Raw genomic sequence first — 72,089 nt, forward strand, 5'->3', positions numbered from 1 at the left:
AGCTTTATGATCTGCTCGACATAAAATTCACCTTCGGAGAACTACGGAGGATATTAAATCAAATAGTATCTAGTGAAACTTGGCCTGGACAAGGCTGTGTAATATTGAATATAATTCAATTCATGTTGGAGTTAAGCTAAAATCTCAAAGTCCTTAGCTGGTTGGTTAGTGCCATTTGGAACGCTGTTGGATGCGTTGTAAATGCCGCAAAGTTTGTATTAATAACAATCTATAAACATGAAGCAGCTCCTCCAAACACACATACACGCACAGCATGTAGAGCGCCTGATCAGTGAGTATCCAGTGGGGGCATCGAGTGCTCCGTCATGCTGGCTCATTTATATGCATGTGCCATGCCAGTCTCACGGGCTGTCTGACGCCCGGGTCGGAGACTGTCGGAGTCAAACAAATGTTTGCACAACACACAATAATGATGACAGCGCAAATTAGCTACTAATTTTCACATAAACTCTAAGCTCGTATACCATATATATATATAGAAAACATGATGAGAATGAGGGTCAACAGAGCCGAGCCAGGACCTCACACAGCTGGCGCTGCTGCGCCGGAAGTGAAGTGCCACGTCTCGAGTCGACTGCAAATTGCCATAAATCAGCATTTGATTATCCTGGCTCGCTCTCCTCCTTCCTCTCTCTCTCTCGCAGACAGAGCTCTGCGGCTAATTTGCTCGGCTCAGCCTCGGCTCATGTGCGTGTTACTTTGTTTTTTAATTTATTAATTATTAGGCGGTGTCCGCCGTGCCCCGCAACGCTTCCGCTATTAGCGAAAACTGGCATCCCGAGCGGAGCCCATATCTTGAGTTATTTTTTTTCGGTGACTGGCATTTGGCTACCTCGCAAATGCCAAGCGGCTCGGGTGGCCACCGAACGTCACTCAAATTGAAGTCTCGCAAATGAGAATTGCTGAGCCACTGGCTCCGCTCCGCTCCAGGCGCGCAGTTGTTGGATTTTTAATTAAGCCTGGCCTGGCCTGGCCTGGCCGGGCCGGGCCGGGCCTCAGCTGGGCCTGGGGCCGCATCTCAACTGCAGTTGGTAACTGGTCTTGTTAGTAATTTTTAATTTGAGCTCTTCTGACAGCTTGCTGTCATATAAATTTAATTGAATTTACATTTTTATTAATTGCCCAGCGACTCCAGAACTGGAGAGACTCTCTCGGTGTCTCGCCGGGCCAAGTGCTAGCCGCTTCGCACGGAGCGCATGAATGAAGCCGAGCCGAGTCGAGCCGAGCTGGGCAAAACCTGGCCCATCACTCGTCGAGCTGTGAGCTCTCTTCAATGAATTTAATTTGAGATGATTTGTTGATGGTTTCGTTGCGCTGATTTCTTGCTGACTAATTTAATGTGATTTTTAAATTGCCACAGCGCGCTGTTTGTGTGGCCAAGACGGGCGACGGGGCGACGGGGCGAAGGGCGGGGCAGGGCAGCGCTGAGTGGAAGATGCTGGGCGAGGAGATTCATCTGTAGATTGATTTGGGGCCGCATTAGTCGGAGATGAACAACATGTATACAAGGTTCATTTAATACCCTAAAAGTGGGTATAACAAGCAAAGGGGTATAACAAGCGAGAAGTCGCCGGCTCAAATTCAGCAGTAATTACGCAAGGCCAATCACAATTTGCAAAATTCTTGGCTATGTTGCGAGGAGGAAAACATTTGCCAAGCGCTTTAGTCAGAGTTTAAAAAGTTTCCTATTAATTGCTGATTGCAGGATATCTTGCAGTCGAGCACGCAGCAACTTTTGTAGTTCTCAGTTGTCTTCAGTTCTGTGCTTGTCGGAATTGATGAGCGACACGCCCACTTTGGCTTGTGACGCGAACGTATATGATTTTCGCCCTTACCAAATATATTAACCCTCCTCCCCGCCATCGGATGGGCACTGTGTCTGTGCCTCATTATAAACTAATCTAATTTGTGAAGTGATTTAGTCTATTTGACAATTGAGAGCTGCGCCTGGCCGAGGAGCCACTGCGCCTTGTGGCATGCCACATCCTCAGCGCGGCCTGTCTTGCTGTTGCAGCGCTAACGAGCCGCATTTTGCTGCCTTTATTTTTGTTATTGCACGCTGTTTAATTCGCAAATCAAACAACCGGAGGGCAGCCTCGCAAATTCGCGCATACATAAGTAAATTAAAAATAAATTTATGTTTCAGGCCAGAGGCGTAAGATGGCCAAGCAAAGGGCTGAGAGGGCCAAGAGCTGTGTGTGTGTGTGTGTGTGTGTGTGTGGAAACGGGTATCGAGCAGCGAACTGCGAATGCAAATCCAATTAAAATTGCCTAACTCTGGACGGATGCGTCCACTGAGAAGCAACAGCAAGAGAGAGTGAGAGAGAGAGGGAGAGAGAGAGAGAGAGATGCGGATACTGGCGCTAAGCCGTAAAGCGGCACTGCGCGCTGATTTAAAACACGGCGGGGCGTGCTTATTGATTAAATACAAATTGCATTCATTCATCATCGCGGCCAACGTTGTGGCTGCTGCTTTGGCAATTAAATTACACTTTGTTGTTGAGCCCTCGCTCAATTTTTATGCCATAAACTGCAATTAAGCGCAGCATGCACAGCAGCTGTGCACAACAAAGCATAATTTAAGCTGCGCGCCAACGTTTTTGAAACAGGCTGGCAGACCCAGTCAAGTCTTTCGACAAGTGTGGCAGCACTGTTTCCCTTCCATTAGATGGCAACGCTGTGGCAGCAGCTTTTATTTATGCGCAAAGAAATTGCTTTATTAATTGAAATGTTTTATTAAAATATGCCAAGTTGCATTTGTGAGTTCTGCTCCGGGTCCTTGTCCTGTTTGACTGCAAGTGGAAAATACCAAAAAATACTTAAAAATACCAAGAACGAGTACAATATTTATTATAGCTACAAAGCGACAATTGACTTTATTGAAACAATGTCTTAAGCATTCGTAATTAATATAATTATATTATATTAATTATATTAATATTAGATTTAAGTCTTAAAAACAAGTTTTCGTTCAATAAAAAGCTCAATTTTAAAACTCGCGGCAAACGCAACAGCGTAAAGCTCGCAGTAAAAGCAGAAGGCGTGCGAGCGGGACAGCTAGAGCGACATAGAGCGAGACGCGCATGAACTCAACTTCCAACGGCAACAAAAAACTGTACCTACGGAACGCTTGCAAAGCCACGCTGCGCGCCTGTTACTATTCCGGTCTAAATCTAAATGATGCTGCTCATTGCTCTAGTTTATTTACTGTTTCTGTATATTATTTTTTTTTTGCTTACTTGGAAGCGCAAGCAAATTGCGCGCAAATTGAATTGACGGGAACGTGGAGTCGACCCATAGACTTGCCCAAGCCCAGCTCCAGCTACAGCTCCAGAGCCAGACTGCGGCGCACTCAACTCTGAGTCACACATGGATTTTAAGCGCCATTAGCGGCTGCTTACACTCACACGCAAGTAATTGAACTCTTGAACCGCCGCGCACCACCCAAATACATAACAACCGCCATTCCCAAGCCACCATCTTTTTGGTTTCTTTTGTTTTGTTTTTGTTTTTTTTTTCGACATGCGGCCGCCGTCATCGTTGCACACAATTTCAATTCATGGACTCTAATGAACAGGCGTTCAGCGTGTGTAGCAGGCAGCTTTGAGAGATTTCTCGCCGTGACATTCACTCGGCGGCCCGTTCGCCGTTTCATTTCGTTGCGTTTAAATGAGTGTGAATTGCCCATGTGTGTGTGTGTGTGAGTGTATATCGTGTGTGGGTAGGCAAAAAGTTTGTTTACCAAAAGCTTCGCCGTTGGGAAATGGCGCCAAATGGTGGAGAGTGTCAGTTACACTCGCCGGCGATTTGAGAAGTCAAAGCCACTTGGCTTAAAAATGAGCTTTTCAATATACCCTAACGGAGGGTATTATAAATTTGTAAAGGAATCTATTGGGCATAGAAGAAGACGACTCGGCTTATGACAGTATATTACGCCAATAAAGTTCTTGTACAAAAGCGCTCTTAAGCCACATCCATTAAATAATAAATATTATCTACATATTTATTACTCAATGGGCCACATGTCAATAAAGGGTATTTAGTATTCGGCGTGCCGAAAACAGCTGTGTACTTTCCGCTGAGTGATATGAAATTTGAGCTTTTGTTTGAGCAAGCTATCAATGACTTTGACTTTTCTGATTTGAAATTGAGCTTTGTTTTGGAGCTAAATAAATCACAAGTGTCTGTGTATGTGTGTGTGTTTCATATGTCTGAGTGTGCATGTTACTCGTTAAGCGCATTTTTTGTTACTCCTGCCGAGTTAGGGCCACAGGCTAACAGCAAATGTAGCGCACATGCCCGAAATTGCCAAAAATAAAAGATTCCCAACTCATAAAACCCGCCCAACCCCAAAAACCGAGAGGCACTCAAATACGCATGTGTTTCGCTCATGACTCTTCAAGTCAGCTGCCAAACTGAAGCCATCATGCACACACACACACACACACACACACGGACAGACAGACATGCCTGGAAGCACGAAAAAATCCTTGAACATATTGATGAACCAGGAGTGCAGTAGCCGGAGCTGGCGTTGCAGTCAATGCCTTCAAAATAACTGGAATGACTGCTATGCTATATAACCAAGGCGACATGAATCCTCTGCTCTACCTCAGCCCTTATACCATTACCCCTCCTCTGTCGTCCCTTGCCTTTGAGCACTACATTTGATCTGTTCAGTGTTGAGCAGCGCGCAGGTTCACGGGCCATTAGAAGTGCACTCAAGGCCAAGGGAGTGGTGGCTATGCTTGCATAACCTCAAAGTTGACTGACATTTGTGAGTGACAGTGGGCTGATAAATATTTGAATTACTTTTATTAATGCACAATCAAGCAAATGTCAAGAAAAGTGCTTGGCTACGAGTCAGTTAAATATATTTAAATAATTTTCAAGAGTGTTTAAGGTTTTAATTTATGCACTTTTTCAAAAGTGCTCGAACCACTGTGCCTAAAATTGCAACAGAAGGTCGTTCCCTCAGAAAGTTATGTGATATTTCAAAACGAAAAATGAAGAGTTACATATTTTTCTAGTTTTAAATACTGCAATATTTATATTGAAATTTAAAATAAGTTTAAAACAAAATAATAATTTAAATTAGTTTCCATAATATGAAATATATTCATTTATGTAGGTTCGCTTAATGGTAATTCAAAAATAGGGATTCCAGAATGGAACCAGTTTAGTTCCAAAACAGGTCGCAGTTGTGTTAGGAACATAATATATTGGTTCATCCAATTAGAAATTGTCAAGAGTTTTAAATGGAAATGTATTATTAAAACATAATGTATGTATGTATGGAATTTAAATTTACATACATACATATACATATCTGCGCTTGCATCCCTGTTGAAACAAAAATGCGGCTCAAAGAAAAAAATGTCAAAACGAAATAACGAAACAATATACGCGCGTGTGTGTGTGTGTGCTTGTGTGTGTATGTGTGAAGAAGGAGACGAGCCGATTAGCGACCAGCGACCCTGGGACCACATTGAATGCAATAAAAAAAGTGCTGTCTGTGTTGTGTTCATGTGTGTGTGTGTGTGTGTGTGTGTTGTGTGCTGCTCTTGTCTGTCCCAATCGCCCGTATGTCGCTTTGTTGTTGAATTTCGCTTCCTCTTCTTCGCTTTGTGTGGGAAAATTCAGGCCGTGGGAATTACATGTGAAATTTCGATGGTGCGCTCGAACAGGCGACCAGCAGCAGCAGCAGCAGCGGCGGCAGCAGCACAATCACAAACAGAACTAGCAACAGAAAAGAACAGAACAGAATACGACACACGTACGTATGTATGTGAGGGACAGCAACATAGCCAGCCGCAGCATTAACATATACATGCATACATATGCATGCTTGCTTGCATGTGTGTGAGTCTGTGTGTGAGTCTGTGTGTGTGTGTGTATATCCCTCGCCCTAGCAGCTGGCAGCTGGCAGCTGGCATAGCAAAGTGTCGGGTTATGTTGAGTGTTGGACGAGGGAGGCGGGACGAGAGGGTGGCGCATGTTGGCCTGCAGCAGGCAGAGTTTGTCTTTCGATACACGCGCTTGCAAAGGGCTCGCGTGAGAGCGAGATAGCTATATGAAAACATACACAATGGTGTTTGCTGCTGCTGCTGCTGTGCAACATTTTGCGGCACTGTCAAGGCAGCGCACAGATTTTAACAGAACAAATTCGAACGGGCGAACAGCATTGATAGTAGGCAACAAATAAGCATGTTGCAGGCTGTGTGTTGCATGTGGCACGCTCGCACACACACCACGTAAATAATCATAATTGCGAGCCCTGCACACACACACACACACACATGCATACATACATAAATGGATCATGATACTTTTTTAGCTAACAAAGGGCCATCTCCAACTTAGCGACCCGGCCGTAGGCAACATTTGGGTAAAAGGTTTCGATTCGATTAGAAATTGCAACAGGCCAGCAGCAATGTGCAGCAGGCAGCCAACGCCAGACACTGCGGCAGCCCAGGCCCAGGCCCAGGCAACCAGCCCCCCAACCCCGCACAAGCAAGCGAAAACCGGGTCGCCAGCCCTTTGCTCTCTCTCTCTCTATCTGCTGCGCCGAGGGACTTTTATTTATAGCCCTGGCATTGGGGCAACATGAGCGCTGGCCAGACGTTCTTTTCACCGGAAGTGTACAAAAACTATTCTTGGATAATACGAAAATTCGGCATGGAATGGCAGCAAGAAGTATTGCGGCTCATTTTCTGGCAGCCTTGCCTAACAGCGTTGCCAGACTATTTAGTTCTCTCAATTCTAGCTCAGTTTAGGGTCTTCGACATGTTCGTTTTTCAAATGTTAAACCTTTAAAAATCGTTCTACACACTATTACATATTTAATTGAATGCAAGGTGTATTATTTATATCCGTGATTAGTTTTCATTAGCTTATTCTATCTAACTCACACTCGAAACAAATCTATTTCGGTCGCAATCCGGAAGTGCAAAGTTACGAAGTCAAGGTGGAAGTCTTTCACAGCCGATTTATAAATTTAGCCTGGTTTTGTTTTTAGACGGGATTTGGAGATTTGGATTTCCATACTTAGCAATCTAATTAGCTTTAAGGCAAACATCAGACTTTATTACAGCTCAGAGAGCAGTTTCTTAATAACATAAAATTTACTTATTTTCAAACAAATTAACGCAAACACTAAAAAATCGCATATATCCAAATAAACGAAATGGAAGTTAATGATTTAAGCAGTGATTCCGAGGAATTCGCTAAAAATCTTGCCGGTCAACCTATTCCGTTTCCCTTGCCACCGCATAAGGATCCCACCATCTGTCGCGATCAATTTCTTAAGACACTACTGAAACCCTTTGAAAGCATTGAACACAGGGAAGATGAGTCTCTCAGAAAGTCTTCGATTCAATATCATCACACATCAGTAACGGCAGAGGGAATGGCCATAATGAGGATGCTGCAGGGACATCGAGCTACGATTAAAAGTGTGGATGTAACTGAATTCCGACCATTGCTTACATGGGAAGACTTGCAGGTGCTATACAAGGCCTGCCTCTATCAGTTTCAAAAGTCAGCCATCGAGTTTCTCTCGGTTCGGCTAAGAAAACAAATCGACACGATCCTAAATATATGGCCAGGTGAAGTCGACGAAATACCGCACAAGCTCTTCCATTGGTCTTTCGAGCATTTCTTACCCCGCATCAAAATCAACCAACTGTATCTGGATGTGTTAGCCATGGAGAGGACGAAGCATGATTTGGATTGTGCCAAATTTTGTATTGACATTAAGGAAATTATACGACTACTCCAAGCTATCAGGATGGACTTTTTTTCGGAAAAAGATTTTTGCGCAAGCTCTCTAGAGCTATTGAAGTAAGTGGCCTGGCTTGATGGCTGGTTCTTGGTTCTAGATGACTGCAAATTCATCAAGAGTATTCCGAATAGATCTAGATATACCGTATAGACCTAGACATGTTCGTCCATCTGTGCGCACGTGTAATCCCAGAGATTACTTTGAACTTAGGTCAACCTATTGCCTGCAGATTAAGTTTATTCCTAGTTCCGTTTATGAGAAATCGATATCGATTTCCTGGTAAAGCATCAATATTATTAGAGGTAGAGACGCAACTGTTAAGTAAGTTTAAGGTATCTTCGCGTCGGGCAATCATGATTAGATTACTCGTCCCGAATATTTAGTTAGTATCTAGGTTTGAGTATTTCGTCTTAAGGATCTGTTCATGTTAATATCTTATCGTGCCCGATTCAATACATAATCTGTTACATATATATATATTTCCCAATTCCCTACGAATTTAGCCAATCGAACTATGAGGTGAACTCAGCCTGGGTAGCGGAACTGGAACAGCTGCGCGCTACTCGTAAGAATTTGACTACAATTGCTCACGGAAGCTCATTTCGCTTGGAGTCGCAGTTCGGTTCCCGAATGGTAGCCGAAAATGACAAGGCTGATGGCAAGTTGTGGACTGTTTTATATTGGATATTACAACTACCTGAAAATGATATATCATTATTATTTCAGCTATAATGCTTATAGAGATGCGCTATCGGGTCAATTGGCTGCGCAGCTGTGGGGATCAGCATCAGATGTGGTTGCAGTCCAAGGAGAACGTCTATCTGGATGAGATGAATGAGCTGCTGAGTGAAATAAAACATAATAAAGAGACATTTGGTTTCGTCGATTTCGTATACCAATATCAGGTAGACAGCTATAGGGCGGCAATTGTCACATGGCAGGAGCGGCTCGACACGGATTTGGAGGCGGCCGAGCTCGAGTGCAATATAACGCGTAATCTATGGATTAAGGCCAAGGATGATCTCAAATTTTATAAGGAACAAGTGGAAATGTTTAAAGCCCGAGTCTTGGAGGTACTTGCGCTGGGTAGCGAAGAGGAAGGAGCACAAGGTCGTTCAAAGACGCGGCGCTCCACAAAATCGGTAAGGATTGCAACTATTTATTCATTTAGCATACTATTTTATAAATAATTGATATATTTGTCCCATTAATTAGCTGGGCTCTCGAAAGAGTAAATTATCGACCGGAAGAGGTGTTTCGCCCGGCAAGAACAAGAAGAAGAAAAAGAAGTAATATTCATACAAATTTCAAGTCTCTTAGCAATGCCAAGAACAAAAAGCTACAAAAAACAACCTGTGTTGGCAACCAAAACAAGCCCATAACAGGAATAAAGTTCAAATTCTCAGGCCGCGGAACCCTCAAAAGTAGAATTTCAACACAAATTGGCCAAAAAAAGGGATTCGTTGTCGACTCCCACATCGAAATCAAAGTCAAGCCAAAAAACTCTGTGCAAACATTTACCAAATGCATTTGTCAAAACAGCGAAATTGTTGTGCGTGCTTATACCCTGTACTCATTCGATTTGCAGAGGCAGGAGTATTATCAGGGGTATACAGTAAGATCGTTGGAAAGTATTAGATCGATTGAGAAAAGTGATATATAACTATATATAATTATTTTATTTAATTTGCGAAATGTAGAATCGGGTATTAACTATTACCCCAGTTTCAGGCAATCGATAATTATCGATTACGGAGCTCATAAATACTAGAGAGAGAGAGAGAGAGAGAGAGAGAGAGATAGATAGATAGAATTTAGTATGTAGGTAAAGTATACTAAGATACAATTTTTCTCACTTTTTGAATACCTTTTCCATTTCCCTACACAACGGAGAAAACTCTATTTCCTGAGGTAGAACCTTTCGCGTTTGTTTGCCATATTTGAGTCCGAAAAATGTTATAAAGTTATTTAGGAAGGGTAACCGACCCTTGACCGAATTTGTGTATGATGTTGCAGAAAGAAGTTCACAGTTTTTAAGAGGGTATCAGTCGGGCACTCTTGTCTAAAGCACGCCTGTTATATTAGCTGGATTGCGCTTAGAAGCGCATAGGCTCCACTTGATTCGGGCCCTAGTAACGCCCACGTGTTTAGAGACCCCGCCCATTTTGGGGTCTTATGTATCGTTATTTATGCGCCTGGCAACTGGTAGGCGCATAGCCTTTCGAGCATTAGACTGTTGCCAGGCTGTTAGCATTTTGTTCTGTTTGCAAATATAGAGAATACTACTAGTAGAAATTCCACACGGTCGAAAAGCAGCTAGAAACTCGGGCGTTCCTTTGAACATAAAATATTATTTTAGCTTTTTTTGTAGTCGGAATGCCGGCGAATCTGCGGCCCGACACGGATGGCAATACGCCCGAGGATTGGCATGTCTTTGAGCTACTGTGTGAAAAGTCATCGTCTGAGTCTGGCTCATTGCCAATGTCGCCACCAGCTCCAGCTCCAGCTCCAACTCCATTGACAACCGCTGCACGCTCCTGCCCTCTGGTAAGTTCTGGCGATATCTTTGCCTGACTTTAATGTGACGCTATTTGGCCATGTTGATTGCCTAAAATCATGTGACAAATTGCCATTATGCCACGAAGAACATATTCGATAACTAAGTAATAAAACCATCTGATATATAGATGCATATGCTTATGCGTTCAATGTAACTTCCTTGCCAAATGCGAGCGAGCTATGCACATATTCGCAGTGCTGCCTTATCAACGAGCAAAACTTTTTGCTAGCACTTTCTATACCCTGTACACCAAATTAAGAAAAGTATATAGTTTTTGTTACAATTTCGAAAGATTTACATTTATTGTAAAATTTTGAAGATTCTGAAAAATAATAGGTTCACCATGTCCATGAAGAAGCTCGAAAATCCATGTCTGCCATAGATTTAGATAAAATATTTGGTAGCTACTCCATGAAAAATCGAGCAGAAATATTGCGTCCCACAAAGTGGAATAAACGTCAGTTTCTGAAGTCACAGTTTGAAGGTCACTGAGAGTTACAGTTTTAGAGTCCCCAAATCGAATAATCAAGTAGTTCTTTTTTCTACCGATTCAACAAGCCGAATAGTCAAGTAGCCCTTTTTCTACCAATTAAATATGTTTTAATACTGTGAACAGAGTATGAAACAGTCGGTTGCACCCAATTCATATGTTCCTACCAGGGCATTTATTTTGGTTCTCTGTTCATTTGTTGTTTTGGTGTGAAATTTATGCGGTTGTTAGGGCTCAAAAAGTTTTTTGTTGTGTTTTGGGCCTGGGCAACTATCGATGATTCAAAGCGATTTGCATAAAATGTAGCTGCACAGTGGTTGGAAATCAAAAGAATTTTGATTGTTCTACAGACGGAGAGGAGTAAAAGCAAAGAGTCAGAGGAACTGACGGGAGTAAAGAAAGCCTGGCTTGAATGTATTGAATCGATAATATGTTTGTTATATGAACAGGGTTAAAATTTGCACTGTCTTATGTTTGGAAAAATGCAAAGCTTGGGTTCCAAGTCGCTGAGGCTTACGAAAGAGGTCGCTAATTCAATACATTTAAATTGACAAGAGCTGAGTTTTGCAACTGTTTCTTAATTTTTTTTGTTAATAGAGTTCTCTCGAGCCCGGCTCTAACCGCTTGGCTTGAACCTGCTTAAGAGCTTTCTCTCTAAACTTAAGCAAAATGAAAACCATTCGCAGCTAGCGCCAAAATGTTATTTATTTATCAAACGATTTTCGTTCTTAATATTTTACTCCAGCTACTGTTCTACCCAAAACGCAGACAACTTTACAAATTGCAAGCCAAGCCAAAACCTGCACACCTAAGTTTCCGTTTCCGCTTGGATAAAAGTACCACAAAAAACTTTACAACCATTTTACACTGTGCTCCGAGCTCCCTCTCTATATTTATATATAGGAAGGAGTTCTTCCATGTATCTCAGCTTGCGTGCGTGCGTTGATTCGCTTGAATTGCATTTGCCATGTGAATGACCCAAATAACAGAAAATAAACTGAGAAAAGTTTGGTTTGGTGGCCGAGCTCCGAACTCCCTGGATTTGCCACTCGCAATGCCATTGAGCTCGTTTTCACTTATGTCGCCACCCTGCCGACCCGTTCGACCTGGCTCGAGCATAAATCACAAGCCTTGTAGTTATATATCTGGTGTGATGTTATGTTGAGGTAAATTCCCAGTTGTTAGGCTGTTGTCAATGCCGCATCGCTTGCACCAGGAAATCCTGTCAGCGGGTTCAGTTGCTGTCGAGCGCTTTCATTGAACGGTTCGATTGGTTCATACAAAAGGCATATTAATTTGGAAGTCGTGCAAAATATGCCCAGTGATAATCATCTGCATCACCATCATCTGGGCCTCAGTGGTGGTCTGTCTCCGCATCATCATCATTTGGTACGATATCAGAGCAGAGCATATAAGGAAGTTTGAGCTATTCAGTTGAGAGTGAACTTTCAGTTCCTAATTGTCTCTGGACAAAACTTAAGGTCTACTAGTTAGCGAGATTAGCTTCGCTTGACACGACGGCTTCTCCAAGGGATTTAGTCAATCCAAGGATTGAAGGTTGTCTTTCAGGTTCGGGAATTAAGCCTAGAGGCGAGGTGCTACCGGGAAAATCAGGCTCCAACCGTGAACCCGAGCACCGAACAAATCTTATTCTTGTTTTCTTATTTAGTTTTCCGGTTGAAATTTCAACCGTAAGCCCAACCACCGATAAATTCTTGTTGGGCTTGTACCCATGCTACAGTCTAAGCCATCAAGTTTCGGATTGGGTAGCTGCTTCTTCCAAGTAAGACTCAAGCTGTGCTTTCTGTCTTTCAGCTGGACAGTTCGTGCGGCAATGCGGGGATCACAGTTACAGAGCATCATCATGGGATCGATTTGACGACGACACTGCGCAGTGAATTGGCCGCCTTGTCATACAAAAAGGAGCGTCTCACTGGCGAGGTAAGCATTAAGATTTAGCAGAGGTTAGCCTAAAGCTGGCTTTAATCCCATCAAATTGTTTAGCTGGCGGAGACACGCAGCGCATTGTGTAGTCGCGAATCGGATGTGGAGAATCTGCGTGCGCAGGCGGCACGCCAGACGGCATTGATAGCCTCCCTGCAGAGTCGCCTGCAGTCGGCCGAGCAACGGGAGCAGTCGGTTCAGGCGCGCTGCGATGCCACCATACAGACTCTGCAGCGCGAGAGGCGCAGCTCGGATGAGCGCAACAAGGAGCTGTTGTGCAAGCTGCAGCAGCTGGAGCAGCATGCGACCAGCGAGGAGTCGCACAAGGAGCAGGCCAAGGCGCAGCTGCACGAGCTGCTGCGCCGTCTGAGCGCCTGCTTGGGCCTGGATGTGTGCGAGAGCCAGGCTGGACATGTCACGCCCGAGTGCGTGGTATCCCGAGTGGAGGAGCTGGTGCTCGAGCTGCAGCGCGCCAAGGCCAAGGTGCAGTCCACCTGCGACACGCTCAGTTCCTGCGAGAACGAGCTGCTCAACCTGAAGTCGCTGGCGAACATCGAGAAGCAGCGTCTGAGCGCCCAACTGGACGGCGCCGGGAATCACAACCACGAGCTGGAGGGGCGTTGCCGCCAATACGAGCGGGACTTGCAATTGCAACGGGATCGCCTTACCGAGTCGGAGATCAACGGCGAGAAGCTAAAGGAGGAGCTGCGCGGCTTCGAGTCGCGCTGTCATCGGTTGCAGAACAATTTGGATCGCATCCAGAGCGATCGGCTCCAGTTTCTGCGCGGTCTCAGCCATCTGGTGAATGTGCCCGAGCCCTGCGAGACGCTGATCAAGGACAAGCTGCGCGAGCTACTTGACGAGAATCAGGGCCTGCAGGCGGTAAGTATCTCTCCGGATTCCGCCTGGCTCACTCTCTAACTTTCTCGCTTCGTTTCTTCCGCAGCAACTGCACTCGCTGCGCGCTCAGCTGAGCAGCGAGCACGAGAAACTGAAGGAGGCACACGAGTCCAACGAGTGCCGTCTGCGCTCTGGCGAGGCACAGAAATGCGAGCTGGCCGAGCGCCTGGAGAAATGCCATGCGGAGATTCACACGCTGCGCAAGGATCACATGGGCCTGGCCGACTACCTGCACCGGCTGGCCAATGCGCTCAACTGGAGCGAGTGCACCGCGCCGCCTGCCCTGGGCGCCGATACCAATCTCATGGCTGACAGTCTGCTGGAGCGTGCCGAGCATCTGGCCGCGCACTGTGAGCACGAGCTGGCTGTGGTTAGCCAGGAGAAGGGCTGCTGTGACCATCATCATCATCCGCGTCATCATCATCATCAGCATGGGCAGGGCAAGCTGCGACGCGAGCGCTCCTGCCATGATCTGCCGCTCAAGGAGAGCAGCAGCGTGTACACTTTGCAGCGTCGCGTACGCGTTTTGCGCGAGCAGGTGCAGCGCCGCGATCTGCATCTGGAGCTGCTGCGCCGCAAGCTGGCCATCATCGAGGATGGGGCCCGGGGCAAGTGCATGCTGCAGGGTGAGCGCGATGAGGCCGTTTGCCGTGCCAAAAAGGCAGCCAAGCAGGTCGACAAGCTGAGCATTCAGCTCGCGGATGCACGCACCCAAATCGCCGAGGTCAAGGCCCAGCTCGCTGAGGCCGTAGAGTATAAGATCACGGCGCTGGAGCGTGCCCGCAAGATCGATGAGTTGAGCACACAAATCTGCGATCTGGAAGATGAGAAGACCAGGCTGTTGTCCCAGCTTAATGCGATGAAGGAGCGCATGAAATCCGCCTGCGAGTCCAATCAAAATCGACGCTGTCGCGACGAGGCACTAATTAATGTGAGTTGGTAACTGTTATACCTAATAATATCCAAGTGATCCATTTATATCTCCTAATCCTACATTTATTTTCTTCATCCTTCTCCTTTGTGCCCCTGCTAGTCACTGCGTGACGACGTCAGCCGCCTTAGCGCCCAGTTGTCCGACACGAATCAACGCCTCTCGCATTTGCAGTCCTTCCGCACTTCGGTTGCGCGCACCCTGCATTTGAGGGATCTGCCCGAAACGGATCTGCTGCATCGCCTGCAGGCTCTGTGCTCGGCCCACCAGGAGTTCACGCTGTTGTCAAAGCGCTATGAGACTGCCTCGCCCATCGGCGATCATCCCTGCCCGCGTTATGATGATCCCGTGCCGCCCACTAGTCACTGCCGCCCGCCGCGTGAACTCAGCCCTACCGCGGACAGCCATCATCACAGCCATGCTCACGGGCACGCTTACTCGCACCAGCACCTCCATGGGCGACATCAAAGGCAGCGCAGCAAAAGCCGCGACAAACGCTTACATGACGAGTGCTTCGACTCGGATGTGCATCGCTTACATCACGGCTGCAAGGATCAGCTGCTGGCCAATAATTCCGGAGGCAGCTGTGACGAGGACTACGACTTTAAGAGCAAGTACTGTTAGAATGTGCTTAGTATTCCACATTCTGATATGTTCCAATCAACTTTTGTTTTTCAATCAATCTTGGATATATAAGTCGAATATACCATAAAGCTCCAATTAGAAAAGATATTCGAAAATTTAATTTTCTTAAGACCCTTCTAAGGATATCTTAAGATTTTTAAATTTAAATTAATTCTATATAAATTTATTAATATTCCGGTTTTTCCCCTCATATATTAGATTCACACACAAAAACAGTCAATAGATGCCGCTTCAGCTAATGGCCTGTGTCTATGCTAAGTGCCCAAGGAACAAGTGACTCATACAGCAGCTGCCCTCTATGAAACTCAGCCGTTGCAGTTGAAAATTAATTTGTACTGCATTTTAACCAAGCTACCCACCCCCGCAGATGCAACCACTGCTGATCGAATGCAATATTCCCTCATATCTTATGTTCACACACCCAAAAATAGTCAATAGATGGCGATACAGCTAATGGCTTGTGTCTGTGCTAAATGCGCGTGCAACAAGTGACTCATGCAACAGTTTCCAGCTATGGCACTCAGCCGTTGAATTTAAAAATTAATTTGTGCTGCATTTTAGTCAAGTTTCACACCCCCGCAGCTGCTGCGCGTATGCAAATAGGAAACGCATTTTCATTGTCAATTTTCACAGCTGTCAAATGGGAAAATAAATCAACGGCGACACGCAACCAGTTTTTGGGTTCATCGAGGCGGACAATTGCGATGGCGCTACCAAATCTGCAATTAATCAAAAGCGCAACAAAAATGCTGGATTTTTCATATTTTTTTCATATTTTTTTGAAATGAGCCGCCAATCAAGATGCATAATTTTGCATGTTAAACGTCGGAGCTGAACGTTTTGTACAGACAAACGACACGTGAGCGCGGAGTGCCGACCAGACATTGCCACCAGACGGCGGTGCAATGAACTTGACGCCCCGCAACGCGCTGTGGCAAGAGATCGACCCGCTTGACTGGCTGCTGGCAGACAGCCAAAGGGCAAGGGGGAACGCCAGATTCAATGCACTCGGTCAGAACCCAGTCGGAGTCGCGGTCGCGGTGGCCGTGCTGGCAAAAAGCATGCCAGCCCCAGCCTGCCACAAGTCTGGCGGACACATATGTGGGCTCGTTTGCCGATCTTGCCACACACTCGTTGCAGCTCCCAAGCACAACACCCCTTCATAACAGGTTTTGCTCTTTGATCTGCGTCTCCTTTTTTCCAAATGCGACTTATGATCTCTACTGTGTGTGTGTTGTGTGTGTTGTGTGTGCAACATGCGGAGATTCGCCCATTAGAGCTAAAGGCACTCAGGTGCGGCAGAATTCTTTGGGATAGCTGGCAAACGAGCTCTTGGCTTTGGCTCTTGGCTCTTGACTCTTGCCTGATCTGCTGTGAAATTAGTTTTCCGATTTCCAAACAACATATTCAAAAGTATATTTGTAAATCTTGCTTGATTCCTAAAGACTTCTTAAATATTCTTTGGATATTCTCTCTTCTAATTTTTGATTTTTCAATATATATGCATATATATACTTAAAAGCTAAAATAATGTTGCCAGATTTAGATCCAAATTGATCTAGAGGCCAATCCATGAACAAAGACCCAAGCCTCGTGAAAAACGGCTGAGTTTTGACCGATATATATATACATATACATATATACTTATATACATATAAATTAATAATACATATACATATATATTTATATATATATACATAGCTGGGGAAATATCTATAGGCCGCTTGCCTCACGGCTGGGTATTTGTTTGTGTTTGTATGTGTATGTATGTGTGTGTATGTGTGGGTGTATGTGTGTTAGTATATGCATGTATATATATATATATATATATACATATATATTTATATGCATATTTGTTTTCTAATACCCAAACGCAGACCAAGTTTACTTGTCGCTGTGCTGTAAATTTAAATAAAACGAATTTCTACCAAGTGCTCTTCGCCTCGATTCTCAAGAATTCAAGTAGGCCCTGCAGTTTTTCATGCTTAGCTGGTAGTGTAGTGTCTTTTTTTTTGGTGTTTTTTTTTTGGTGTTTTTTTTTGGTGTTTTTTTTTTTGGTATCTTTGTGTGTATGTGTGTATGTGTGTATGTATGCATGTATGTATGTATATATGTATGTATGTATGTATGTATGTATGTATGTATGTATGTATGTATGTATGTATGCAGGCATGTATGTATGCATGTATGTATGTATGTGTGTATGTATGTATGTATGTATGTATGTATGTATGTATGTATGTATGCATGCTTGTATGCATGTCTGAATGTTTGCATGCATGCGCGTATGCATGTCTGCATGTTTGCTTGCTTGCGCGTATGCATGTATATATGTATGGATGTATGTATATATGTATGTATATATGCCTTTACGCTTGGATTCTGCGAAATGTGTGAAACACGTCTCAAATGATTTTTCGTACAGATCTTTGGAAATAAGTTTGAACAAGTGACTTTTTCAGACATGCGATGCAATTTGCCGAAACCCTGTCTTAACCTGGCCTTCATCGTATAAGGTAAGTGAAAATTTCGGCTTCAAAGCTGTTAGCAGTTTTATATATAGAGAAGATATAGAACTATGATTTTATGTGTTTATGCAGATATGTAAGTAGAATATCAAACATATAAACAATAATTGTTCAACCGTAGTAGGAAGTGGATAAGATTTGGCTGATGTATGTATGTATTGAAAAGGAAACTATTGTTTACCGACCATTACTATGACAGCTGATATAATTATCCGATCCGATCTAGGATTCGGCTCCTACTCGTCCTCCTCCTCCTGCTACCTTCCCCCACACATTTGCCATGGGAATTACAATCTTGCGGCTAAACAAACTTAAGTTGATTAATTTTGGCAAATCAGTTAATGAAATTAATTGAAAGGCAACTCTCAATAATTTGTGGATACTTTGATGGTGCTGCCGTTTGCCCGGAACGGGGGTACGGATAATTGGCATTGCATGTCCGAGTGCTTGTACAACAAGCACACGGATATAACATATATTTAACACATATCAACATGTATATACAAATAGAAATATGGACACGTTCCGTTTCAGTTCGCCTAATTCCAGTTTAAATGTTGACAGTTTGCATATTTCAACATCTGCTCAAACTCAAATGCAATTCCCAGTTCTCTGTGCTAGGTGCTCTGTTCTCTGACCCTTGGCTCCTGTCCCTGGCCAACCAGCTGTTGTGTCATGTCCAGGCTTTAGACGCCATTGAATCACTTTCGAACGTGTCAAAACTGCCTGTTCAGAATGGGGCGTGGCATCTGGGATGTAGGCCAACCAACGTCAGTGTCAAATGGATTTGCCATAGAAATTGATATGTGCGCATGTATGTGTATGCACAGATGCACATGTGTATACATGTGTGTACATGCATGCACACACCTATTCCTACATGCACACACATGTCATATATACATAAATACATACACACATAAGGTGCAATAGAGGTGTTCACAAGTTTCTCTCAGGCTTGGTTTTTTTACACCTTCCTCTAGCTCGTATACCCTGTAAAAACCTATGTATCTCTATAAAACTGTTTGTCTTAACTGCATGACAGACTAATTGACTGACTGATTGGTGATCCACGCTAGGAACCTGAAATTTTTACTTAGTGGTTTGGGAAATTCCACACTTTTCGCGGCTTCCGAAAATAATTCCAATAAAAATATATATTAATAGATACTGCGATGCTATAGAATATAATACCTTTGTATCGCTTCTGCCTCCTGCCTTGACGATAATTTAGCGATAGCACAGCACTTTCTATAGAAAAATAACCTTGGTTTTTAAAACAAAGAGTGCTCAATAAATCAATGTTGCTGATTTATCTTTCTAGGTGATAACATAGTTTTTTTAGTCAGCTGAAGAAATTATCGTCTCGTGTTGCTTTTAATATTAAAAGCCAAATATGCTCCACTATCGCAAAGCTATCGCCCAGGCGACACAAACATTTTTTTTTATTATTTGACTTTTGCTAACGATTCCCACACTTCACAATGTTTTTATTGGTATCTCGACCTTAGCTCCTCTTATCAACGTTTGCTTGTCGAGGACTTGGCAAATATGTGTGTGCACACATATGTGTGCTTGTATGTGTGTATGTGCGTGCTGTTGCCTTTGGTGTCACATCAAATTGTTTACATGCTAAAAAAAAAACTAAAGCACACTCGCAGGCGCCTCACCTTGAAAGTGGGATATGTTTTCCTTTAGCTTTACTTTCGCTTTGCTTTTGCAGATTTAATGGTTTTTCAAAGAGCCTCCCCCTCTCAGAGAGCCCCAGCATTATCATCAGCAGTGCGTGTGGGGCGCCTGACTTGCATTTTGATTTCGCAAGATGTTGTTGACGATGCTGATGAGGCATGCGGCATGTGGCATGCGTCTATTTGGGTGCGGACAGCAGCTTTGACATTTTGCTCGCAGATATTCGGTTACACGACTCGGCACAAATTCACTTACGACTACAAAGCACACACACACACACTCACACACATACACTCACACACACACTCAACACACACCGCAAGCTTCCGCTTATTGTTTGGAGCAACAATTAAGCCGCAGTTTTGCAGCAAGTCAACTAAAATCATGAAAAATGTTTGCGGTTTTGTTGGCAGCACACCCACACACACACCCACACACACACACATGGCAAATGCATGCAACTGTAAACCAGATGCCAAACAGTAAGTTGAGTGCTGCAAATGGAAATAAATTTGATGCATTTGCAGCTCATCGGCGAATTCAAAGCGAACAAGCGGGCATCGCATTCGGGCTTAACTGCTTGCAGCCTCTCCCCCTCATATTTTGAGTCTTGCCGCATTCTGTGGCAAGCACAAAACTGATTTCGACTGGTGTAGCACCTGACGAATTATGTTTTTTGTCATTTTCGGTTAAGTGCGTTGTCAGAATTTCGATTAAAAGTTGAAACTTGGAATTTTAAGAAGGGGAGTGAGAAAAGATTTAGAGAGAGGTAGATGTAGGGGAAGAGAGAGAGGGAGAGAGAGAGAGAGACACAGAGAACTAGAGACAGATATAGAGAGTGGGAGATAGAGACACTGAGAGAGAGAGGGAGAGAAATAGAGAGGGAGATAGATACACAGATAAAGAAAGAGCTAAAGACAAGGAGAGAAGCAGAGAAAACGACAGGGATTAAAAAGGAGATAGAGAGTGAAGAGCATTCCTTTTTTGTATATATATATATGTATAAGTTTATACCCAACTGATAACACCAGGCTTTGCCCGGGCCAAGTTACCCGCATGTGAGAAAGCACAGACATGTTCGTATGTAATTAAATATATATTTATGTTCTTAAGTGCTTAAGTTCGACTTGGAAATGATATTTCCGTGTGATTCTGAATTATCTCGAGTAAATCAAGTCCGAATTTGGAAAGATCTACAATTTTGTAGCACGTCAAAGCTCCTACTTTCGATTGGAATTTAGAAAATCAAATTTGGAATTTTGAAAAATTTAAATAAAAATGTCAAGGGGTAAAATTACAATATTTGCTAAAATAGGCTTGGTACTGAAATGAAATACGAGTCTAAGAGCCATATTTTTGCAAAATCGAATTATATTTAGCTGAGTTCTGGCCACTTGAAGTTTTAAAAAAGTATTTTCATTGGAATATCGTTAACATCTTAAGTTTGATTTTCGAATCATTAACCTCTTTCGATACGTGGGGATCAATGCTATTGTTTGGCTTTGGCAAATCTAGTAAGAGATTTTTAAATATTTTTGATGTCATGCTGTTCTACATAGTTTTATCTTTCCACAAACCGCATTCGTTAACCCGAGTTACACTGAGTTGAAGCTCGTCAGCTCTTTGATAGAAGCTTAAAATCAATTTACACTTTTTTTTTTATTATTAATATTTTTTAATGTCTGGCCGCAAGCACGAACAATTTTTAATTGCGATGACATGAAATGTGAAAAATGTTGAAAACATTTAAATTGTTGAAATTGTCGCAACACGAAATATTCGTAATAAATGTGCAGAATAATGGCATTAATAATGGCAATCTACATGAAACCAGCAACAACAATAAAACGGCCATAAAATGCATGCACATTCATAATGTGGAATACAGCCACAGACACTGTGGCTGACCGCCTCCCCCCTCCGCTCACCTCACCTCGCCTCGCCTCTCGTGTCCCTTAGGTCGGTCCGGAGTGCCACTCGATGTGTCTTAATTAGCATAAATGCTCATTGCGGCTTGCCCTGGCACTTACATAACCTCCGTCTATTACCCTCACCTAGCAGGCAATCGCAGCTGCAGCCAACAACTCCCCAACAGCAACAGCAGCAACATTTGGCTGCGCTGGTCTCACATGATTTAAATACTTTTATTGCACTTGCGGCAATCAATCAGCAGCAGAAGTAACAGCAGCAGCAACAACAATAATAACAGCAATATAATCAGCTAAAGAAGCAGCAATCGCAGTAGCAACAGCAACAGCAGCAGTAACAGCAACAATATGAAATAACAACAACAGCAGCAGTAGCAGCAACAATACCTGTAGCATCAATGACAACGCCAACAGGAGTAGCAACAACTACAGCTACAGGTAGCAGCAACAACAGTAAAAGTCTCAACAAGAGCATCGGCAACAGGAGCAACATATCAGCCACAGCAATAACATCAGCATTAGCAGCAGCAGCAACAACCATAAAAAGTAGCAACAACAACAGCGCCAACCACAGCAACCATATCAGCAAGAACATCAGTACCAGCCACAGCAACAGCAGCAACAGCAGCAACAATATTCGCAACAGTAACACCAACAAGGACAACAGCAGCAAAAATAGCAACAACAACAGCATCTGCAGCAGCAACATCAGCAGTAGCAACAACAATTAAACGTCAACAACCATGGCAGCAACATATTAGCAACAGCGGCAACAACATCAGCAATAGCAGCAGCAAAAACATTCAAAAGTAACAACAACAGCAGCTACGGCAGCAACAACAATCGAAATAGCAGCAACAACAGCAGTAGCAACAATAAAAGTAACAACAAGAGCTGCAACAATTTTCATGTCCCTTGATTAATTATGCGGGCACTCTTCAATTTGCTCTCACCCTTTCTGCTATCACAACTGTAATTGTAATTGTTGCTGTAATTGCTGACACAATTAAAGGGAAATGATTGGGAGCATGTGGGCAATGGGTGACTCAGTTGGCGTTGTTACCTAGTACAAAGAAATATTCGGAAAATATCGTTATAATACTCAAGCTGAATACGAGTGAAAGTAACCTGTAAATAGTTCTAAATGTTTCTTTGAAAATCATTGATAAATTATACTAGGGCATGCTTTTTAAAGCACTTTATTGTGAAGCCCGCAAAACGTTTACGAATGCGGCACAAAGAGGAAAGGCAAAGACAATGCTCTCTCGAGAGAGCATATGCAAGAGAATAGAATAGAAGACGTTTTTAAGGTTGAGAATGTGAAGCCAAAATTGAATTTCTGGCAGTGAATCGAAAGCCGTAGAAGCTAGTCATTATAAACTATATTTGCACTACAATCTAGGCTAACAGAGATAAATATATTATGAAGTCTATATATACCTGCAGAATTATGATTCATCTTCCTTTACTCAACGAGGGAAGTTTCTTTTTCTGTCTAGTAAAATTTGACTTCGAAGGAAGAGAATTTCAACCAAATTTAGCTGAAAATTAGTTCAGTTTTATAAAGTCAATTATAATGTATTTTTTTTTGCTCAGCTTTATTTGATTTTGACATTTGCGTACGCAATTTGACGATTAAGAAATACATAGTTTTTGATTTTTGAATGTGTAATGCTTAGAGCTATGTACATACGATCAGTAATAGTCATAGATATATATATATGTGTACCATATGTGTTATATATATGTATGTATTATATGTATGCATATGTAAAACAGTTAGTAAAATTTTGTTAAGAAAACAAGCTTAGTGACCATGTGGACTTATATGAATTTCTATGCAGCAAATGCAAAATACAAACATACACGCGATAGCTACAAACCAATTATCGTATATATGTATATATGTATATATGTATATATGTATGTATATATATATTTTTTTTATAGATAGATGCATGTTGACGCTATTAGAAAACTTTATAAAACTCGCCTATCGTTCGAATTGTCTTAAACTAATCGATTTCTCCTTTACTTTAGTTTATTTATTTATGTTTTTAATATTGTATTTTTTTTTGTTTTTTTGTTTGATTTTGCCAATATTCCGAATGCTAATGTCTAGGAATATAGACGCCTAAATGGTATCACAGATAAATGCGCGATCCACACAGCTGTGCAGCACGCACATTGGCATATAACTTAGGCCTAACGGGCTATAACAAATATATATATTAGATACAAATAGAACTAGAAACTATACCATTATATATGGGGTGTTTTTTTTTTGTTTTTGTTTTTTGGGGGGGTACTGGAGCTTTGTTTTATTTTGTATAAATTGTTGTGTGGGGCTTTAATTCTGCCACCAGAGGGCGCTCGTGTTCCAGATCCACGCGCCCGACCCTGATCAACGATGCTGCTGCGGATTAACCGGCCCGAATGCCTGCATGCTGTAGTATCGCTCGCTATCCTCCTTGAGGACACTGGTCACATGATGGAACTGGCACGGATGCGATATCTGTGACTTGGGCGGCAGCGGTGCCGGCTTGACGCGCTTCTGTTTCTTCTGTTTGCGTCCGGGCGCCGACAGGGCAATGTTCTCGGGATCGCTGATCAAGCGCTCGACATGCTGCCAGAGTTCGCGTGCCGCATCCGTCGAATCGAAACTGAAGCCAATCATTTGCTGATGATTGCTCGACAGGCACATGGTGTGAAACGAGGGGCCCGCTATGCGATAATTGGACAGATTATCGACACGATCCGACCACAAAGCAAAGCATGACCCGCGCTCGGCCAGCACCAGTGTGAGCCTGGGCATGGCTCTCGCCCGTGCATTGCCCTTGTCGTGGAGTATGACGGGTATGCCGGTGAATACCAGACGCCAGTCGCCATCGTTGCCAGTGCCCTCGTACAGATTGGCCAGAGCGCCGCTGACAAAGATCTCGGTGCCCAGACCGGCAAAGAAGCTCTCCACCTGGCCGCGCTCATACTCCGACAGATTCGTATTGCTGCTCGTGTCCGTGCTGATGGTGTCCGCATCGATATCGGATGCATTGTACAGCGATGTGGTGCCATGGGCGCTGCTGCGCTGTGCCGATGATTGCGAGTGCGCCGACCAATCCGGATGCAGTATCAGCTCGTCCCGCTGCTCCGAGGAGGCGGTGCCCTCACTGGACTCCGACGGTGGCGCCGAGTCGCTAACCGAGCCCAAACGGCGACGTGTCTGCTGTAGCTGATGTGACATCTGCAATGGCAACAAAACAAAACGGAAAATCCCTAATTAGATTTCGGGGCAAAGTGTAAAAGCTTTTCAATTCTATATGAGAGATATTAGGGGTGCGGCTAAAGGGGTGGAGCGAGGGGGGAAAGGGGAGTTTAGAGTAGGCCTGAGGTTCACTTGGTCACTTGGCACATTACATGACGCTAATGCAATGGGGTATAAAATACCCTCTTGCCATTGAGAATGTGCTTAAAGGGTATATTGGCATTGTGCGGATGCATGTAACAGGCAGAAGAAAACATTTGTACGTCAAAATCTTTAAGAGCTAGAAACTGAAAATGTTTTAAATGTAATTTAACGTATATTCTATGCAGAATTCGCTTATCTTTTATATCGATATCTCTTAGAATCGATTAAAATCGATTTTGAAACAATATTTCGTAGGCAAGTTCTATAGACAATAAAAGCTGGAGACTCTAAAATGGCTTAGCTTATATCTCCCATTTTCGTACAATTGATTAATATAGATTTTAAAATAATCTGAAGTCGATATCCAACCCCTCTTTCCACAATCGTCGATTTATATCTATTAGATCGGGGATTTTAATAGCAAGAGGGAATATAAGTTCATACGTTTGTAGTTATTTCTGTTATATTTCTACCTATTTCCTTGATTGTCGATAACTATCGATTGAATCGGGAATTATATAAGCTAGAGATAAAAGATTGTAGTATATTTTATATAATATTCCTCTCCATTTTCTTAATTGTCGATAAATATTTGATTACTAGGATATTATATAAGGCAAAGACATATAATTTAGCACAGTTGTTGTATTTTGCAAGCGATATCTTAAGCTCGGCGCTGAGTACAGGATATCTGTTAGTCGCGCACAAGCTTATTGCTTGTGTTTGCAGTTGCGCTGCGCTCTCAAAGTTGGCTAACATAAATTCCCCGGCACGTGTTTTTGGCTTTTTGGCTGCGTTTTCTGCACTTTAGTCTCAGCTTTTGCAGTTTGTTTACTTCTGTATCGGGGCTTGTGGTCGCTCATCTGGTTAGCTCAACTGGAAATTAAACACAATCAATTTCCGCTTGGAAAACCGTAAACAAGCTCTCTGTTAAATGTGCTCAGCAAACAGTTGGCAAAATTATTGAAGCCAATTGAATATTGATTTATTAATACGTTTGGCATTCAGTGAGAAAATCGAATTTCTTTGAGCATGAATGTTGTGTAAATTGGTTACATCAGATAATTCGGAATGCAAGGCATTTACTTTGGCTGCACAACGCTGCGTATGCGCAATATTTAAGCACAGCCAAGCCAAAGGCCATCAAAATGCAGCTATCAAGACTTTTCCTATTCAATAGAAACAATTGAAATTCTTGTTACACAGAAAAAGCACCCAAGTGATTTATTAAAATAAAAACCAGTTAATTTCAGCTGCAAAATGCAACTGGGAAAAGTCACTTCAAGCTGAAACGAACAATTGTTATACTAAAAATACTTGAATAAATTGATTTCAGTTAATTAAGAGTGCATTTAAAATTACAAATTTTGTTGTAAGGTTTTTCCCTTTTTTAGCCCGTTTTGGAGGTATAATATTTATTATTGATAAAATGCATTCACAGCAGAGCTTAAATGGAATATAAAATTAAAAAAATGGTCTTAATAAAAACTATATAGAGACTTTTATTATACCCTCTAAAATATATCATATATCTGCAAGTGTCAACAAGGGTCTTGAATCTTCGGCGTTCTGAGGAAAGCCAAACTTTCTCGTTTTTTTAAGAAACTCGAATGGTTAAGGCTGTCGAAATAATTATGTCAATAGAACTAGTTTTAATTATGATTATTAACACCCAATAATTTTGTTTTCTTTGTTATTTTTAATAATTTATTCATTTATACTTATAAAGCAGACATGAATATTAAAACATGCTGCTGAGTTTGAACCGGCGACCGCGCCACAGACACTCGCATTAGCTATTGCTATTTGTAATGGCTTACAATTCTTCTTTAATCTTGCTTTCTGATGCCAGTGTTATTTGAAGTCCTGCCACAAATTGAACGCCGCTCTATTTCATTTCAATTACATTATTTTACACACACATCAGATCAATTTTCAGCAATGCAATGCAAACAAGATCGAATGAATCGATTGAATACCTGATGGCCGCATCAAATTGCCTACACTCAGATGCCGAATTGCTAATGAATGAAAATGTGAAAATTTGCTGCAAATATGCAGCGAACCGCAAACCCGCCAGACCCCCGAGACTGAGTGTGGCACGTGGACAGGGGCACGTTTTAATTAACGCCGCAAATTGCTGGTCACGATGTAATTAAATTATTTAAATTGCTAATTTCGCACAGAAAGTGGCAAAAAAAAAAAAAACAGAAATTCATGCGCTAAAAAGGAAAGTGCGAAATAAAGTTGAAAACTTCAAGTTAAAGCCACGCTGAAGGCATAAATAATAATAATACCACAAATAAATAAACCAAAGAGAAGAAAGAAATGCGCAACATTTCGACACATTTGCACAGGGAACTGGATAAAAGGGCGCCCGAGGGACACGCCGGAAGTTGTGTATCTGGCATCCGGTTCCAAAAGAGAGAGAGAGAGAGAGAGAGCGAGAGCGAGAGAGGGAGATGGAGGGAGGACAATCGTAACTGTGGCACACTTTTAGGCCAAGTTTTCGGCAAAGTTTGGCGTAAAGTTTACACGAGGAGCTGCAACATTAACGCGCTTATCTATAATTTACACGCACAACCAGAAGGAAGCGGGAAGGAGGGCTGATTCTTGGATGCACATTGATGTTGCCATTACTTGTGTGCGGCAAGTCGAGCTGCTGTCAAGCGTCGTGTCCCCCCAAAAAACAGACGACAAAAAAGAAGGGCGCAAAAAAAACCTACGCCATCTAAGATTAATTGGCTCGCTTTGCCGGGCCTCGTTCCAGGCAAATATATTTAGTGCCGAGATTTATGTTGCTTCATTACATACGGCCCCCGCCCCCGCTCACGTTCCCTTGTGGCAGTGACAGCGCCTTGGAGCCTGGCTAGCTGTGTCTTTGGCCAGTTGTACGAACATTTTGCCTAACAATTAAACAAGTTTGGAAGCCCGGGAGCGTGGCTGACGTTTTTATTGTTGTGGCAGCGAGCGACCAAAATGAATATTTAATGCGCCGCAACAGTGTCTGAAACCCCAAATGGCCTTCGATGGCATCGATATAACGGCAAGTTCAATGTCAGGCCATCTAATGCCTCGCACTGCGCCACGCGGCGTATGCGCAACATTTTTGCTTTCTCTGATGTCGCCTTTATTTATAGCGCTCGTGCGTAGCCAATAATCGAAATTCAAGAACGATTGTTATTTATGCTCATTAGAACTGAATAGCTGCATATATAGTTTATATATTTCTTGATTAGCTGCTCGTATAGCTGATTAATCAGCAGAGAGTTTTGCTGTAAGTAATGGGTTCTAATTGGAATTTATTAAGTTTGAGTTTTGGCTGCTGCTCAAACAACAAAGACATGCCAATTTACAGGGTATATATAGAAGTTTTCTTCATATCAAAATCTGATTGATCAACAGAAAGTTTTGGTGTACATAATGGTTCATTCTGATTAGCCATAAGAGAGTTTTGGTATACGTATTAAGTTCCAATTGGCATTTATATAGTGTGTGTAGGCTGTTAATTTACAGGGTATATGTAAGTTTTCTTCATATTGAAAGCTGCATTCGAGGCTTAGCTAATTCTTCTCCAAAATGTGTTCTAACTTTGGCTTGTGCTTTCTGCAAAGCAATCGTTTTTTGCTTTCTTCTTTGTGTCGCATTCGTAAAGGTTTTACGGGCTGCGCTACTTCGCAAGTGTCAAATTATACTTTCGTAAATAAACTTTTGCATTATCTAACATACAAAATTAAACACATTTTTTTTATAACAGCATTTAAAGATATTTCACAAAGATTCGAAACAAATTTCGATAACAAAACCATTTCCATTTCCATTATTTAGGTCTAAATGTCCAATCGTTGCTTTATCAGTATTTTGAGGAGCCGTCAAGATTTCATATTTCATTTGACAAACCGCTTGAAATTGACAGCTCAAGAAGCAGCAACAATGCCAACAATTTAATAATAACAAGAAAATCAACAAATTGTGCTGTGAAAAGCAAAAGAGAAATTCTTTTATTTTGATTGTTGTGTGTTTGAGGCAGGTCAGTGAAATGTTGGGCATGTCAGAGTCAGAAAGACAAACAGAAAACAAAAATCAAACAAATTGAGTGGGCAGCACACACAAGCACACACGCACACAAGCACACACGCACGCACACACACAGCAAACACAATTTCCCAATTAGAAACCGTTGCAAAGGGCGTGTCATGAAAAACGTCATGGAACGTGGGTCAGCTGGACAGTTGGCCTTTATGTTAATTTTTGCCAGCTTTTCATAGCTGCACATTATGAAAAATTGTTCAAGTGCAACAACAGCAGCAACAACAACAAAAGTGGCAGCAACAGCGTGGCAAAAAATACTTGAAACGTGCCGTGATTTAAATTTTTTGTGACGTTGGCAACGGCCAACTGCCAAAAAGGGGAAAATTCAATTAAAATGCACAAAGCCAACGTCTCGCCGAGTGCACACGGCCCCGCCCCCCTCTCCACTCCGCACACCATCACAAATGATTGTGTGCTCACGTATGTGTATCAAAAAATGCTTAAACTTAAATTGAATTTGTTATTAAACCAATTTCATTTGGCCATAAAGCAATTTGCATGCAAAGTTGCAGACGCTGGCTGCACTTGAAGCTGTGATAGCCCCCCCCTTTCTGCCACCTCACCTCCTCCTACTGTTTGTCTAGCTAACCTAGGTTGACATATCCATATCCATCTCTCTCTCTTCAAAATATGCGCTGTGTTGGCAATCACAAATCGCGCAAATTCCTCTGACAGCGGCGACCGCGACTTAATGCTCAAGTTGCCAGGCTAAAAATTTGCTATGTTGCGCATACGACGCGTTGTACGCGCCCTCCTCAAGCCCCTCGCCACAACACCCTACTTCTCATCCAATTTCCCCTCACCACCTGTCGCGCTGAACTCTCAGTCAACCGAAAATTTTTCATAACAGTCAAACGCAATGTTATTTCGCATAAACATGCAAATTTCGCACCATTGTCCCAACAGTTACCCCCCTTCCCCCCACGACCACCTGACTTGCCACCGCGCCCCCCTCTCTCTCTGCCACAACGCACTGAACTGCACTTGCCCCAATGACTAATTTGCATGTAAATACTTTTTACCATTTCTGAATGCTCTTTCTCTGCGTTCGTGAACCATTTTTGGACTGAGCTTTTCATCAGGTAACTTTGTTAAATATCGATGCATATATTTGAAAATAATGAACAAGAAATATATTTATATATATATATATATAAATATCATAGTAAAAAGCCCATATTAAATATTTAGGGTATCTGCGCTTTGGCCTTTCTATATCTATCATATGTCATAGTGTTTTATTATTTTTGTTTTCAAGTTGCTGCTGCTCTTTTTTTTTTCTGCTCAGTTTTTGTTCATGAACTTCACAAACAAAAATTGTACACAAAGCGTCGGCATTGTTGAAGATGTTGACGCTGATGACGAGGCTGAAAGTAAGGAGGCTGACTGTGGGGTAACCGGCAGTATCTGTTCGCTGACAGATGAAGGGGCAGAGGGAATGGTTAGAAACGTGGCTGTCAAGTAGCTGAGTAATATTTTTGTTAACTTGCAAATTGCTGGCAACCGAGTGGAACTCTCTGTAGCCGCACAGCAGTCAATTCATTCAGCTCGCTCGACGCTCGAATTGCATTCGAGCCTGTGCCACGTTCTGGTTTATGACAACATTTCTAAAAGCGAAATTTTAACGACATTTTCAAGTTTACGTAAGGCAATTCTTGAGAAACAGAACTTGCAAAAAATTAAAAACAAAAAACAAACACGAGCTAGACTACTCGCTTGCCCGACTAGGCGATACCCTGTGCGACAAGGTATAACTTGAATAAGAATTTGTGTTTCTAGATTATATAAGCCTCGAGCTAAACTGAAGAAATACATTGCTTAAATCGATATTTATCGATAAATTCTAAATGGTAGATATAGGAGAATGAATAAAGGATATGTATAGCACAAGCTTATTTAATCCGTAAGCTATGCTCAACAAAATAAGTATCAACATCGATATTTATCGATAATTTGTAAATAGAAGGCACTGGAGAAATGAATATATCATATGTATAGCCCTAGCCATAAGAATCCTAAAGCTAATGTAAAACAAACCTAGTATCAATATCGATATTTATCGATCATTTGTGAACGGAAAGCAAAGGAAAATATATATTTGAAGACAGATAGTCTGTCACATACGCCTGCACAAAACCATCATATCCTATTTGAACAATTTTCAATCGGATCAGTGTATAAAAAGCACATGTCGTGGTCTCTGGGAAATTTCCCAGTGTAATTATTAACTTTGCATTTTGTATTTAGCATTTGTGAGAAATCGAACAGAACGCGCTGAAATTGAATTTCAATGGATATATATTAAATGGGACGTGCCTTCAATATTGAATACAAAACACACACAATAATCAGTTGTGGGTGTCTATGAATCACTTCGAGTGTTTCATTCATTTCATTTTATTTCTCATGATACTATCATAAGCTGTCAGCTCTGGATAAACAATATTCAAGTTGTGCTGCCGAATTGCGCAGAATATAAGGCAAACTATTTATCGCAATTATTTAAAGTAATTTTAAGTAATATGCGCAATTTGTATACTGATAAAAGATATTTGTTTTTAATTAATTTGACTGTGAAGCAATATGCGCAGTCCATAAAACGCACAACTTCGCAGCGATAAGTCGCACAGCTGCTGTTTATTAAGCGTGACTAACAAAAACCCGAATTACTTGTACAAAATACAAATAATTTCTGATCAAGAATTTACAATTTATTAAATTGATTTTTCATTTCTTTTAAATATTATATAGTTTGCTCCTCTCATTTATGTAAAGGTCGATGAGTTAAAAATGTTGTTGACAAAAAAACGATTCATTTGTAAGTCAACACCTTTTTGATGATTTTTTGGAATATCTCAGCCGAATAAAGCAGCAAAACTTGGAGCAACTTGCAATTTGAATATTTATCTATTTAATTTGTTATTATTGACAAAGAAAACAGAAAATTCTTTTAGCTGAGAATAATTTAAGAACCAAGCCAGCAATTAACTAAGTAATAAGGAAATTAATAACAAAAATCTTAATCAGTTTTATACAAAAAAGACTAGAAGATTTTTGAAGAGTTTATCCTAAAAGTGTTTCTTAAGGGCTGCGCAATTTTGAGTAATTGTTGGCACACACTGCCAAGTCATGGCGATTACATGACTGAATGGATAATGGCAAGTGTTGGCTGAGAGAGGAGTAGAGCGGAGGCAGAGGCAGGGCAGCATAAGAAGGCGATGAGTGGGCAAATGGGCTGAGTGGATGAGCCACAGCAGCAGCTGCGTCTCTTGGCCATAAATTGAGATGCAGGCCAAGAAGTGTGCTGCCAAATGGCTTGCATAAAGCTGGTCAACTAAATTCAATTGCTGAATGGCCATTTTGTGGCGTGGCCAAATCGATTTGGCCATCCAGACACAGTGCCAAGTTCTTGTCACCCTTCAACCCAATGCAGCTGCAACTGTTGCAGCTGTTGCACCTGCTTGGTTTTATTGTGGAAAATTCAGTGGCACATAACTCTTGATATTGGCCATGTAACCTGCTCTACTTAGCTTGTATTTAAATCAAATTCCCACTGGCTGCCACAATTATGTGGCAGCTCAACAAGTGGCAAAGGGTGCCCCGCCTCCGCCGCCGCCGCCGCCTGCTGCCGGCTGAGCTAAATAATTCAGTGCTGTGGAAAATTGCCTCCGGTTGTTGCTGGCGTGTTGCAATGCATTTTTAGCATGTTTTTTGTTTAGCTTTTTTTCTTCTCTCTGGTTTTTAGCTTGTTTTCGCACACACAATTTGCATTTTTGTAGCTGCACATGCAATGGGCGTGATTAACTACTTCCCTTCGGGGAACAGGAATTGCCTTGTGCCACAGTTGGTTAGCTTCAAATTCAAATTGCAGTTGACACTTGAGCTGATTGCAATTGTTGTTGTTGTTGTTGTTTAATTGTTGGGTAATATGATACTCGTAATAACTCAACTTGCGCACGGTTAGTTATTAGATACGTTTGTAGTTATTAGCAAGAAACTAAGTCCTTTTTAATAAACAAAGAAACGCAACCGCGACTGTGATTTCTCTTTCCCATGGGTTCTTGATTAACTGCGGTGTTTCTTGCCCGATCGAAATGGCATGTTTAGGCAATAAATATGACAGCCAAATATGTGTCAATACCAAAGCCCAGGGCTATAGCTGCCAAATTGAGTATTTCACTTATTTTTGTAGGAATGGAAGCGCTAGAAGAGGGCTACCAAACAATTTTAAAGATCTCAAGTCTCTCAAATCGATTTAATCATTTCGGCACAAAGTCCCTAGTTCTTATAGTCGCTCAACTCGACGTGACTATATAGACGGACATTACTAGATGATATCAGTAATTGTTGCTGATCACGAGTTTGTATACCTTATGATACTGGTAGTGAGGTTGACAAAGTTCCCATTATACTTAAAACGTATAAAGAAACTTTCCACGTAGTGAAAACTCTAACACTTATGCAGAATTAAAGGCCAATAGAGTAGAAGTTCATACAAAATCTTAGAAAATAATTAAATGGTTATGTCATATATAGAAATATCAAGCTGAGCTCAAGAAAAGAAGAAGTTGACTCACAGTTCAACAAATTCGTGATGAACAACGTGAATTGTCTCGCTTTTTGTGTTTTATTTGCACTCACGAATCAAATAGATAAATATTAAGTGACTCGTCTATTGACTTGCACTTAACTCACAAATCTGAATGCCAGAGGCAATAATAAATACATTAGTTTGCAGCCAAAGCTCAGCTGCTCTTCACTTGAGCCTTCATCAACGACTCGGCGCACAAACATTTAATTAACGCTCTAAAAGCAACAATTTTGGCATCAATTCGAGTGCATTACCAATTTGAAGTGAACGTAATTGCTAACTGGATTGTGATTAAATGTTTTGCGCCTTTGGCTTCAATTAAGAGCTAAACAACAATACAGAACATTAAACTGAGAAAGAGATCCTTAAAATAAAAGTTGATTCTGACTCGAAAATATATTTCTTTATTTAAGAATATTTGAATTGACAGCACAAACTCAAACTATATACAAAATTAGTTTTTGCTCTGGTTATAACAAAATTGTTGCCTGGTTTATATTTGTTTATTTAAGTAGAAGAAATGTAAATATATGCAACAATAAATGTTAATTAAAGTTGAACTTTGGGTTAATAACTCAATACCCTATAAGCCTTTAAGCCTTTTTAAGGGTATGTCAAAAGTGCAATTACGCTTATTCTTGAATATATTCCTATTGAAAATCAACATGAATAGGCAAGTCTATATTATAGGCTATATACGACGCTTAACTATATGCTTTTCAAGAATTGTATAAATCCTTATTCGTTTCCAGATAAGTTACGATATTTATATATTTATATATGCAAACATTTACTCTCTGCAATACAGGGCATTTGTTAGTCGAGCACATTGTATTGAAAACCTGCTTGTTTGCCTCTTTACAGATAAAATGATATTTAGTTCTTATCTAAAGAGTCTGCTGTGTGGTAAGTTTTTCCGCTCGCAAATGTGGAAAACCATGTACTGTCTACCTAGAAGGGCAAAAAATGTGCCTGCAGTAAAACTGCGTTGTAAATTTCTTCAGTACCTAAACGAGCTTAAGATCTACTTGGGTACTCAGGGGAAATTTTGCTGATAAATCAACAGACATGGAAATTGGCTGTTAATTATGGAAATTTTGCAACGTTCAAATATTGCAAGCAGGTAAAATCAGAAGAGCCTACCTTAAGAATCGCTGATAATTCTGAATACGTTAATACTAGATTATAGCTCATAAAGTACTACTTAAGTTTTATTCTAAGGCACTTTAGTTTGTTTCTATCAAACTTAAAAGGCACTTAAGATATGGCTATAGATATAGCTTATACTCTTTAAGAGCTGGCCTTGGCTTGATCGCGGGAAGGTTTTTTAAGTTCTTCTTGAAAAAAATCATTAACTTTATCAAAATATCTTGACATAACTTAGTATTTACTAGTTTTATTCAGATACTCATGTATATACTATATTAATATTGGGAAAAGGGGATTAGTCTCAAAATATATATTTGTTGCATGTTTTTAAAAATATCTCGAGTATGCTCAGCAATTGTGAGCTTCACTCTACTGCTAACATATCTGCCAGCCCATAAGCCTTATGTATATAAAGGTATTTAAGTTTTGAGCAAATAGAGGTTCGTTCATATTTTCAATTTCAGTAATCGATAAGCTATTTTCTTTTCTATAATTGTATATTGTAATATGCCGCGATTTGGCCGCAAGGGCATTTAATCTTCGGTGTGCCGTACAGCTGTTTTATTGTAGTTATTTTTTATTTATCAGCAGTGCAATCAATTATTTGTAGCTTGGTTTAGGGTGCCCCCATCCAGACATTGTCTCAGACAGTTGACATTAAACGCTGCTCGGGATCACAGACAATTTTCGCAACAAGGTCAGTTTCCAGTTAGCCCTGATCGAAAAATGTAAAAAAATAATATAAAAAAAGCCCTGCCAATTTAGACATAACTCAGGCACAACACGCCAGATCCAGTTTTTTTTGAGGCATATACAACTAATACCAAATATTATATAGATAGATAGAGTATATACAAAGTGTATATGAGTGATGAAATAATTATATACTGCTTATCACTATGGAGGCTGCTGCAGTGTGTCGGACCGAGAGGGAGATATGTAAACAAAAAACTGTTCAAACTGATACTGGCTACTGATAATGGCAAGAAGCAGAGACGCCTGGTACAGCTGCTGCCGTATAAATTACTATCAGGACGCGGACAGAGACAACGCTCATTATCAGCCAGGCAACGAGAGAGCGGGAGAGTGAGAGAGAGAGAGAGCGGAAGATGCAGAGAGAGATAAAGCGGGATTGAGGGATAGAAAGGGAGAGTGAGAGGGAGAACTGGAAGGGCGATAGCAGCGCCGGGTTTTGGTTTCTTTTCAGATTTTTTGTTGTCTGCTCTCACATATTTTTGTAATTTTTGGTCAGACAGAGCTGTCTGGTTGCCCCGAGGAGCAGAGCGAGCAACTGAGCCGAGCGACTGAGACGTGACTTTCGGATTGTGCCACAGGCAACCTGTCATAATTATCTGGGATACGCACTCAGTCAGTCAGTCCATCAACGTCTGCTTGTGCCTCAACATGTGGCTGCTGCTGCCGATACTCGTCTACTCGCTGATCTATCTATATGTTCGGCACATCTATAGCTACTGGCGGCGCAAGGGCTTCCCAAGCGAGGCGACCGCATTCTCCTTGCGCTATCTCAGGCGGTTCTATCACCGCGAGTTCCGGCACGTGCAGGCCATATGTGAGGCCTACCATGAGGGACGCGATCGTCTGCACGGCATCTACTGCTTCTTTCGGCCCGTGTTGCTGGTGCGCGATCCCGATCTGGCCGGCCACATTTTGCAGCAATCGAATGGACATTTCGGTGAAGGCAAATGGGAATATGTGAAAAGCTATCGGCGCTTCAATTTGCTGGAGAAGCTATCGCCCATGTTCAGCACGAGGCGTTTGTCGCCAATGTTCAACAATGCCCAGCGCGTGGCGCAGCACATGATGCAACATTTGCTGGACAGGGAGCAGCAGGGCAGAGTGGAGCTGGATCTGCAGCAGCTGCTGCGAACGTGAGTAGCATGTCAGAAATCAAGTCCAACTCTGATTAAACTCCATTAAACCCCTAACCAGTTATGCAGTAAACATGATGGGCAATCTGGTGTACGGCCTGGATGTGAACAACTTTGAGCAAACGGATCACATACTCAACAGCTATGTGCAGCATCCCTCGCAATACGGCGTACTGCAGTCCATGTAGGTATCCGTAATTCCGTCTAACTAATTCCGTATTAAATAAATTTCCATGCCTAGCACTTTGAGGGGCACGCCACAGAACTCAACGCTGAGCACTCGCCTTTTGGATCTCGTCAAGCAGAATGTGGAGCTGCGCGAGCAGAGCGGCATCATGCGTAAGGACATGCTCCAGCTGATGGTCAAGTTTCGCAATGGCAACGATCTCAGCGATGGCAGCGACAAGTGGCAGATCGAGCATCCATTTCGTAAGTTACCCTCTCGCCCCATCTCTCGCTACCATATGCCATAGCTTTAGTCTTTTTCAGGCACAAAAGATTACAAGCTGATGTCCATCGAACGCCTGGCCAAGGTAGCTGAAGACCTGCTGCACTCCGGCTTGGACAGCATAGCATCGACCATAACGCTGACGCTCTATGAGATCGCGCAGCAGCCGCTGATTGTCGAGAAGTTGCAAACTGAGATTAAGGAGCTCAACTTTGTGGATGGTCAGCTGACGTTTGAGCAATTGGGGCAGCTCAAATATATGGAAATGTGTCTGAAAGGTAAATTTACAATATTCTTTTGCTTCATCTCATCCCTTACATTGCTTGCATACGCTTCATCGCAAGTCTCGAACATGTTGCCAACTCGAGCAGTTCGAACTTCTTTCATATAAACGTGTTCGGGTTTGATGAGTCGTCTATTTGAACTCGAGAGTTCGAGTCTGACCGTTTTCGCTTAAATCGACTGAGTTTATTGCAAATTATACACCCGACGCTTGGGTCTAACTTAGAAAATCGTAACGGATTTATCCGAATAGCGTGCTTTACTCTCCTGCCACCACTTTAGTTGAACTTCACGCCTTTAACCCTTTAGCCCTTACATGGCGTCCCTTAGCTTCACCACAGGCTTTATTGTGGCTGCCATTTCAATTTGAGTAACCTACATCAATCGCAACTAAATATCCCATTGTTCTGCCTTACAGAAACCCTTCGCAAGTATCCACCAGTGCCCATTATAGAACGCATTTGTCGCAAGTCCTACACATTGCCCGGCACCAAATTCAGCATTGGGGAGGGCAAAACGCTGATGGTGCCGCTGCTGGCCATACAGCGGGATGGCAAATACTTTGGTGAACCACTGAAATATAAACCACTGCGTTTTCTACATGACAAGAGCCAGGATATCAGACAACGTCGCTCGGCCTTCGTGGGTTTCGGCATCGGCGGTACACAATGTGCGGGTAAGTGGCGAGAAGAAAGGCATTTTTATAGGTGAACAAAATTAAGCTTTTTTCGTTTCCCTTTTCGCAGTACAAAACTTTGCCAAAATGGTCATTAAACTGGCGCTTGTTAAGCTGCTGCAAAACTATCATTTGGAATTGGATGCGAGTGCTGTAGTCGAGGTCTCGCATCTGCCGGCGCCGTTCATAAGCTCCAAGGATGGACTCAAAGTTCAATTAAAAGCGCGAAAAATTTTAACACAAAGCAATTATCTCAAAGGTTCAAAACCTATTTAATTTATGCAACACGTGACGTATTTTCTTCTCTCTCTCTATATATTTTTTGTATACTTTTCCAACACTTTATTTGGGTATTGTGTTTTGCTAGGTGTGAGCACCTAAAAATATGCCATAAATAAAATCAGTAAATAATGGCCTGCGAAGTTGCGTTGTTCTCGATGGTATACCCTGTAACCAATGAGAATGTGTAGAAAAGGGTATATAGTTTTTGGCGAATGTATGTAAGAGGTGGGAGAACACGTCTCCGACTTTGTAAAGTATTTATAGTTATATTCGTGATCAGGACGAAAAGCTAACTTTGCCTGCAAGAACTCGTCGAATGCGGAAAATAATGTATATATCAATATTTATCGATTAAGAGATTATTTATTTATAACTTGTGTATCGTAAGACACAGATTCGTAAGACACAGATTCCTAACGTCCTATGTAAGTATGTAAGGCCAAATGTTTATTTGAACAATGTTTATTTAATGCAGGGTATCACCTAGTCGGACACTCTAGAACTACAGCATTTGGACTTGTTGTCTTGTTGTCTGTTCATTTCGCCTCGTTAGCAACGTGCAAAATGCCAAAGGTCCTTGGTTCTTGTGACGCGCACACGCGTCGTATACGCAACGGCGTTAAATTAGACATTACATGTGTTTGTTGTTCGTATTGTTGTTGTTCTTATTGTTGTTGTTGTTGTTTTGGCTGTGGAGCAAATCATCAGGCGTAAAAGACATGATCGAGCACATGAGCTTATCATTAAATTTGATTTGCTTTTTGATTGTCAATACACAAGACATGCGGCATTGTCTCATTGGCACCGACATGGAAATCTGGAAAAGTCACAGCAGCCCCCCAACCCCTAACACACACCAAGGCAAAGTTTCGAGCATCTCACTTAGTTGGCCATTAACGAGGCCACAATTAGGCCGCATTATGAACTCATTTATCAAGCTGCCAAGAGGAAGAGATACCATTATGTGGCACTAGGAAAAGCCATTGCAATCAGTGTAAAACATTTTGCAAAATTAAGAGCCAGGCTAAGCAATCGCCGCCAACCCATTCCAAGTCTTATTACCGAGACATCAAATTAATTGAGCTCTGTGGGTGACCAGAATCAAAGGCCAGCCTTTGAAATTTGAGCATAGAACCAGCGGGCAGCGAGCTGCCTGTAATGAGCCGGAAATTGTGTGCCTTGCTTCTAATGGCAACCGAATTATTAATTGCGTATACGCCTTCATGGACACAGCCTCGACTTATTGAATCGCTTTAAGCCAAAAGAAGACGCAGATGAACAGGTGGCTGGCGAAATTAAACGACTACATAATACTTTTTGTATAGGACAATTGCTGATTAAAACGGACAAAAAGAGTCCCAAGGATTATGGAATTCCAAACTTATGGAGCTGTGCATACACATATAATATATGTATAGTATTATATAAATGCAACTTATTTGCTTTCTGTCAGCCTTAAAGGTTGTTTAACTCTAGATCTTTAACAGTTTGAGCTTAAAAACACAAAATATTTATTGATTTCGATTAATTGATTTGAAATTTGAGTCAGGCATATGACAATACGAGCATACAACTAATATGCCCTTCCTTTACTTTGCGAACAGCGTATAACAATTTAAAGAGCACAACGAATACGTGAGTTTTCAGTTGCAACAACAACAACAGCAAGAAGAAGGAGAAGAACAGAGCTCTTGACATGCACTGACCCAGTTGCCACATGTCGAGGCACCGAATATAAATTGCTTGGCAGATTCGCTGCAAGATTTCCTCGTAGATTTGCCCAGGCCCCCCAGAGCCGAGAGGGTACAAAATAAAGCGCCGCCCTGGCATTGTCCCGATTACATTTAAATATAACACATTGCATATTAAGTGGTCAAAATGGCAGGACCTGCAGCCGTCCTCTCACCCACCCAAACCCAAAATTCCCTGTCAACCCACTTGTTAAGCTTAAAGTGTGCGCTACAAAGCAGTCGACGAGGCGTGAAATATGCGAGCGCATAAAAATTTCATTTAAATGAGAGAGAGACAGAACGAGTGAGAGAGAGAGAGAGAGAGGGACTGTCATAAGTTAGGAAATTTTTTTCTCTTGGCGGCATTTGACATGGAGAAATTACTTAAGTGTTTGCTAATTTTTCATGTAAATTTTATTTCTTTTCCTTCTTTTCTTGTTTTGGTGCATAATTGCCATGTGAAAAAGGCGCTGAAAGGGAACCCCAATTAGCAGCGTATTTACTTACCATAATTTAAGATTTAAGCTTTGCTCGGCAACAAATTTCAACTGCAAAGAGGGAAGAGAAAGAAAATGTTGAAAGTTATTACGATTTGTATTTCTAATGAGTTTGCTTTATTAAATATCAAGTGTTAGTTTAAGATACTTGTGCTTTTTTTTTTGGCTGTAGACAAGTTCGTTACAAATTGTTTGTTATTGAATAACAATTTGTAAAAGTTCATTGCAGCAGTTTGTTATTGAACTTTTGGCATAACTTAAACAAAAAAAATGCTCAATGAAAACTTGAACTGCATTTGGTAAAAACAACAAGCGACAAAAATGAAAGATACAAAAACAATCAAGTTAGTGTGCTTTTGAGAAGTATGCGCTCGACTGGGCAATACCCTGCACCATATTTTGGAGCTATAATATATAGGTGTTATGTTCCAGAGGTGTCTATTTATTAAATTAGGACTATTTACCTTTTAAAGCTTACAAGATGTGCTCAAAAGACTAAATCGATATTTATCGATTTAGTTGAAACAAGGTGAGTTATTGATCGATATATGTTGCCCCGAACAAGTCGCGCCTTAGGAGAACTTCAAGAATCAAGTCAAGTATAGTCTCTATTATTTCATGCCTCTATTAACACAGGGATAGACAACCCTATCGATACTTATCGATTTTGTGAACATCGACTCGTTGATACGAACAGCCAGGCATTATCTCGGCTGTTCATCAGAGAGAGTCGTAGATTTTTAATTTTAACTGTAACATACGTGCGCACAAAACCATCATACCCATTCTCAATAGCTACAGGGTACACAAAAAATGTGACAACAAAAAACTACACGATCTGACATAAAAGGTTATCAGCGACGTCTCTTTTAATTAACCAATTGACATATGACTTTTGTGTGGCAGTTTGTTGTTCTTCTGTTTCTTCATTTTTATACAAAGAAAGATGTTGTTGTTAAATATTGTTGGACAAAAGTTGTGCAAACTTTGAAAAGTTTTTCAAGCCAACAATAAGTAGACAAAGCGAATTCAATATTATATAATAAAAGAGATTAATAACGGGCGGTTATTTTATAAAAATTTCTCTGCACACACATGAAATTTTAAACAGTTGTCTAACTTGAGAAATCTCAAGAAATATTATGTCATTATAAGCTTTACAAATGACTTCTATTCATTTTTCCAAGTATTTTATGCGAACTTAATGAGCCAAGAACTCAGCTTTTGTTTATGTTCGGCTGAAAAGTCATTTTAACTGGAGAACTGGGCGCTTGTGTATTCAACTTAAGAGTTTAAGGTGTGCGAATAATTTTTGTGGCAACTGTATGCGTTTTCTATGGTAATTGACTTGGCGAGAAACAAACTGTATTTCTTATAACAACACGACAAAATATATCTTTGAGGAAGTGTTGAAGCACTAGAATTTTAGATGAGATTTATTTTATAGATATTTGTTGACTTTGCTTTAAATTATTTTAATTTTATTAGAAGCTTTAAAAACTTTTTATCGAATTCTCTGAAAATTATATTAAAATTATAGAAATAATATTTACAAGGCCCGGAACTACCTTGAATCTGTCTAAGCTTGTACTACCCCCCTTTTCGTGTTTATTTGCTTAACATGGACACACAAACAACAATTTTCCAACACGAACACGATAATCGCTCCACACTAGCTGCATAAATATATATTCTTTTTGGTTCCCACTCAACTTGAAGTCGTCTTAGCCGGGAACTCTGAGCATATTTTCTGCATATTCATTTTACCACTTCTGTTAATTCGGCACTTAACTGTGCTCGGACTTCAAGAGCGCCCAAGCAACGACCCACGCGACCTCAGGGCGACACAGTAATAAAAATAAATAAGCGTCAACCATTCTTTACACACATGCAACCCATATTATATATATATATATATATATATATTCTTTCCATTTTTTATTTGTTTAACAATTAAATTCTGTGTGTATTTTTATCATAATGATCTTGGTGAGTAAACGCTAAGCAGACAAACAGAATGACAAATTGTGAGGGACAATTGTTGTTGTCATTGTTATTGCACTCCTACTTAAATAGAATATGCATGCAACATCATATACACTCGAAGAAATCTAAAAGCATTTCGGGCTTAAATCAAACAGAGACAAAAACTAGTCAAAATGCACTCAAACGTTTTAAGTTTTAGTAATTTGATATAAAATAAAATTAAGTCTCCTTTTAAGGCAATAATTTTAATTCTAGAAATTATTTAATAAGTGTGCTCTATAATCATTCCTTGGCTGCTTTTTAGAAGTTAACTCTACACTCTCCACTACTAATTTCGGGCTGCTTTTTACAGGGAATCTCAAACCTAATTTGATAAATTCTTTTATAAATTACTTATGATTTCTCAGGGAACCTTAATCCCAACATACTTAAATATTGGTATGTTTATAAAATTTTAAAAAAATATATATAATATAAGAATTTTTCTCTAAGTGTATTTATGTAGTAAGCCCCATCACTCATGCATACAATAACTTATCTCTCTAAGTGTATGTATGTAGTAAGCCCCATCATGGTCATGCATTTGTAAAACAGTAACTTTTCTCCAAGTGTATTTACGTCATGCACTGGCTCTGTTGCTGCATTGGATTTCTTGATTCTCGGTTAACTTCGCTGGTTAAGTTAGCTCGTTTGCTGGCTGTGGAGTTGACTTTTTCAATTTGTGTGCGGCGTTGCATACACATACATATGTGTAATTGTCGCTGCAACGTGCAACGTGCAACATGAGGCAAAAGATGATGCGGCTGCTTCTTTTGATGCTGTTGCTGCTGCTGATGATGCTGCTGCTGATGTTCGGCGTTGTGCGTGCAGCTGTTTTGCTGTTTGCTTTGTTTATGTGGTTTGTTTTGTTTGTTGGCCTGGTTCTTGATGTTGTTGCAGCGCTTGTCACAATTGTTGCTGCCGCTGTTGCTGCTGTTGCCGGTGTCTGCGCACAGTTGCTTTAATTATTGTCGCAACACTCGCCTGCATGTGTATTTGCCTGCTTGTCGCTGTGTTTACTTTTTTATATTTATGTGTATATTTATATCTGTTTCCGACTTTTAATGAATTTATGTATATGTGTGCTTCTGCCTTGCATTCGCCGAGGCGCTTAAACAGTGCGCAAAAGAGCACTTCAATTACATTTATGTACAATGCACATCCATAAAAAAAAAACAATGCGAATTAAGCAGTTAAAACCAAGAACAACCAGAAATTACTGCATAAAAGTAATCAGTCGACAAAGTAAAATACATTTATATTGACTTTAAATGTGCGTTCAGGATTAAAGCGCTGAAAAACTAATTTTTTGTATATGGATTTTGCTTTATGGATGTGTGAAAGCATATTGCTTAAATTAATTAATAATTGACAACAAAAAACGTTAAATATTTTGTGTAAATATATATATTTTTGGTGTGAATATTATTGTCAAAGGGAAACTAAGAGAGATGAATCTGTCAGACGATTATTTTTTATCATTTCCATTTCTCATCATTTCAGCTGACACTTAAATATTAACAATATTATTATTAGTAAATCGGTAATGTATCTTCCAGGCGATACATATTCTCATGTTACCTAAATATTAAATACATTATTATTAGTTAATCTTAAATGGGTCCTCCAGGCGATATCTATTCTATTCAACTAGGCGACACACCTAACTAGGCGTAACGCCTTTATGTATCCCTAAAACTATGTTTCGCCTTGGAAGATAATAAGGCGAAATGTTTGCGATAGTTGTGATGAGCTGCTGTTTGAATTTGCATTCTTTTGGGCTGCCCAAATACAAACCAAAACATTCCCGAACGCAATTTAATATATGTGACCTATTTGGCAGGACTCCAGGCACACTTCGATGTGACCGGGTCGCAACTGTACTTTTTCTATAACATATATATGCCAAATCAGCGTAATTATGAAGCGTAATGCCATAAATTGTTACAAATTGTGATTTATTCGTGTCATAAATGCAGAAACTGTTGCCAAATGTGCGAAACTTTCATTTAAATTGTGCATTGGGCGTGCCACTGGCAGGCGCGTGGAGGCTGTGGGGGGGCGTGTCAAAGTTTAAATGCGATTATAATGATAATTAATTATGCATTTAAATTAATTAAATTAGCACGCACAGCGAATTGTGGACTTTGCATAATGCCAGCTAATGCTGCTGCAAATTCAATTGTATTTCCAGATGGCCAATAAAGCATTTAGTGTCAATGTTGTTGTTGCTCGTTTGTTGTTGTTGGTTCTCGGTTCTTGTAGCGCGTAAATTAATAAACATAATTTACACCTGTGTAGGTTTGCCCATAGCACGCCACACAAATGTGCAAATTATGTATTTCAATTTTGAACAGATTTACAAATTCACGCCCCCAAAGAAAATTCCTGAAATCCATTTTTTTTTGCCGCTGCCAAAAATATATTACTCCCAAAATAGCATGCAGCATGTTGCTATTATTGTTGTTGTTGTTGTTGTTGTTGTTGTGGTTATGGTTTTTATTCTTATATGGTCTTTCATGTGACAAACTTGGGCAATTTCCGTTGCACGGAAATGTGCACAATTTAATTCCTTTCCCCCATTTATTGTTGCTGTGCCCTAGCAACGGGGTATTATAATTAAGACAGCAAATATGTAACATCTTGATGGAGGCATTGTCGTGCTCTGTTATTATGCTCTGGTTGCCTTAACTTAGAAACTATTTTAACAAAATGTGTAAATATAAATGGTTTCTTGATAAATTGGCATACTTTTCCATGGCTAAATTGTTAAGTTATATAATAAATAAGCAATATCTTTTTCGATTTTCCTAACATCGTTTGGATACATACAAATTAGTATGTAGATTTACTTATAGTATACACAGATTAAGAAGATATCAATTTCTGAAAACCTCGCCCATTCCTCCAAAATAGAAAATTCTTAAGCTAGAGCCTGGATCCTTGGAATTCATAGACAGTCGACTGCCATATTCATTCCCTGAAAATCTTACAACAGTCGTATAACAAACATCGGAGTTAAGCAAGAACATATGTCCCAAACTTAATGCGTGCAGAGTATAAAGCTGAAATTCTGGTTAAGGCAGCTTGTCTCTGATTTTAGGGCATCTTCTAGTCGTTTACTTGACTTGCTCTGACTTGCTTTTCCTGCAAAAATTAAGACATTTGCAGCGACATGTTTTGGTTCGCGGCCAAGCAGAAGCTGTTTAGATGTTGTATTCGAGCACTTAGATCTCCCCACAGAGTTGATAATTTTCCGCTTGAGTTGGACTCTCGGTTGGCTCGGTGCTAACAACTTCACTTGCTGTTGCTTTTAATTAGAATCAGAAAACTTGCCACAACATGAGAATCTCACTAAGAGTTCGTATGCTTCGTACGCGCTTTAAGATAATTTTTGCCGTGAAAACATAAATTCAACTTGTTTTTATGTACAAGCGGGGAGAGAGAGAGGCAGGCACACGGACACACGCTTTTGGGCAGACCTTCCCATTTTGGGGGCCATGCCTCGCTCCCTCCGCCCCCCCAAACCCCTGGCACATTGAGATTTTCTTGGAAAATTAACAGCACTCGTGGCTTTGATTTATCGCGATAAGCGGATGTGTGTATGTTGTACATTGTTCTTGTTGTTGTCTTTGCTGTTATTGTTGCTTCTGTGTCTCACAGCGTGTATTTTAGATAGAATGGGGGGTAAAACTGGGGGCTTTGGGGCACACAGATTTTGGCAGCACGTTGTCTGCCTCTCATAAACATGTGTATGCAGATTGACTTTGGCTTGAATTCGTTTATTTTTGCTTTCATCACAAAAGAGCTGACATTAAACGGAAATCCTGTCTACAGATTTCCATCAACTTTCATAGCCTCGACGAAAGACAACTGATAACACAATTTTAGGCATTTAAATGGGTACTCATAGAGATATTAAGATCTATCTTGAATGATTCTGAGCGTGTTCATTTATTTAGCAATTTATTTAATGACAAGAAATGTGGCTTTTAATAATCGGAAGTCCCTAATAAGGAATCCTTTTGCAGATATTCAAAAAATTCTTATATATAACCAATTGCAATTTATGCATATATATAATTATTCTAGTCTTTAAGAAAGTATTATGATTTTGTCATGAAATGTGTAAGAGATAGATATAAGATATATAGCTAGCATAGGAAAGATGCATCGAAAAGTAATATTTTGTTTCCCTGGATATTATAGTAGCAAAAATAGTTTTAAGTCTTCGACAAGCCGAGGATATCCTTATTTAATTTTGTTCATTTCGGCAAAACTTTTCGCTTTTAATCAACAAATTGAATATCATAAAAACATGCACTTTATCAATATTCCTTCCTAATTACTTTGTTTTTCTTTTAAGTAAAACTAGGCGAAACTTTAAGGACACTTGGCTTAGTTTTCAGGTAACTCACGAGCAATTCTAAACTTTACGATATTTGGAGCTTGCGCAACTTTTGTGCAACATTGTGGATATATGCAGCAGTTGCGTAATAAACTCAAGTTTTCACCTCTGACCGGGCAACTAAGAAACAACAACAACAACAACAATAAGAAGAAGAAGAAGAAGAAGAAGAAGACGAGCAGCAATTGTGCGATTTCTTTGCTCCTCTCCACTCACACACATCGCTGCACTTGAGATGCAGTCAAACTTCCAGTTTTGCCACACACAACCGGGCTTCTTCTTCTTCCGCTTGTTGTTGTTTTTGTTGTTTTTGTTGCTGGTACAGTAAACATTGTCGTATATTAACCAAACTAACGATACGAGCTGCTGGCTGCGTTTGCAGTGCGTTTTGCGGTTATGCAAGTAATCTCCGAGCCAAGTTAACTTCAATATCTAATCGTCAAGCGACCCGCCTCCCCTCAAAGTGCACCCCACCAACCTAATGCCCCGTTGCCCCGTTAAGCTTTTGCCCATTTTGCGCAGGCCAGAAGGTAACTGGCATGCGGCATTCATGCGCCGCCTTCTCCTCCTCCTCCTCCTCCTGCAACCTAATCAAATGTTACATGTTGCCAGCAATTTTTATTGTTGTTGCCGCTGGGCAAGAGTTACAAATATATTTATACTCTTGAAGCACATGCACGTACTACATACTAACTAGAGGGAGGCGGCGACATATGCTAAGATATACACTGAAAAAAGAGGAGATAAGCATTTCTGCATGTCTTTTGGAATTTGCTGCAACTTGATTGAAGAGATGTATACAAAATATTTTGTAGGTAATTTTAGGGCTCATTGTTATGCATTTCAAAATTAGCCAAACTTTTATGACATTTCCTCAACCTTCAACAGCTAACAGCTGTCCTCCATGGTCACATTACCCCATTCATATTAGAAAGTGCATGATATTGTCTTAAATTAAAGTCTCTTCTTAGCTGTTCAAGCTGATTAAGTATTCGTCATGCCTAGTCACACATTTGTGTATGTTCTCCATAGTCACAAGGTCTAACAGGGAAATAACTTTAGTTGGGCTTAAAAATAAAAAAAAGGTTCTCTCTGTGTGTATGGCGGGCACATGTGCTGTCGTTGTTGATGTTGTCATTTGGTCGCTTTTGTTGGGCCCCGCCCCCTGCAGCCCTTTGTAGGTGAGTTTGCCCCATTGATTTGATGTCGGCGCCGGAAGGCAATCGAGCTGCGGCGGTGGCTTTGGCGCTATTTGTGCACGGCTACATGGTATCAACTTTAACTTTATTTACGTGCTTGATTAAAAGCTGGCGGCAGGCAACAGCCGCAGGGCCTCGTGTTGTCTATGGGGCTATCAATCCAGCTGAAGAGCCGCCCCACATTTGACACCTCCAGCCTGAGGTTGGGGCGGTGCTGTCTATTGTTATGACGAGGTAGCTGGCGATCCCAGGCGCTTATCATTGTGCAAGCGCAACTTAATTGAACGACATTTGACACAATTTAAGAGCTGACTCTGTCGCCAGTTTCTCAGTTTCTCTGCCTCGTCTCGAATTAGTTTCACTTGTCTTTCAGTCACAAATCCCACGCGAATTTGCGCATCATCAGTGAGAAAGGGGCAAATTGAGTTGGAGACAGTTACGAGTTGTGTGGGGCTTGTGACATGGAAACCCAAAAAACGGAAACTAGAAAGAAAATAGATATGGAGCCCTCCAGATTAGTTGCATGTGCTGGAAGAGGCGCGTAGTAGGCAAATGTCATGCCACAAGCCACCAGCTGCCGTCTTTGGGAGCTTTTCACTGATTGCAAAACCCCATGCTGACAGTGGCAAGTAGAGCTTTTCATTTGGCACTCGAGCAGCAGATGCAGCTGGAGCTGCCGTGTTGCAGCTGCAACTCGAATTCAGCAGCTCTTAAGCTTGCCATTTGCAACATGCAGCAGACGGCAGGCAGAAATGTTGTCAATGCAAGTTCACAGCTCAAAGGGTTTCAGAGTGGCGTCCAAAACTCTTCCTGCAGCTGGTCGGCGGATTGAGTTATGAGCACGGACACCAGCAGCAGTAGCAGCAGGCGGGGCATGCCACATAAATGAGATGAAACTCAGGTGGCAACTGGGACAGCAACAGGAGCTGTAAGTGCACAAGCTATGCACTCTGCCTGGCATCAAATGAAATACTATATTATTGTTTCGACTGGAATTAGAAGCTTAGCAGCTTTTCCTTTAGTGCAAACGAAATACGTCTGAATACTAGTTTATAGAAAATAAGGCAGGACTTGTAAGAGTATCAGGATATTCTAATTCTGTGAGTGCAAGTTCTAAAAAGGAATTATGGGAATATCAGCAAGAAAATGCCTATACATTACTTTTTCCTTTATACTTTTAAGGCCTTTTGTTATTTGATAATAGTTGAACATGTTAGTAGAGTTTTCACTGTATTCAAGTTTACCTAGAAAAACTTATTGTGCTTGTCAAAACCTATCATGGCCAAATTATCAGCTGTGCCTTTCAGAAGTCTATTCCAATATCAATTTTATACTGCGTTAGTAGAGTTTCCACTATATTTAAGTTTACCTGGGACTTCGTTTTGCTTGTCGAAACTTGCCTTTGCCAAACTAACCAGCTGTGTGTCTTATAAGTTTATTCCAAAATCAATTTCTCAACCGATCCCACACATAACTCCCATCTTTCCACCAAAAATCTCCCATTCTCTCTGTCTCTCTCTCTCTCTATCTCTCTCACTCCGCCCTCTTTCTCTTGCCGCCTGTTTCAGTCATTTCTCATCGCAGGCGGTTTAACTTTTCCACGTGAATAATGTCATCATAGGGAAAAGTTATTGTCTTACGCGCTGAACTGCGCTTCAGCTGTGCCCAGCCCCTGTCCCTGCCCCTGCCCCTGTTGACTTCAACCCTTCCCTTGCAATACAGTGCGCTGCATGTGCTGCTGTTGGCTGCTATTTTGAGCGCATCATCAGCGACAACGTCGTCGAGTTTATTATGCAACGCCAAAAATTTAGTGCCATTTGTTGTCAACACGATGAATGCAACAAAAACAACAACAACAACAACAACAACCGCCGCAACAACAACAATAACAAAATAAGCAGCAAAGTTTTACGACAACAATGGATGAGTTGGGGTCTGTTTGGGGGGCGTTGGGGGATTGTCAAGCGAATTGCGCTGCATTTGCGCAGTCATTGTAATGAGTTTCAAAGCAGCAGCAGAGGCAGAGGCAGAGACAGCAGCAGAGGCAGAGGCAGAGGCAGCAGCAGAGGCAGAGGCACCAACATCGTCTGCCACATCGAATGTTGCAATATGTAAAATTAACGGCGCAGCTGCCACTGAAGAAGCTGCAGAATTTTCAGTTTCTCCCCTCAAAAAAGAAAACGAAACCCCAGAAAACATTTGCCTTTGTTGGGAATTTGTAGAAAATTTGTTAGCAGCGAAAATGTTATATCCTTTGAAAATGGGTATTAAGAAGTTGAGAGAACAGGCAGCAGGAGACAGCAAAAAAGTATGTATAGCAAATTCCCCATTAAAAAGATAAGCTTAGTCGATCTGCGGACATCTTTGTCTTTATTCCTGACTTATTAGTAATATCAGAAGCCTGGCAAGTAAAAATCCATCAAGTTTATTGCACAATATGTTTATCGTATATTTTAGGTATCGATTTTTTTTCCATATCGCTAGATATTTCTAATTTTATATATTCGTATATTTGCACTTATTTATTTATGGTAGATTATATGTTTATATAATTTATATATTTATATCTTTGGTTCGACTATGTGTCACATCAATAAGCAGCTGTGTACAGGGCATCTTCTAGTCGAGTAGTCTCAAATGATCCACTCTTAGTTGTTCGTTTTGGTCAATTTGTATTTGTTGCAATTGATGTCCATTGAATTATGGCCTCTGTGCATGATAGATGCCATTGCACCTAGCCAACCCCCCTTTACACAATAACCCCTGTCATCGGACCGGTTGCAAATTTAGCCGTTAATTGCAATTCGCACGAGCGTCAAAAAACTCATAAAAATAAACAGGAGTGCTCTAGTCGAAAGTGAACGACTAGGAGATGCCCCGTTAATGGGGAGAGATATCCAAAATGTGGGATATTCGGGATCTGTGAGTACTTTTAAGAGATCCTCCCGAATTTGATGATTCTTGCTGCCATAATCCCCGGAATAAGGTCAACGAACAGTTTTTTGATATCGTTTTGAATAGATTTTATAAAAACGGGTCGAGTTCGATTTATTCATGCACTAGAAGGACTTACAACTCGCCCATAGATTAAGAATATAAATATGTATTCTTTTTGGGGTCAAAAAAGCCTCCTGCCGCCTGTTGAATGAATATGCACAAAATCGAGGGTATATATACAAATTTCAATTGCTGCAGGGTATAAAAGTTGACGTGCAACACATGCGAATTTGTATGACAATGCCAGTGAAATGATTGATTGATTGATTATCTGATTGATGAACTGACCAAATTGCCGTACAGACATTATTGTCGTCCAATTAATGCCATGATAACAATCAAATTTATGCTAATCGATGCCATCAACTGACATTCAAACTTTTACAAACATTCAAATCGAGCCAAAAATTCGAAAAAAAAAACAAATAATACGAAAATCAAAAACAAGAAAAAAGTGAAATTCCATGTACGTTGGGGCACATGTGTTGCGGTTTTTGCCTTTTTGGCTTCTGAGCGCCACCGCAGCATCCATCAAGCGCCGGCGCTGGACACGCCAAATGCTCTACGAGATCAATGCACGTGAACATCAAAAATAAATAAATTAAAAATAAAAACTAAGAAAGAGTGAAAGTCTATTATGTGTTTGCTTGTTATGGCCAGGCGAAATGCCAGCAACACATCGCAAAACTTTGGACACCAGCTCCGCTATGCATGTCAAATTATTTACAAGACTCAGTGTGTGGCAGCGGGCAATCGATTGACCACGCCCTTTCAATAAACTGACTCAGATTCATGCATGTCTATTTATAGTGCACAAGACAATTGATTTGACTCCAGTGATTGATTGATTGACTGACTGCTGAGATGCCCTATAAATGAGTTTGAGAGAAGCTGTAGATGCCACATTAATTGCAATCAGTAAATTTTTAAAATAGTGTCGCATTAGGTGAGTAATTTTATTGCAGTGATTGATTGAGTGATTGACTGACTGATGAGACGCCCTGCATAATGGCTTAAGAAAAGGTGTGCACAAATCATTCATAACAGTCGTTGTATAAGACACGTGAACACAAAAGTAATATTATTGATGTGATTGATTGATTGACTGATTGATAAAACACACTGAAAAATGGCTTTAGAACAGCCTGCAGAATACTTCAAGATGAAGTGTAGCTACAAAATTAATTAGAGCCAGTAAATTAGTAAAGCAGCACCCCACAAATTAAGTGATTCGAGTGATTGATTCAGCACCTTTATATACCCTATAAAATAGATGTCTAGAGGGTACTTGAACTTTCTTTTGACGCCCCAACCTTAATAAGCGCATATTGTGTGGCCTTTTCTGTCACAGCAAAGGCCAGCAAAAGAAAAAATGCGTGTTAAATAAGAAGAAAAAATAATTAAAAACACATAAAAAACACAATATGAATACCATAAGAAGGCAGTTATATGCTTCTTCTTGGTTGTTTTTCTTTTATTTTATTTGTATTTTTTTTCGGACAAGACCTTCAAAAGCTGAAAGCGAAAACTTTGCAATTGCTGAAGATTTGGACTTCTTTTGGAAGACAATGGACAAACAGACACAGTCATCGCTTGTGGGTGTGAATTATAAATGTAACGGCAACAATTGGAAGCCTCTTGAGCTGTCCATCAATCCAGCCATAAATCAATCAGTCAATCAATCAATCGCCCAAACACTAATTAGCATGCAATTCACTAAGCAATTGTAAAGTGCGACTTTGATGTCGGCGTATTATATATAGCTGATTGTTTTTGATACATATGTATACTATATATATATATATATACATATAGTATGTATGCCTCGTAATGCTCACATTCAAGGGCTTTGCAAACGTGACGCGCTTTACAAATTGCAAACAATTTCTTGATGACTTGCAAAGGTCGCGCATTCACGTTGTCGGAATTAACGCGCTTTTGTTATAAATAAAGTATATATATACATTATATATTTGTGCACATCAACTTTGATTTTTTGCTTTACATTTAGCGAATGTGCGTTAATTTTCACACACACACAAACACCGAGCCAGTGAAAGAAGGCGTCAGGTAAGAAGCAAAGAAACAAGTTCTGATGTTCAGAAAAAAAAATTACGCTTAACTGCCGGTAAAAGTCTCCCGAAATAAAACCGGCTTCAAATACGCATGTTTCCTGTTGTTCCTGCAACCCGTTTTTGGTTATACATTTTTTCTCTCTTTGGGGCCTATCGCATAACTCAAAGGCATTTTACAGCGCCCAACTCTCTGCACTCGCCCAAAACAAAAAAAAAAACTAATTAAAAACTCTTGTTTCAATACACTATCGGGTGAAAAACCGAACCGACTACATTCCAATTTGATGTGCGCTTTGTGATAAGCAACAATTTGTGATACCCATTATAAATGGGTAGAAGGGGTATGATATATTTGATTAAGAGTAAGTAACAGGCAGGTGGTATTCTTAAAGGTAGAGCCTTACGCTTTGGTATGTACACACTTTGTTGAAGCACTGCAAAAGTTCTTAGAGTTCGAACTATAGGCACCGAAGTTAATCAAGGCTGCATTTCGCCTTATATATGGAAGGGGTAAGGGAAAGAAGAAGCACAGCCGCTGCTTGACAGGCAAAGCTTGAGATGTATATGTGCAATATTTGTAATGGGTATCTTCTAGTCGTTCACTGCCAAATAGTAAACTGTTCGTTGCAAGTTTCTGTTATATTAAGGTGCTGCACAGATATTGTTGACAAATGTAGAGAACACACAAAACGAATATGCACGAACCAATAAAACACATGCCACACACACTAAATATACGCATGTATGTGTGTATTTGTGTGTGTATATAGTCCAATTCACTTTGTGCCAACTGCAGATGAGGCAAAAAGAATGGGCCAACAAATTGAGTTGACTTTCAGCGTCACGTGACATATTGAATGCGAACAGCACAAAACACATGCAAAACAAATTTATTTTTGGCACATAAAAAATGCCAATCTATGCAAATAAGTGGCACACATCCATATTCCAGCCAGACCCTAGCCAATACTTCAATACTTCTATGAGCTACGCACGCTCAACTGAACCATCACGATTTATGCGTGTTTTTCATATTGACAGCATTTAAACAATAAACAGCTTTATATATGGCATATATATTTGCGTTTGCCATGGCAACTGCTGTTTATTAAATGTGTCAGAAATTGTTATTAAATTTGAGATAGTGTGCATTTGATTTGCTGCAAGCATATTCAGTTCTTGTGAGCTACCCAAATAAAATGTTTTGATTAAATATAATAAATAAATTGATGTGTTTGTGGTTCGAGACATTGCTTAAAACTCTGTATCAATACTTTTTCTTACTCTCTTTTTTCTTTCTCTTAAGCCCTATTTATATTTCACATCTATATGAACTCTTTTATAGCTTTATTTCCATTGTACGCATTTGAATCGTATTGAAAATCTGTGTCTTTTGATTGTTGCAACGGAACCCGGCCTAATGATAGACACGCTCAGCAAAACTGGCTCGAATGCGCCTTTTAGCTGGAAATCGAAATCGTGCCGGCGCACCAGAGCTTTAATTAAAGTTGGTCTTAAAGTAACATGGCCTGCATTAGATCGCAGCGACTGGGACAACGCCTAAGCCCAGTTACAACAACAACAACAACTGTAATAAACATAATAAAAAATCACCCAAATTAAGCCAACGACTTTCGCCTGGTCAACCGCAAAAATTGTTCAAGCAATTTGTATAGACTGAAATATAAAAAATTTAAGTAAAATACAAAAAAAAAAAGAAGTGAATATTGGCAATAAATCTGTGCAGAAAAGGAAAACTGGTTGGAGTAGAAAGCACGCACCGCGACTCGGAAGCTGTGCAGAAGCAATGCTGGGAAGCCTTGTGTTTGACCAGAAAGAAAGAAAAAAAGAAGATTAAAAAAACCCCTCAAACAGGTTAATCTTAATGTGCAGTAAAGCCCATAAACAAACATAGATCTGGTTGGTATGCGAGATACTACAACGCGTCATGTTAGCTTATTTTTTCTGGGGCTAAACAACTATTGCGTGAATCGACGGCTTCCGACAGCTTGACATGCAAATCAGTTTTTGGCCACAGACCATAAATAATCCTTAACAACATTGGCATAAGTGTTGCTGTTTCATAAACACCTGCTAATCGAGTCAAAAAATAAATAAATAGTAAGGCTCGTAATAAAAACAACCACAACTTTCTCATCGCACAAATTGTTGGGTCTAGACAAATTGAACTCTCACTTACTCCCACGCTCACACCTCACCTGACAAAGCTGTCCACTGAGAACCCAAAAACTGAGGCGTCAACACAACCTGACCATTAGATATATATACACAAGATAATGAATGCGTAAAGCAAACTAAACAAATTTGTTGTAATGAGCAGCGGCCAGTTTGTGTATGTCTGGCAATTGCAGCTAGGCAGAAATTTTATTTAAATACCCTGTAACCAATTGAAGTTGGGCATATGCATTCAAGTCACAAAATACATATATAAACATATATTCTCCATATCTCTGCTTCAATCGCAATGCTATTTTCTTCGATAACTCTTCTCATTTTCTCGAAATCGATAAATATCGATGTTCAGTCTACGTTCTTTGGACATAAATCTATGCATATGTGGGGAGTATAGACAAACAATATTGTACTTTCTTTTATGATTTAAGAATAAGTAATTTTTGTTCACACCTTTCCCCATACCTTTCCCTTTTTATACCTTTCGCTATTCTTTCTCCAAATCAAAAGAAAAAACCTATGTTAAGTCTTTATTTACAGACAGTTGAAGCCCATCTTTAGGAGTTAACATTTTATAATGATCGTACCCCATCTTTCCTATTTATACCTTTCGCCATTCTTTTTGCAAGTTGAAAGATAAAGCCTATGTGCAGACTTTATTTTCGGCATATACAGACAATCTTCTTCTTAAGTTCTGAAAATTGCATCAAGATCGAACCATGAAAACGTGAGTTACTTAAGAGTACATTCTCTATAGTTGGGCCTCAAGTGAAGAAGAAGCAAACAAGCTGATCAAAGTGCGTATCTGTTTTTTTGAAGCTACAGGGTATTTGTTTGTCTATCACTTATGGCTAGACTTCACTTGTAGAGTTTTCCAGTGGCTCAGTTTTCACTTTCACAGGCAGGCAGGCGAAGCGAAAATCTCTGGCCCACATGGCAGCTGCGACAGACTTGTATTCTGATTGCAAGGCCTGCTTTCATTTTCATTGAACAAAAACTGAGACGCCAAATGCGGCAATGTTGGCGTTGTGGCCAATTGCAACAGCAGCGGCTGCTCGTGGCTTGGCTAGTTGCTTAACCCAATTTTGATATCATTTGGCTCGTGGGGTACGCAACTGTTGGCAAAAAGCTGTCGATGTGGCTTGCGACGCATTTTTTGCTCTGCTTATGAGCTGCACCTGTCCGTGGGCAGCGGCAGCAGCTGAAATATGAAAGGAATGCGTAGCTGGGCCGGCCTCAAGTTGGGAGCGCACAGTTCAATATTTGCAGTTATTCATGTATTTGCTAGGCAAATGGAATAAATATTTGGCCAGCTATTGGATTTGATTTTAATAATTATTAATTTCAGTTTATTTAAATTACAGCAATACAAACAAATAATTCAATGCCTCACGCATAGAGCACACGCACACTAAAGCTTTGTGCGCTTAAAGCTCTGTTTAAGCAGAACTTGTTTAAAGCTCACTAATACACGCACATTTACCCAAACACACAAATAATTGAATTGCTTGAACAAAACGTATTTGTGTTTTTTTGGCTACTGATTCGAATAGTTAAATCTCTAAATTTCCTTGCTAGCACCTGAAAACCCAAATCTAAATGCTTGTGGCCTAAAACAGATGCCATCAAATGCAATTTCGTTGAATCACAATAAAAAATAAATGAAAATAAACAACATGCATTTCAAAGGCTTAAGCAAATGAATGTGTGTGTTCACAGAATGTAAACAATGTTTTGTGTTTGCTTAAAAATTAATGACTTTTAATTAAAATATGCATATTGAACAAATACAAATTGTGCGTATTGAAACAAAATACATGCATGCATATATAGATATTAAATCTCTCTCGCTTTAAAAATTGCAAAGAACAGAAATCCATTCATTCATTCGCCAAACGCTGCGGGCCCTTTGGGAACCAACCAAAATTGTAGTTTAATAAATCAAAAATGAAATCTTTAATTATTCTTTCCAGCAAATATGAAAAAAAAATAAAACTCGTACAAAAAAATTAAATAAATGGCATAGAGCTTAAATAAAATGCTCAAAACAGAGAGCGGAAAAACATAATAAATGATTTTTAATGTGGCTAATAAAAAAATGAGCATTGCATTCTGCTTTGATGAAGTCGGTAAAAAGTGTGTATGCGAACATAGTTAAAAATATAATGGAACATAAGCAACAATAAAACATTTTGCTATAAGACTCTATTCATAAAAACTGCAGCTACAGCATCATTATTATGCATAATTATCTATAAAATTTTTTATATTTGTGTGGATTTATTTATATATATGTACATATATATATGTATATTTTTTTGGTTCCCACCAGACGACGGCAGAGCTGCTCCGTTCAGGGTCACATGTGTGCGATCGCGAGTCGAGTTAGTCGCCAAGTTCCTAAGAATAACTCAGACCCGGTCGCAGTCTCAGACCCAGCTCTGCCCCTGCCCCTGCTCTATACCCATTCCACATAATTCAATTTTCAATTCAACGTGACGCTAAAAGCTTCATTTACAGTTATTATTGTCTGTCTATAGAGTATTTGCAAAATGTATTCATGTTACGCATATGCATTCATATGCATACACTCGCGAATACTCATTTAGTATTTATATTTTTTTATAGAGATGTTCTCGCTTGTTGTGCAATGGCGATGGGCAACAGTACTTATCTTTAATCTCTTACGTCAGACATAACCCTTAGAATATGACACGTCAATATGACTGTGAATGTGTTTTTTATTCACTTTATTCGCAATACGCAATATTACGAGAATTGCATGTGCAATGGGCCGCTTGAAATGGGCAGGCAACAATTTCATGTTCACGTTGCTTTGAGACGTGTGTTAGTACATGTTTTTATTATAAACTGACTTTAATGTCAGTGAACTGTAAATAATATATGAAATATAAGTTTAAGCATCTTTTTCGCCCCATTTACCTTTGAGATTGTCGTTTTGCGTAACGAACTTTGAATATATTTAAACTTATTCAGTTCTTTTTATTTCCTAGAATTTAGTTATGTGTGAAGTATATATACATATCCGATAAAGTATGTACAGTATATATATTCTAGATCAAAGTCAACAGTCGAGCTGACATCGTACATTTTTGTTTTAACTAAAAAGTTGTTGAGTCCAGAATAATTAGTATTAGATACATTTCTTAACATTACACACTTTATATGGAAACACAGGCAAAAATGTCAAAACTCAACAAACAAGCCGAAGCTTTCAAATTAGCGAGTCACAACTGTATCAACAAAAAGTATGCCTGATAAATTCTTATCAAATTCGACGAGATCTCATGTTAAAAGAACTTTTTTGTTAATGGCGGGACACATAAATAACTTTCAAATAATTTCATTACCTCAAAAAAGGTGGCAAGCTTTTCAAATAATAAATCAACAGCCTGAGCTGCTTCCACTTCTCGCATTTTTTGCGAATTCGCTATTCAGAATGCAATTTAAAGATTCTCAGAATTTTGAGTAAGCGAGAGGGCAACTTGCCAAGGTAGATAAAAAAAAAAAAAAAAAAAACAACTAAACAAAACCTCAACAAACTTCAGAGTTCGAAAAGCATCATAAATTATGTCAGAAAGTTAAACTACAATTAGAAGCCACACAAAGTGAGGAGCTGTAGGGGCTTCAGCAGGGGGGCAGGGAGGGGTTTCCACGTGGGGTTTACCCAACAAGTGCACACATTTCAAGATTTTAACGAGGTTTTCAATGTCGTGAAGACTAATTATTAGTGGAGCCCCGTGAAATGGAAGTTCACAAACTTGCAGATCATACTTTTATGCGATACGTGAGTAAATTAATGCAATAGTCAAACGGAGTTGTCACATAAAATGACGAAATTTAGTGCGTCACGTAAAATGCGCCAACCCAATTAAATCGTCCCAAATGGATTTGGGTTAAATGAGAACAGTTAAATCAAGATTTGATGAGGGGGGAAACTTACATTTCCGCAAGCGCACAAATCGCCAGACAAAGTCGAAAAGTCGTCAAATCTGGAAATAAGAGAGGAAAAAAGCAAACATTTAGCATAAATTAAATACATATTACAATCTAAAAATAAGCAGCGAAAAAAGACGAAGATTTATCTAAGAAAAACTGCGCATTGCGCGCGCAACGAACGGAAGCGACTGCACACAGACAAAGTACATACATGCATACATATGTACATATATGTACTATATAATATGTATAAATATATAAACAAATTAGTCGCGGCTTTTGTTATCTTTAATTTTTTTTGTGAAGCCGCCATTTGAGGCGGAACACAAGTTCAAGGTGAGCTAGGGGAAAAACTTAGAGTTCATTAAAATGAATTTAAAGCTGCGCTGAGAACTACGTTATACGAGTGCAAGTCGGACTAACTGACTGACAAGCAGTCATGATTGATCAGTCAGTTAGTCAATCAGTCAGTCAGTCAGCCATTCTATCAGAGTGAACTGCTAATCATTCAGATAGTAAATTAGAGAGAACTACGTAATATGACTGCTAGTCAGACAGATAGTCAATCAGTGAGTCAATCAGTCTATCAATCAGATAGAACCACGTTATAGATATATGTATATTATGTATATATATATATATATATATATATTATATCAGTCAGTCAATCAGTGAGAACTATTGCTAGTCAGTCAGCTAGTGAATCAGTCAGTCAGTCAATCAGTGTTGTTGAGTTTGTCTCTAGGCTTTTCTCATTAATCTTTCAATTAAATGCAAATTTTTTAATTATTTAAGAACACACTGCAAATTGAATTGTGTGCGCCTCGAAGCGAGACCTACCGCAGTTGTAGTCAGATTCGAGTGAACTCTTATACCCCCTCCTTCCTCCTACCCACTCAGCAATCTGCTGGCTGTCTGTTCTGGTTGGTATTAAATTTCCAACTCATTAAAATTTTGCGCGCTGTGTGCGAAAAACTGGCGTCCAAAACCAGCAGCAGCAAAAGTAGCATGAGAAATAATTATATGGTCGCAAAGTACCCTTCGGTGGGGATGTCCCTCTCCCTTTGTCTCTCCCTCTGTCTCTCCCTGTTTCTAAAGAGAGCGAATTTACAGAGTGTTTGCATTTGTGCTTTTGCCCTGGCAAATGGAAAAATGACGCAGCTTGTCAGTCATAAATGAAACGCATACAAGAAAAAACTGAGAAAGATTTAAGTTTTGTGTAGTCAAAGCTTAAATTCCCTTCACAATTAATGAGCTTCCAATAATAGCTAAGCCCTTCCCTCTTCCAATGTGTTACATGTCTCGTAAAAAAGCTGAGAATGCCTTATGCATAGGGTATGAGCACTTGTGCGCAGTGCATGCTGCTGCTTGATAACTTAATGGAGTGCAATGTTCTTCGCGGCAGCTACACTCAATTATACGGCTCAATTATTCATGTAAGTTCAATAAAACCTTTGACTTGAACTTAATAAATGATTCACTTGAAATTCTGGCATATTATTGATAACAATTGTTTGCGACCGACCGGAAGTGCCCGCGCGACCGGAAGATAAAAATGTGTACGAAGCTCTAGAGCAATCTAATCGTAGCACACAAGCTGACGTCACTTGGCTATCATATACATATAATACTCTATAATACACTATACTATATATATACATATATTTGCGGCAATAAAATTGGAAAGTAATATGTACACAAAATTGGAAGATTGCGTCAGTCAATCGACAACCCACACAAAAGACAGCTAAAAAACAAAACAAATAAAAAATTGCGCCAAATTAAGCGTCAGGTTTCTTGCTCTCAGTCCGTCTCTTTCTATTGGCATATCGCGCTCTCGCTCAGCTGCAGCTTGTTGCTGGACGAGAGTCACAATTAGAGAAGTGCTTACAAAAGGTCAGCCGCACACAATTTGCCCAAGCACTCGAGACAAAAGCGAAGCAAAAACATAAAATAAAATAAAATAAAACTAATAACAAAACGTAGCAATAATACAAAATTAGAAGCTTGTGTCTAAATTAAACGTTTTTTATGCCCTGTATTACATGACTGCCAAAAGAGGCATGCCCGACGCATCAGCTTAACAAGTCTATATAGTATTCTGTCGTAATTTACGTACAACATAAGTTACAATGAAGCAGATTGTTCTACAAGAATTTAATAATTAAGCAATATTTAATAATACCCATATAATATAGTGATGCGATCCAAAGCGATTTAATGCCTTGCACATTTGCTTAGTGCACTAGAATGCCCACTGATAAGACTTAAGACTTATGACACTTATTACTTAGTATATACAGGGTATCTTTTGGTTGATTAGCTATGAACTTAACACTGCCGTCTTGGCTGATTTCTTGTTATGCTTTTGGCAACTTGGACGACGACAAGCCCTTATTTGTGCCCCGTTGTCTGATGGAAAACAAATGCTGGCCAAAGAGTCGAAGACGATGTCGACGCAACGTTTAGCTCCGCTTTAAGAGCTGGATTAGTGCCATGTTTGGGGCGTGTACCGACGACATCGTAGTCGTCCTGGGGTAAAAGGCGGGCAATTAATTTTTTAATGGCTTAGACGAAACTGACTGCCTTTGGGGGTTATTAGAAAAGTTCGTTTTTATGGCGCAGAAAAACTGCTTGAAAATTGTCAATTAGCAAAGTGCGAAAAGAGGAAAAAAAACGGAAGGAATGTTGCAATTGATAGCAAGCACAACGACTGCGCAATGCTCTATATAATGGGCAATGAGAACTTGAGACTTGTGTCTTGATTATTTTGGGTGGGTGACTCTTGAGCTGTGTATTGATTTTTGAAATTCATGGACGCGTGGCAATAATATATTTGTCGCCAATTTTAGAGAAGGTCATTCGAAGTTTACCCAGCACTTAATCGATCTATATATCGATTTTTTCGGCCCACTTTGTCCATGCGAAATTTTCAAGTCTTAGGCATCAGAACTTGCTACGTAACCAATACACACTTTCTCACTTCGCGCACAGCGTATAAATACAACCGCAATGCCCGCTAAATGTAGCTAATTTGGCTATAGAAAAGCAAAGTTTTGGGCTGGAGAACAAACAGGCAACAGTTGCTTTCTTGACCATTCAATTGAGTACGACTTGCATTTTTATGATGTTTAATCTAAATTTTTACGAGTTGAATACATTTTACGGCACAGGCTCGGTCCGGCGGCTGCCATTTGCCTAACGAGCGGACAGCTCCAAACTCGTTACAAAAAAAAATAAATATATATGTGTATATAGTATATTGCCCGGCGGTTGCGCATTTATTTATTTATTTAAAGCCTGCGCTGCCCGGCCAGCAATTTGTTTTGATTCAATGAAATATCAAAAACGTGACCCAAGTGCACTTCCCTAAAAACAAACAAGTAAGAGGCTCAAGTCGAGAGCTCCCGACTAGGGGATACCCTGAACCCTCTTCTTCCAACATCAAATGCATATATATATTCTACTTTAGAAGCTATATGTCAAGTTTGGTGACTGTAGCTCTTATTATTTACCAAAATTGCCCAAAAAACATGATATCGATATAGATTTTGCTTGGAATCGGAGTAAGTTATCGATTATCTCAAGCAAACTCGATCTGCGCAGGCACTAGGACCTACATCTAAATTTCTAATTTCAAGTCTCTAGCTCTTATAGGTTCTGAGATCCCTGCGTTCATACATACGGACAGACGGAGGGACGGATAGACAGACGGACATGGCTAGATGGCTAGAATATATATACTTTATGGGGTCGGAGAAGCTTCCTTCTGCCTGTTATAAATATAAATACAATATACCCTTATACCCATTTTTGATGGGTTCAGGGTATAATCATAGAAAAAGTTTCGATTTTCGCACCGACCTTTATTTTGAAAAAAAGCGTGATGTAACCCCTTGCCATTTTGGTCGATTTGGGTCAAAATTTAGATTTTCTATTTTTTGATGCCAGTCGATAGTACTGATCCTTACCAGTCAAAAATTGGAGTTGTGTCGTTTTCAAACGTCATATCTTCCGCAGATATATGTCGTTTTTAGAGCGCGGAGATATATCGTTTTTAGAGCGGCGGAGTTATGTCGCTTCAAAACGACATAATCTCGCCATGATCAGCGGCGGAGTTATGTCGTTTTCAAACGTCATAATTTCGCCAGAAAGCATACAAATTCAAAAAGGTATAATATTTGAAAATCAGACTTTATTTGCCCGAGATATACGAAAAAAATCATCAAAAAAGGTTTGATTTTCGAACCGAACCCGATTTTGATAAAAATCGTGATGTAACCCCTTGCCATTTTGGTCGATTTGGGTCAAAATTTAGATTTTCTATTTTTTGATGCCAGTCGATAGTACTGATCCTTACCAGTCAAAAATTGGAGTTATGTCGTTTTCAAACGTCATATCTTCCGCGGATATATGTCGTTTTTAGAGCGCGGAGATAAATCGTTGTTTGAGCGGCGGAGTTATGTCGCTTCAAAACGACATAATCTCGCCATGATCAGCGGCGGAGTTATGTCGTTTTCAAACGTCATAATTTCGCCAGAAAGCATACAAATTCAAAAAGGTATAATATTTGAAAATCAGACTTTATTTGCCCGAGATATACAAAAAAATCATCAAAAAAGGTTTGATTTTCGAACCGAACCCGATTTTGATAAAAATCGTGATGTAACCCCTTGCCATTTTGGTCGATTTGGGTCAAAATTTAGATTTTCTATTTTTTGATGCCAGTCGAAAGTACTGATCCTTACGAGTCCGAAATGGTATAAAATTTTAAAATCGGACACTATTTGGCCGAGATATACAAAAAAAATCATCAAAAAAGGTTTGATTTTCGAACCGAACCCGATTTTGATAAAAATCGTGATGTAACCCCTTGCCATTTTGGTCGATTTGGGTCAAAATTTAGATTTTCTATTTTTTGATGCCAGTCGAAAGTACTGATCCTTACGAGTCCGAAATGGTATAAAATTTGAAAATCGGACACTATTTGGCCGAGATATTCAAAAAAATCATCAAAAAAGGTTTGATTTTCGAACCGAACCCGATTTTGATAAAAATCGTGATGTAACCCCTTGCCATTTACCAGTCAAAAATTGGAGTTATGTCGTTTTCAAACGTCATATCTTCCGCGGATATATGTCGTTTTTAGAGCGGCGGAGTTATGTCGCTTCAAAACGACATAATCTCGCCATGATCAGCGGCGGAGTTATGTCGTTTTCAAACGTCATAATTTCGCCAGAAAGCATACAAATTCAAAAAGGTATAATATTTGAAAATCAGACTTTATTTGCCCGAGATATACAAAAAAAATCATCAAAAAAGGTTTGATTTTCGAACCGAACCCGATTTTGATAAAAATCGTGATGTAACCCCTTGCCATTTTGGTCGATTTGGGTCAAAATTTAGATTTTCTATTTTTTGATGCCAGTCGATAGTACTGATCCTTACGAGTCCGAAATGGTATAAAATTTGAAAATCGGACACTATTTGGCCGAGATATTCAAAAAAATCATCAAAAAAGGTTTGATTTTCGAACCGACCCCGATTTTGATAAAAATCGTGATGTAACCCCTTGCCATTTTGGTCGATTTGGGTCAAAATTTAGATTTTCTATTTTTTGATGCCAGTCGAAAGTACTGATCCTTACGAGTCCGAAATGGTATAAAATTTGAAAATCGGACACTATTTGGCCGAGATATTCAAAAAAATCATCAAAAAAGGTTTGATTTTCGAACCGAACCCGATTTTGATAAAAATCGTGATGTAACCCCTTGCCATTTTGGTCGATTTGGGTCAAAATTTAGATTTTCTATTTTTTGATGCCAGTCGAAAGTACTGATCCTTACGAGTCCGAAATGGTATAAAATTTGAAAATCGGACACTATTTGGCCGAGATATTCAAAAAAATCATCAAAAAAGGTTTGATTTTCGAACCGAACCCGATTTTGATAAAAATCGTGATGTAACCCCTTGCCATTTTGGTCGATTTGGGTCAAAATTTAGATTTTCTATTTTTTGATGCCAGTCGAAAGTACTGATCCTTACGAGTCCGAAATGGTATAAAATTTGAAAATCGGACACTATTTGGCCGAGATATTCAAAAAAATCATCAAAAAAGGTTTGATTTTCGAACCGAACCCGATTTTGATAAAAATCGTGATGTAACCCCTTGCCATTTACCAGTCAAAAATTGGAGTTATGTCGTTTTCAAACGTCATATCTTCCGCGGATATATGTCGTTTTTAGAGCGGCGGAGTTATGTCGCTTCAAAACGACATAATCTCGCCATGATCAGCGGCGGAGTTATGTCGTTTTCAAACGTCATAATTTCGCCAGAAAGCATACAAATTCAAAAAGGTATAATATTTGAAAATCAGACTTTATTTGCCCGAGATATACAAAAAAAATCATCAAAAAAGGTTTGATTTTCGAACCGAACCCGATTTTGATAAAAATCGTGATGTAACCCCTTGCCATTTTGGTCGATTTGGGTCAAAATTTAGGTTTTCTATTTTTTGATGCCAGTCGATAGTACTGATCCTTACCAGTCAAAAATTGGAGTTATGTCGTTTTCATACGTCATATCTTCCGCGGATATATGTCGTTTTTAGAGCGCGGAGATATATCGTTGTTAGAGCGGCGGAGTTATGTCGCTTCAAAACGACATAATCTCGCCATGATCAGCGGCGGAGTTATGTCGTTTTCAAACGTCATAATTTCGCCAGAAAGCATACAAATTCAAAAAGGTATAATATTTGAAAATCGGACACTATTTGGCCGAGATATTCAAAAAAATCATCAAAAAAGGTTTGATTTTCGAACCGAACCCGATTTTGATAAAAATCGTGATGTAACCCCTTGCCATTTTGGTCGATTTGGGTCAAAATTTAGATTTTCTATTTTTTGATGCCAGTCGAAAGTACTGATCCTTACGAGTCCGAAATGGTATAAAATTTTAAAATCGGACACTATTTGGCCGAGAAATTAAAAAAAAATCATCAAAAAAGGTTTGATTTTCGAACCGAACCCGATTTTGATAAAAATCGTGATGTAACCCCTTGCCATTTTAGTCGATTTGGGTCAAAATTTAGATTTTCTATTTTTTGATGCCAGTCGATAGTACTGATCCTTACCAGTCAAAAATTGGAGTTATGTCGTTTTCAAACGTCATAATTTCGCCAGAAAGCATACAAATTCAAAAAGGTATAATATTTGAAAATCAGACTTTATTTGCCCGAGATATACAAAAAAATCATCAAAAAAGGTTTGATTTTCGAACCGAACCCGATTTTGATAAAAATCGTGATGTAACCCCTTGCCATTTTGGTCGATTTGGGTCAAAATTTAGATTTTCTATTTTTTGATGCCAGTCGAAAGTACTGATCCTTACGAGTCCGAAATGGTATAAAATTTGAAAATCGGACACTATTTGGCCGAGATATTCAAAAAAATCATCAAAAAAGGTTTGATTTTCGAACCGACCCCGATTTTGATAAAAATCGTGATGTAACCCCTTGCCATTTTGGTCGATTTGGGTCAAAATTTAGATTTTCTATTTTTTGATGCCAGTCGAAAGTACTGATCCTTACGAGTCCGAAATGGTATAAAATTTGAAAATCGGACACTATTTGGCCGAGATATTCAAAAAAATCATCAAAAAAGGTTTGATTTTCGAACCGAACCCGATTTTGATAAAAATCGTGATGTAACCCCTTGCCATTTTGGTCGATTTGGGTCAAAATTTAGATTTTTCTATTTTTTGATGCCAGTCGAAAGTACTGATCCTTACGAGTCCGAAATGGTATAAAATTTGAAAATCGGACACTATTTGGCCGAGATATTCAAAAAAATCATCAAGAAAGGTTTGATTTTCGAACCGAACCCGATTTTGATAAAAATCGTGATGTAACCCCTTGCCATTTACCAGTCAAAAATTGGAGTTATGTCGTTTTCAAACGTCATATCTTCCGCGGATATATGTCGTTTTTAGAGCGCGGAGATATATCGTTGTTAGAGCGGCGGAGTTATGTCGCTTCAAAACGACATAATCTCGCCATGATCAGCGGCGGAGTTATGTCGTTTTCAAACGTCATAATTTCGCCAGAAAGCATACAAATTCAAAAAGGTATAATATTTGAAAATCAGACTTTATTTGCCCGAGATATACAAAAAAATCATCAAAAAAGGTTTGATTTTCGAACCGAACCCGATTTTGATAAAAATCGTGATGTAACCCCTTGCCATTTTGGTCGATTTGGGTCAAAATTTAGATTTTCTATTTTTTGATGCCAGTCGAAAGTACTGATCCTTACGAGTCCGAAATGGTATAAAATTTGAAAATCGGACACTATTTGGCCGAGATATTCAAAAAAATCATCAAAAAAGGTTTGATTTTCGAACCGAACCCGATTTTGATAAAAATCGTGATGTAACCCCTTGCCATTTACCAGTCAAAAATTGGAGTTATGTCGTTTTCAAACGTCATATCTTCCGCGGATATATGTCGTTTTTAGAGCGGCGGAGTTATGTCGCTTCAAAACGACATAATCTCGCCATGATCAGCGGCGGAGTTATGTCGTTTTCAAACGTCATAATTTCGCCAGAAAGCATACAAATTCAAAAAGGTATAATATTTGAAAATCAGACTTTATTTGCCCGAGATATACAAAAAAAATCATCAAAAAAGGTTTGATTTTCGAACCGAACCCGATTTTGATAAAAATCGTGATGTAACCCCTTGCCATTTTGGTCGATTTGGGTCAAAATTTAGGTTTTCTATTTTTTGATGCCAGTCGATAGTACTGATCCTTACCAGTCAAAAATTGGAGTTATGTCGTTTTCATACGTCATATCTTCCGCGGATATATGTCGTTTTTAGAGCGCGGAGATATATCGTTGTTAGAGCGGCGGAGTTATGTCGCTTCAAAACGACATAATCTCGCCATGATCAGCGGCGGAGTTATGTCGTTTTCAAACGTCATAATTTCGCCAGAAAGCATACAAATTCAAAAAGGTATAATATTTGAAAATCGGACACTATTTGGCCGAGATATTCAAAAAAATCATCAAAAAAGGTTTGATTTTCGAACCGAACCCGATTTTGATAAAAATCGTGATGTAACCCCTTGCCATTTTGGTCGATTTGGGTCAAAATTTAGATTTTCTATTTTTTGATGCCAGTCGAAAGTACTGATCCTTACGAGTCCGAAATGGTATAAAATTTTAAAATCGGACACTATTTGGCCGAGAAATTAAAAAAAAATCATCAAAAAAGGTTTGATTTTCGAACCGAACCCGATTTTGATAAAAATCGTGATGTAACCCCTTGCCATTTTAGTCGATTTGGGTCAAAATTTAGATTTTCTATTTTTTGATGCCAGTCGATAGTACTGATCCTTACCAGTCAAAAATTGGAGTTATGTCGTTTTCAAACGTCATAATTTCGCCAGAAAGCATACAAATTCAAAAAGGTATAATATTTGAAAATCAGACTTTATTTGCCCGAGATATACAAAAAAATCATCAAAAAAGGTTTGATTTTCGAACCGAACCCGATTTTGATAAAAATCGTGATGTAACCCCTTGCCATTTTGGTCGATTTGGGTCAAAATTTAGATTTTCTATTTTTTGATGCCAGTCGAAAGTACTGATCCTTACGAGTCCGAAATGGTATAAAATTTGAAAATCGGACACTATTTGGCCGAGATATTCAAAAAAATCATCAAAAAAGGTTTGATTTTCGAACCGACCCCGATTTTGATAAAAATCGTGATGTAACCCCTTGCCATTTTGGTCGATTTGGGTCAAAATTTAGATTTTTCTATTTTTTGATGCCAGTCGAAAGTACTGATCCTTACGAGTCCGAAATGGTATAAAATTTGAAAATCGGACACTATTTGGCCGAGATATTCAAAAAAATCATCAAAAAAGGTTTGATTTTCGAACCGAACCCGATTTTGATAAAAATCGTGATGTAACCCCTTGCCATTTTGGTCGATTTGGGTCAAAATTTAGATTTTTCTATTTTTTGATGCCAGTCGAAAGTACTGATCCTTACGAGTCCGAAATGGTATAAAATTTGAAAATCGGACACTATTTGGCCGAGATATTCAAAAAAATCATCAAAAAAGGTTTGATTTTCGAACCGAACCCGATTTTGATAAAAATCGTGATGTAACCCCTTGCCATTTACCAGTCAAAAATTGGAGTTATGTCGTTTTCAAACGTCATATCTTCCGCGGATATATGTCGTTTTTAGAGCGCGGAGATATATCGTTGTTAGAGCGGCGGAGTTATGTCGCTTCAAAACGACATAATCTCGCCATGATCAGCGGCGGAGTTATGTCGTTTTCAAACGTCATAATTTCGCCAGAAAGCATACAAATTCAAAAAGGTATAATATTTGAAAATCAGACTTTATTTGCCCGAGATATACAAAAAAATCATCAAAAAAGGTTTGATTTTCGAACCGAACCCGATTTTGATAAAAATCGTGATGTAACCCCTTGCCATTTTGGTCGATTTGGGTCAAAATTTAGATTTTCTATTTTTTGATGCCAGTCGAAAGTACTGATCCTTACGAGTCCGAAATGGTATAAAATTTGAAAATCGGACACTATTTGGCCGAGATATTCAAAAAAATCATCAAAAAAGGTTTGATTTTCGAACCGAACCCGATTTTGATAAAAATCGTGATGTAACCCCTTGCCATTTTGGTCGATTTGGGTCAAAATTTAGATTTTCTATTTTTTGATGCCAGTCGAAAGTACTGATCCTTACGAGTCCGAAATGGTATAAAATTTGAAAATCGGACACTATTTGGCCGAGATATTCAAAAAAATCATCAAAAAAGGTTTGATTTTCGAACCGAACCCGATTTTGATAAAAATCGTGATGTAACCCCTTGCCATTTTGGTCGATTTGGGTCAAAATTTAGATTTTTCTATTTTTTGATGCCAGTCGAAAGTACTGATCCTTACGAGTCCGAAATGGTATAAAATTTGAAAATCGGACACTATTTGGCCGAGATATTCAAAAAAATCATCAAAAAAGGTTTGATTTTCGAACCGAACCCGATTTTGATAAAAATCGTGATGTAACCCCTTGCCATTTTGGTCGATTTGGGTCAAAATTTAGATTTTCTATTTTTTGATGCCAGTCGAAAGTACTGATCCTTACGAGTCCGAAATGGTATAAAATTTGAAAATCGGACACTATTTGGCCGAGATATTCAAAAAAATCATCAAAAAAGGTTTGATTTTCGAACCGAACCCGATTTTGATAAAAATCGTGATGCCATTTTGGTCGATTTGGGTCAAAATTTAGATTTTCTATTTTTTGATGCCAGTCGTAAGTACTGATCCTTACGAGTCCGAAATGGTATAAAATTTGAAAATCGGACACTATTTGGCCGAGATATTCAAAAAAATCATCAAAAAAGGTTTGATTTTCGAACCGAACCCGATTTTGATAAAAATCGTGATGTAACCCCTTGCCATTTACCAGTCAAAAATTGGAGTTATGTCGTTTTCAAACGTCATATCTTCCGCGGATATATGTCGTTTTTAGAGCGCGGAGATATATCGTTTTTAGAGCGGCGGAGTTATGTCGCTTCAAAACGACATAATCTCGCCATGATCAGCGGCGGAGTTATGTCGTTTTCAAACGTCATAATTTCGCCAGAAAGCATACAAATTCAAAAAGGTATAATATTTGAAAATCAGACTTTATTTGCCCGAGATATACAAAAAAATCATCAAAAAAGGTTTGATTTTCGAACCGAACCCGATTTTGATAAAAATCGTGATGCCATTTTGGTCGATTTGGGTCAAAATTTAGATTTTCTATTTTTTGATGCCAGTCGTAAGTACTGATCCTTACGAGTCCGAAATGGTATAAAATTTGAAAATCGGACACTATTTGGCCGAGATATTCAAAAAAATCATCAAAAAAGGTTTGATTTTCGAACCGAACCCGATTTTGATAAAAATCGTGATGTAACCCCTTGCCATTTTGGTCGATTTGGGTCAAAATTTAGATTTTCTATTTGTTGATGCCAGTCGATAGTACTGATCCTTACCAGTCAAAAATTGGAGTTATGTCGTTTTCAAACGTCATATCTTCCGCGGATATATGTCGTTTTTAGAGCGCGGAGATATATCGTTTTTAGAGCGGCGGAGTTATGTCGCTTCAAAACGACATAATCTCGCCATGATCAGCGGTGGAGTTATGTCGTTTTCAAACGTCATAATTTCGCCAGAAAGCATACAAATTCAAAAAGGTATAATATTTGAAAATCAGACTTTATTTGCCCGAGATATACAAAAAAAATCATCAAAAAATGTTTGATTTTCGAACCGACCCCGATTTTGATAAAAATCGTGATGTAACCCCTTGCCATTTTGGTCGATTTGGGTCAAAATTTAGATTTTCTATTTTTTGATGCCAGTCGATAGTACTGATCCTTACCAGTCAAAAATTGGAGTTATGTCGTTTTCAAACGTCATATCTTCCGCGGATATATGTCGTTTTTAGATCGCGGAGATATGTATATCGTTTTTAGAGCGGCGGAGTTATGTCGCTTCAAAACGACATAATCTCGCCATGATCAGCGGCGGAGTTATGTCGTTTTCAAACGTCATAATTTCGCCAGAAAGCATACAAATTCAAAAAGGTATAATATTTGAAAATCAGACTTTATTTGCCCGAGATATTCAAAAAAATCATCAAAAAAGGTTTGATTTTCGAACCGAACCCGATTTTGATAAAAAT

The 72,089-nt window shown here is 39.8% G+C and overlaps 4 protein-coding genes across 5 annotated transcripts; 3 read left to right on the top strand and 1 right to left on the bottom strand.

Annotated features, from left to right (window-relative positions):
- Nucleotides 1-7,107: 7,107 nt before the first annotated feature.
- Nucleotides 7,108-9,408, top strand: LOC115765995. Its single transcript, XM_030709762.1, has 4 exons — nt 7,108-7,863; nt 8,308-8,462; nt 8,531-8,946; nt 9,020-9,408. The coding sequence occupies exons 1-4, from the start codon at nt 7,208-7,210 to the stop codon at nt 9,095-9,097; spliced, it is 1,305 nt and encodes a 434-aa protein (XP_030565622.1). The 5' UTR covers nt 7,108-7,207; the 3' UTR covers nt 9,098-9,408.
- Nucleotides 9,409-10,180: 772 nt separating this feature from the next.
- On the top strand, nt 10,181-15,274 carry LOC115765950 (coiled-coil domain-containing protein 170). Of its 2 annotated transcripts, none has more exons than XM_030709698.1 (5): nt 10,181-10,351; nt 12,670-12,795; nt 12,859-13,680; nt 13,745-14,629; nt 14,732-15,274. In XM_030709698.1, the coding sequence occupies exons 1-5, from the start codon at nt 10,181-10,183 to the stop codon at nt 15,251-15,253; spliced, it is 2,526 nt and encodes an 841-aa protein (XP_030565558.1). In that variant the 3' UTR covers nt 15,254-15,274. The 2 variants fall into 2 exon arrangements, with proteins under 2 accessions (XP_030565558.1, XP_030565559.1); XM_030709699.1 differs by lacking the exon at nt 10,181-10,351 and adding an exon at nt 12,169-12,243.
- Nucleotides 15,275-23,017: 7,743 nt separating this feature from the next.
- On the bottom strand, nt 23,018-59,372 carry LOC115765887. Its single transcript, XM_030709628.1, has 3 exons — nt 59,323-59,372; nt 40,472-40,512; nt 23,018-24,660 (listed from the first exon to the last, which is right to left on the bottom strand). Exons 2-3 carry the CDS (start codon nt 40,472-40,474, stop codon nt 23,824-23,826), a joined length of 840 nt encoding a protein of 279 aa, XP_030565488.1. The 5' UTR covers nt 40,475-40,512; nt 59,323-59,372; the 3' UTR covers nt 23,018-23,823.
- Nucleotides 35,841-38,358, top strand: LOC115765886 (probable cytochrome P450 310a1). The gene is made up of 6 exons (XM_030709627.1): nt 35,841-36,546; nt 36,608-36,730; nt 36,788-36,975; nt 37,036-37,272; nt 37,695-37,952; nt 38,023-38,358. The coding sequence occupies exons 1-6, from the start codon at nt 36,062-36,064 to the stop codon at nt 38,226-38,228; spliced, it is 1,497 nt and encodes a 498-aa protein (XP_030565487.1). The 5' UTR covers nt 35,841-36,061; the 3' UTR covers nt 38,229-38,358.
- Nucleotides 59,373-72,089: the final 12,717 nt, after the last annotated feature.

Source organism: Drosophila novamexicana, unplaced genomic scaffold (assembly GCF_003285875.2).
Source record: "Drosophila novamexicana strain 15010-1031.04,08,12 unplaced genomic scaffold, DnovRS2.1 tig00001059-arrow-arrow-pilon, whole genome shotgun sequence".
Classification (NCBI taxonomy): domain Eukaryota; kingdom Metazoa; phylum Arthropoda; class Insecta; order Diptera; family Drosophilidae; genus Drosophila; species Drosophila novamexicana.

Coding starts and splice junctions, on each gene's coding strand:
- LOC115765995 (XM_030709762.1), top strand. CDS start 7,208: ATGGAAGTTAATGATTTAAGCAGTGATTCCGAGGAATTCGCTAAAAAT. Junction 8,463..8,530: donor CGAAAATGACAAGGCTGATG/GCAAGTTGTGGA, acceptor TTATTATTTCAG/CTATAATGCTTATAGAGATG. Junction 8,947..9,019: donor CGCGGCGCTCCACAAAATCG/GTAAGGATTGCA, acceptor CCCATTAATTAG/CTGGGCTCTCGAAAGAGTAA.
- LOC115765950 (XM_030709698.1), top strand. CDS start 10,181: ATGCCGGCGAATCTGCGGCCCGACACGGATGGCAATACGCCCGAGGAT. Junction 12,796..12,858: donor AGGAGCGTCTCACTGGCGAG/GTAAGCATTAAG, acceptor CAAATTGTTTAG/CTGGCGGAGACACGCAGCGC. Junction 14,630..14,731: donor GCGACGAGGCACTAATTAAT/GTGAGTTGGTAA, acceptor TGCCCCTGCTAG/TCACTGCGTGACGACGTCAG.
- LOC115765886 (XM_030709627.1), top strand. CDS start 36,062: ATGTGGCTGCTGCTGCCGATACTCGTCTACTCGCTGATCTATCTATAT. Junction 36,976..37,035: donor GCAGATCGAGCATCCATTTC/GTAAGTTACCCT, acceptor AGTCTTTTTCAG/GCACAAAAGATTACAAGCTG. Junction 37,953..38,022: donor CGGCGGTACACAATGTGCGG/GTAAGTGGCGAG, acceptor CCCTTTTCGCAG/TACAAAACTTTGCCAAAATG.